This window comes from Bos grunniens, chromosome 29 (assembly GCF_055505025.1).
Source record: "Bos grunniens cultivar Pamir isolate PY7600 chromosome 29, Bosgru_T2T1.0, whole genome shotgun sequence".
Lineage (NCBI taxonomy): Eukaryota > Metazoa > Chordata > Mammalia > Artiodactyla > Bovidae > Bos > Bos grunniens.
Genome location: NC_141193.1, coordinates 13,361,650 through 13,433,738, shown reverse-complemented (window position 1 = coordinate 13,433,738; position 72,089 = coordinate 13,361,650). Strand labels below are relative to the sequence as shown.

At 44.8% G+C, this 72,089-nt stretch overlaps 3 pseudogenes across 1 annotated transcript; all 3 read right to left on the bottom strand.

The window, feature by feature from the left end:
- Nucleotides 1-20,237: 20,237 nt before the first annotated feature.
- LOC147342143 (pregnancy-associated glycoprotein 2-like) lies at nt 20,238-29,739 on the bottom strand (annotated as a pseudogene). Its single transcript, XR_015157837.1, has 9 exons — nt 29,612-29,739; nt 28,146-28,287; nt 27,070-27,187; nt 26,853-26,970; nt 24,976-25,169; nt 23,964-24,080; nt 22,287-22,428; nt 22,103-22,201; nt 20,238-20,399 (listed from the first exon to the last, which is right to left on the bottom strand). The product of XR_015157837.1 is annotated as a pregnancy-associated glycoprotein 2-like (transcript).
- A 6,938-nt stretch (nt 29,740-36,677) lies between these two features.
- Nucleotides 36,678-45,689, bottom strand: LOC147342142 (pregnancy-associated glycoprotein 1-like; annotated as a pseudogene).
- A 15,545-nt stretch (nt 45,690-61,234) lies between these two features.
- On the bottom strand, nt 61,235-68,391 carry LOC147342141 (pregnancy-associated glycoprotein 1-like; annotated as a pseudogene).
- Between the last annotated feature and the right edge of the window lie 3,698 nt (nt 68,392-72,089).

The following is a 72,089-nucleotide window of genomic DNA, read 5'->3' as shown; positions in this document are numbered from 1 at the left end:
AGAGCTGGTTTGGTGGTGCTGAATTCTCTCAGCTTTTGCTTGTCTGTAAAGCTTTTGATTTCTCCTTCATACTTGAATGAGATCCTTGCTGGGTACCATAATCTAGGCTGTAGGTTATTTTCTTTCATCACTTTAAGTATGTCTTGCCATTCCCTGCTGGCTTGAAGAGTTTCTATTGAAAGATCAGCTGTTATCCTTATGGGAATCCTCTTGGTGTTATTTGTTGTTTTGCCCTTGCTGCTTTTAATATTTGTTCTTTGTGTTTGATCTTTGTTAATTTGATTAATATGTGTCTTGGGGTGTTTCGCCTTGGGTTTATCCTGTTTGGGACTCTCTGGGTTTCTTGGATTTGAGTGATTATTTCCTTCTGCATTTTAGGGAAGTTTTCAACTATTATCTCCTCAAGTATTTTCTCATGGTTCTTCTTTTTGTCTTCTTCTTCTGGGACTCCTATGATTCGAATGTTGTAGCATTTAACATTGTCCCAGAGGTCTCTGAGATTGTCCTCATTTCTTTTAATTCGTTTTTCTTTTTTCCTCTCTGATTCATTTATTTCTACCATTCTATCTTCTAATTCACCAATCCTATCTTCTGCCCCTGTTATTCTACTATTTGTTGGCTCCAGAGTGTTTTTGATCTCATTTATTGCATTATTCATTATATATTGACTCTTTTTTTTATTTCTTCTAGGTCCTTGTTAAACCTTGCATCTTCTTAATCCTTGTCTCCAGGCTATTTATCTGTGATTACATTTTGATTTCAAGATTTTGGATCAACTGCACTATTGTTATTCATATTTCTTTATCAGGTAGATTTCCTATCACTTCCTCTTTTGTTTGGTTTGGTGAGCATTTATCATGTTCCTTTACCTGCTGGATATTCCTCTGTCTCTTCATCTTGTTTATATTACTGAGTTTGGGGCGTCCTTTCTGTATTCTGGCAGATCGTGGAGTTCTCTTGATTGTGGAGTTTCCTCGCTGTGTGTGGTTTTGTACAGGTGGCTTGTCAAGGTTTCTTGGTTAGGGAAGCTTGTGTTGGTGTTCTCGTGGGTGGAGCTGGATTTCTTCTCTCTGGAGTGCAATGAAGTGTCCAGTAATGAGTTATGAGATATATATGGTTTTGTAGTAACTTTGGGCAGCCTGTATATTGGAGCTCAAAGCTGTGTTCCTGTGTTGCTGGAGAATTTGCTTGGTATGTCTTGTCCTGGAACTTGTTGGCCCTTGTGTGGTGCTTGGTTTCAGTGTAGGTACGGAGGCGTTTGATGAGCTCCTGTCAATTAATGTTCCCTGGAGTCAGGGTTTGGACTTAAGCCTCTTGCTTCCAGTTATTGGTCTTGTTTTTACAGTAGTTCAAAACTTCTCCTTCTATACAGCACCATTGATAAAACATCTAGGTTAAAGATGAAAAGTTTCTCCACCATGAGGGTCATCCAGAGAGGTTCACAGCATTACAAGGAGAAGAGAAGAGGGAGGAGGGAGTTAGAGGTGACCCAAATGAGATGAGGTGGAATCAATAGAGGAGAGAGTGGGCTAGCCAGTAATCACTTCCTTATGTGCACTCCACAATTGGGCCGCTCAGAGATGTTCACGGAGTTATACAGAGAATAGAAGAAGGAGGAAGGAGACAGAGGTGGCCAGGAGGCTAAAAGGGGGGCATGAAAAGGAGAGAGACAGATCCAGCCAGTAATCAGTTCCTTAAGTGTGCTCCACCGTCTGGAACACACAGAAATACACAGAGTTGGGTAGAGTAGAGAGGGGTTAGGGAGGAGACACAGGCGACCTGGTGGAGAAAAAGGAGAGTCCAAAGGGGGAGAGAGCAGTAAAGCCAGTAATCTCACTCCCAAGTAAAAAATGGGTACTGAAGATTGGGTTCTTAAAGGTACAAAATTGGTAACAAATACCTAAAAGCAAAAATTAAAAATCTAGAACAGAGTTTGGAATTTCAAAAATATAATATTAAAGAAAATAAGAAGGAAAATAAAGAGAGAAAAGAAAAAAAAGTCACAAAAATTATAAAGAAAATATAGGTACAAAATTGATAACAAATACCAAAAAGCAAAAGTTAAAAATCTAGAGTAGAGTTTTGAATTTCAAAAATACAATGTTAAAGAAAAGAGGAAAAAGAGAGAAAAAACAAACAAACAAAAACAAACAAAGTCACAAAAATTATAAAGAAAATATAGGTACAAAATTAATAACAAATACCAAAATTCATAAATTAAAAATTTAGAGTAGAGTTTGGAATTTCAGAAATACAATGTTAAAGAAAAGAAGAAGAGAAAGAAAGAGAGAGAGAAAAAAAAGGTCACAAAAATTATTAAAAAAATATATGTGAAGTTTGCTTTAAAAAAATAGGGTCTTTTTATTTTTTTTGAAAAGTAATAGTAGGTTATAAAAGTGAAAATTAAAGGAGTAACAGAGGACTTAAAACTTTTAAAAAATTAAAAAAGAAAGAAAGAAAGAATGATCGTAAAAATAGTAAAAATATATCTAGGACTTTCTCTGGTGGTGTTGTAGGTACTGTGGGATCAGTTCATTTTTGGCTAGTTCCTTGGTCCGGCTTATATTTCTCAAGATCTATAGGCCCCTTCCTATGCAGTCGGTACTAACGACAAAACGACAGGGTTTTAATCTATTGCCTGTTGCTTCCCTCTGTTATAGCTTCTTCTGTTTGCTGGTCTCTTCAGTGTTTGATTTCTGCCCTGATACAAAGGGGGCGGTGGTGGACACTTTTTTTTTTTTTTAGGCTCACTTGTTCAGTCGCGCTTTGGGGAGGGAGAGACGCTGCAAACAAATAACACTGGTGTGTGCTGCAGTGCCTCAGCCACACTGGGCTTGCCCTGGCTCCTGGCGCGTGTAGCCTCCCTGCCCGCACTGCTCAGGCTCTAGGTTGCTCCACCGGGAACCGTCCGTGGCTGGCCCCGGGCTGCTTGCACCTCCCAGGTCCAAGCCGCTCAGGTTCAGGCACTCGGGTAGTCCTCAGAGGTGCAGACTCGGTTGGGTCTGCATTTTGTGCCCTTCCCAGGTCCGAGCAGCTCAGGTGATGAGGTGTTTGGCGAGCATGGTTGCTGTGACTTATCGCCTCCCTGCCACTCGGTTTTCTGGGTGTACAACTGGCATACCTTCTCAGGCGGATGTTGACCGTCCAGAACCCCAAGAAGTCTTAGTTAGCAAAGAAGCCTGCTTACAGTTTTGTAGATAATGTCTCTCTGGGGCTGCGATTGCCCCCTTCCGGCTCTGGCTGCCTGTCACCGGAGGGGGATGGTCTGCCGCCGGCTATCTCTGTTCAGTCCTTTGTTCCGTGAGCGGGCCTGGCAGTGTCTTAGGTTAGGGCTGGCTTTTCGCGTGGTAGTTATCCCACAGTCTGGTTTGCTAGCCCAAATTAGTTTGCTCAGATAGCGCTTGGGGCATTCAGGCCAGATCCTTACTCTAAGCGATGCAGCCGCACCTCCCTGCCCAGCCCCCTCTTCCTAGTGGCGGGTACAGGCATCTGCGCTGCTTCTCCGCTGGGGGAGTTACCTTTGGGCTTGTAATCTGTGGGTTTTAATTGTTTATTTATTTTTCCTCCCTGTTATGTTGCCTTCTGTGCTTCCAAGGCTCGGCACAGACTCGGCAGTGAGAGTGTTTCCTAGTGTTTGGAAACTTCTGTCTTTTTAAGACTCCCTTCCTTCCTGGGACGGAGCTCTGTCCCTCCCTCTTTTGTCTCTTTTTTTGTCTTTTATATTTTTTCCTACCTCCTTTCGAAGACAATGGGTTGCTTTTCTGTGTGCCTGATGTCGTCTGCTGACATTCAGAAGTTGTTTTGTGGAATTTACTTGGTGTTTAAATGTTCTTTTGATGAATTTGTGGGGGAGAAAGTGGTCTCCCTGTCCTGTTCCTCCACTATCTTAGCTCCTCCCTAGAGATTCCTTAAATAAATGTAAAAAAAAGAAAAGAAAAGAAAAGAAAAAACCCTGCTATATGACCCAGAAAACCCACTGCTGGACTTACACACTGATGAAACCAGGATTGAAAGAGACGCGTGTACCCCAATGTTCATCGCAGCACTGTTTATAATAGCCAGGACATGGAAGCAATCTAGATGTCCATCAGCAGATGAATGGATAAGAAAGCTGTGGTACATATACACAATAGAGTATTATACTCAGCCATTAAAAAGAATACATTGGAATCAGTTCTAATGAGGTGGATGAAACTGGATCCTATTATACAGAATGAAGTAAGCCAGAAAGAAAAACACCAATACAGTATACTAACATATATATATGGAATTTAGAAAGAAGGTAACTATAACCCTGTATACGAGACAGCAAAAGAGACACTGATGTATAGAACAGTCTATTGGACTCTGTGAGAGAGGGTGAGGGTGGAATGATATGGGAGAATGGCATTAAAACATGTAAATTATCATATGTGAAATGAATCGCCAGTCCAGGTTTGATCCATGATACAGGATGCTTGGGGCTGGTGCACTGGAATGTCCCAGAGGGATGGGATGGAAAGGGAGGTGGGAGGGGCATTCAGGATGGGGAACACATTTTAAATGAGGGTCTGTCTTGATTTTAAAAGGAACATCTGTGTAGTTGCTCTGTATTGAATTGTGTCTACCCCCAAACTCAAGGGCTTTCCTGGTGGCTCAGACTAATTTGCCTACAATGCAGAAGAACTTAATTCAATCCTTAGGTCAGTAGATCCACTGGAGAAGGGAATGGCTACCCACTCCAGTATTCTTGCCTGGAAAATTCCATGGACAGGGGAGCCTGGCAGGCTACAGTTCATGGGGTTGCAAAGAGTCAGACACGATCAAGCAACCAACACACCGAATTCAAATGCTGTGTCCCTAACTCCTGATATGATGGCATTAGGAGGTAGGGCCTTTGGGAGGTGATTATCTTGAGATGGAGTCTTGATGGTGGGGCCCTCATGATGGGATTAGAGGTTTTAGAAGAGCCACCAGAGAGCTTCATCTATTTCTCTCTTTTCCCCTCTCTGATCCTCCCTCTCCTTCCCTCTAACCCTCTCATTCTTTCTCTCCACCTGCCCCCAAAGACATTGAGGATACAGCAAGATAAAACTGTCTGCTAGCCAAGAACAGTCCAATATTGAAGAACACTCTTCAATAGAACACTCCACTAGGAACTCAGTTGACCAGTACCTTAATCTTGGAACTGTAGCTTCCAGTCTATGACAGCCTGGGCTAACTAACAGATTAGAGTTGTATTAATGGTTCTTGATGCCAAGTCTTGAAATACAGGGTTCACGATATTATTCTTTTATATTTTTGTTATTTTTGATCTTCTTGTAATAAATTTACAAAATGGCCAATTGAGGTTTCTGTCTTTATGATACCCTCAGGGGCCCAAGGAAAGCAGTCTCTGGCAGGTCCCATTAGTTGAGTGGTTGGAGCCCATCTGCTCATTACACCAGCTTTTCCCCTGTCATCTGACCACTGCCCCCCACTCTGAATTACACCCCCACACCACTCCCATCTCCCCCTTCCTGCTAAGCTGGGTGAAATCCAGGTGGAAACTCTGATGAGCCAGGACAGGCCCTGGAGGTAGAAGGAATGGGGACATCTTTAGAAAGAATGAACTGGGCATCACTTTCCCTAGTCTTCTCCTCTTTAGTGCCATCTGCAGGTGAGGGATAGGGCCTGTGTAGGGAGGGAGCCATGGCGTGGGGCTTTGGGGATATTTGTAAGGGAAGGGAGGAGGAGTTCATTAGCCAGGAACCAAGATGTGGGAAGATTGCTCAGGATCCAGGAGGGAAGGAAGACATACTGGGGAAAGAATGGTACCTGCCAGAGGTCTAGACCCACCTGGGTCTTCCAGTAAACCTTGCTAGAGTTCCTGTCCTTTCTGCTGGAATTCCTGCTCTAGATGGGGAGGGGACAGAGCTGGCCAGAGGAAGAGTCACACTCAGGGGCTTTTTGATTCTAGCTAACTGTGGGCATCATCCCAAGCTGGACAGCAACATGGCAGGTCATGTAAAGCATTTAAAATACTATCTAGGGGTAGGTTCTAAGATGGCAGAGTGATAGGACGGGAGACCTCTTTTTCCCCTACAAATTCTTCAAAAGAATATTTAAATGTGGAGCAAATTCCACAAAACAACTTATGAACGCTGGCAGAGGACACCAGACACCCAGAAAGGCAGCACATTTCTTTGAAAGGAAGTAGGACAAAATATAAAAGATAAAAAGACAGGCAAAAGAGCTAGGGATGGAGACCCATTCTGGGAGGGAGTGTAAAAGAGGAGAAGTTTCCAAACACCAAGAAACCCTCTCACTGGCGGGTCTGTGGGGAATTTTGGAATCTCAGAGGGCAACATAACTGGAAGGAGGAAAAATAAATAAATAAATAAACCCACAGATTACATGCTTAATGGCAACTCCCAGTGGAGAAGTAGCCCAGATGCTGGCCTTTTCATGGGCTGCCTTGCTTAGGGCTAGGACCGGGCCTCAATGCCCTGAGGGCAATCTGAGGGAACTAAGGTGACATAGCAACCCAAACTGTGGGATAGCCAGAGAGAGACCAATAAATAAATAAATAAATAAATAAAAATAAAAAATAAAAAAGAAAGAGAGAGAGTGAGAGAACTTTCCTTTGAAAAGCCCTAAGCTAAGGCACTGCTGGCAGGCTTACAGAACAAAGGACTGAGCAAATACCAGAGGACAGCAAGCCGGCTGTGGACTGGCCCATCCCCTGCCAGAAGCAGGGAGGAAGATGGTGGCAGCCAGAGATGGAAAGGGGTGATCTTAGCCACAGAGATGACATCATCTACCAAACTGTGAGCAGGCTCCTAGTTGCTAACCAAGTCTTCTTAGTCTTCTTGGGATCCTGGATGGTTGACATCAGCCGGGAGGGTCGCAGCCAGATATCAGCTCCCCAGAGGAGACAACAGCATACCTGAGACGGCACTCCCACTGCGCACCCAAGAAACCGAGTGACTGGGATAGGGGAGGTGATAAGATGCAGCGCACCTTATCGGGGAGAGTGCACTCGCCAAGCACATGGTTGCCTGAGCTGCTGGGACCTGGGAAGGGCACAAAAAGCAGGCCCAACCACGTCTGCATCTTTGTGGACTACCTGAGAACCTGAACCTGAGTGGCTTAGACCTGGGAAGTGAACGCAACTCAGGGCCCACTTTAGACAGTTCCCCTGCAGAGCAACCTGGAACCTGAGCAGTGTAGTCTGGGAAAGCTCACATGCCATGAGTGGGGCAAACCCAGTGTGGCCAAACACTGCAAGCACTCCCCACACATGCCAGTGATATTTGTTTGCATGGCTCTCACTTAACTTACTTGTAGTTCATGTGAGAAGATCTAGTCTCTATCTGTGTGGTGTGCTAAGTCTCTTCAGTTGTGTCCAAGTTTTTGAGACCCCATGGACTGCAGCCCTTCCAGGCTCCTCTGTCCTTGAGATTCTCCAAGCAAAAGTACTGGAGTGAGTCACCATGCCCTACTCCAGTGGATCTTCCAGACCTGGGGATCGAACTCACAACTCTTATGTTTCCAGCATTGGACAGGCGGGTTCTGTATCACTATTGGCATCTGGGAGTGCCTGTCTCTATCCACCAGACTCTGATGTCAAAACAAGGCTAACACACAGATTTGTTACTAGGCTATGGGTGTTAGGTTACAGGCTCAACTTCTGTACTCAAAATCTAAATACCCTTGTCTTAAAAACATTTTCATTTCTTTTCCTGTAATAAGAGTAGAGATTGCTCCACAATGATGCGGACCCAGTTTTTTCTGGTTGCTTTGCCTTCATGAATATGTGATACTCACCTCTGGTCTTACATGGCTGCTCCAGCTCCTGCCATTACATCTGTATCCCAGCTAGCGGGAGAAAGAAGGGGACTCAGGATATGTCCCTTTCCTTTAAGGGCATAACCAGAAGTCATAAAATTACTTTCACTCATTTCTCAGTGGCTGCAATGAAGTCAGAGAGGCATTTTTAACAGAAAGATAGGCTAGGAAATGAACTATCAGCTGGGTGGCCCTAGACTAGGAATTTAGTTAAGTTTAGTTATTAAATGAAGAAGGAGACAAATAGGAGTTCATGTTATAGTCACCTCTTTCAGTGAAGAGAAAGTTACTTACAGTATGAAAACATAAAATGCCCAAATTTCAAAGTCTTAATAACAGATTTATTTCTCACTCACATCTGAGTTTAGTAGACAAGGGGCTCTGTTCAACACTTACTTTCAGGGAGGTAAGTAGATGGAGCTTTCCTCCGGATGCAGGGGAAGGGAGTGTGAGGCCAGTTAGACTCTGGTTCTTAAAGGTTTCCATTTTGAAATGATATGTCACCACTACTCAAACTCCGCTGGCCAATGTAACTTCCATGGTCATGGCAAACCTGGGGCTGGTGGGTACACAGAGGGCAGGAGAATGTGATCCGACTGCAGAACGTTCATGGTGAGTAACAAGGGCTACCACCCTTCATTCATGTCCCTGTGCTGTGTTCTTTGGTTCTGCACACCCTGCTCCTTCATCACTTTTGGCAGGTAATAGGATTCAGACAAGATTAAAAGAGAGGACATATGCTAGGCCATACAAATGTGGGGAAAACAAGAAAGGAAAGAAGAAAAGAAAGAATAAAAATTCAAAGTCTGTAAGAATAATTTTTTAACAATAATTTTGCATTTATACTATTTAGGTATATGTGCACTTTATGAACCAATCCTTAAAATAAAAAATAAGACAAATTTAAAATACAAATGTAATCACTAAACCCAACAAAATAATAAGGGTAAACATATTAGTATCAAGATTAAGTTGTATGCACATTGCGAAAAACTAAAACAACCATGCCTTTAACAAGATAAACTTGATTTTTTTCTCCCACTGGAATAAATCGGGAGGTGGGCCAGTCAGACCTTGAGTGGTATCCAACTTCAAGGTTACCTATTGGTCCAAATCAGATGCAAGAGTTCCAGCCATCACATCTGAGAACAAGACAGCACTTAGGAAGAAGGTAGGGAAGGAAAGAGACTCATGTTCCAGCTGAATCGGCTCCTTGAAAAAGCAGCCTTTCAAGAAATCGCTCTTACATGTCTGCTATATCACAAAGTTACCAGTCATGACTAACAGCACTGGCAGGTAGGAAATGCAGTCTTTTAGCTACTGGGCACGTTGCCTAATAGCAAAATACATTTGGTTTTGTAAGAAAAGCAGAGAATAGAGTTGTATGCAGTTTCCGGCTCCTGCCTAAAAGAACAAAACCTTTCTGGATGGATCAGCCTGAACTGCTGGGCACAATTTAGGAGCCAAGAGGAAAGAGCAGCAGTAAAAAACTGCTTGATGATCCAAGCTGCGTTCCAGGAAACAACAACAAAAAAGACAAACTCATCACTAGAGCTCTTCTAAGGATTGAATTAGATAGTATACATATCACATGAACCAATTTGTTTTGAAAACTGCTTTTCCAACTCAGGGCCAAATATCTCTCAGTCCTTCAGCTTCTTAAATATCTTACTTTTGTTACCTTACATTCTGACCTACCTGTCTCACCTTCCCTACTCCTGTTCACATCACTTCTCCATCCAGTCCACCAGCATAACAAGATCCAGTACTGAGCAGCTAAACAACACTTTTTAGAAGCAGGTAAAAACAAGATAATTATTGCTATTTTAATATTTTTTGTTCCTGATTAAGGTCATCTGAAGGACTGAGATGTATTGGAGTAGGGAGAGCTCATATTTCCTCTAATATCCCAACCAGGAATGTGACTTCCTTGGACCTGGAGATGGTATGTTCACTTTTGTATCCACACATCTTAGCAGAACAATAAGTCCCCTATATATGAACAAGTTCTATTTCAAAGGGTGTTCAAAACTGGCCTTTCAGACATTGTAGGTTTGAAATAAAGGTACTGTACTACTCTACTCCATATAGTTCTATACAATAAAGTATGTAAAAACACAATCACTTGTCAGAGATGTAACCAAAATGATGTGTGTCAGACCTGTGAACTAACTGATGTGTTTGGATATGCAAATGCACTTTTACATCTTTGAAAGTTCTCAACTTGAAGGTGTGTAAGTAGCAGACTTGCTACACAGGCTTTCAGTGAATGTATGTCATGAAGGAACAAGAGAAGAGAGTAAGGAGCTGCCTGCTCTTTCACTTTTTGCATGTATTATGGCCACTCTGAAAAGAAATGCCACTGGGTGTGATGGAGGCCTGGGGTATAGGAACATAGCTGCAAGTGACAGAGGACCAGGATCCCAGGAGGTGAGACAAGAGCCAGAGTTGGCAGAAAAGAACCAAAAGTACAAAATAGGAAGAAGCAAGGTTCACCGGTTTACTGGAAACTCAGCAAACACCATACAGATTTGTTTGTAGCGACATAACTGTGGCTTAGAAGACCCTGCGGCTTAAGATGGGGCAGACAGGAGAGGAGAAAGGAGACTGAAACGTGAAAATTAAACAAATAACACCAATCAGGTATGTCTAGTACTGGAGACATGTAAGTCTTGCCAATTTATCTGCTCCCTCCTGGGCAGAATTAAAGTAGTAAAAGAGGGGAGGTCGGCACTATGCTATCACCTTATTACTCTGCTGTCCAGTGAACATTGATTTCTAATTTCTTTATAAACAGAGAATATACTTTGTATGATTGAGTCCTTCTAACGTACTGTTCCATATAAACTTTTGGGGCTGCTCTGTGCCCAGGCACATGGGCCCCGGAGCCTGGCAGGTTCTATTTCCGCTGTAGAGGGCAGCATATGGGGATCTGCTCTCATCTGCAGCCTGCGTTATGTCTTCAATCTGCGTTCACATGTGTGGGGTTAACTTTAGTTGGGTTTTATTCTATTACCTTGCTGTTTGTTTTCAATCTGTCCCATGTTCTTTCTTCCCCTTTTCCACTTTTCCTCTGACTTCTTTGCTTTGAGTAGTTTTTATGATTCCCTTTTATATCCCTTGTCAGTTTATTAGCTGTCACTCTTTTTTATGAAGTGGCTGTATTAAGAGTCATGGTATGCATCTTTACCTTGCTAGTTGACCATCAAGTGATCTTCTATTGCTTTACATGTAGAATAAGAACCTAACCATGCTGTACTCTCATTCCCTCCTGCCTGGCCTTTTTGCTGTTATTGTCACACATTTCACTTCTACATCCATTATAAATCGCATGATATATTGTTACAATTTTTGCTTTAAACAGTCAATTCTTTTCTTTTCTTTTTTTAAACAAAATTAAAATATGTTTATTGTAGACAGTTGGAGGAAAAAAAATCTCTTATAATCCACCCAACCTCAAAAGATTGTTATTAACATTTTAATTTATATTATCTCAGTCTTTTTTCTATATGTATACTTCACCTAGAAATATATATATATATATTTACAAAATGTAATCATATTGTGTGTGATGTCTTACAATTATTTTCTAAAGAAATTAAAAAGAACAGAAATGATGTTTCTGTGGGGCTCCAGTTACATGTAGTTTAGCATTAAAATTATTTCAAAGCTCTCTTGACGCACAATTTATTTTCCACCTCATCAATTTTTCTTTTAATTTGGGGTTGATTTTGCATAGTTTCTGCTGCTACTTCTTCAAGTACACTGATTTTTTTTTTCTTCTGTAGTGTCTAATCTGCTGTTCTTTCCATGCAGCATACTTTTTATTTTCTACGCATTTCTTTTTTTTTAATATGTTCTTCATTACAAATTTTTTAAATTTTATTTTATTTTTAAACTTTACATAATTGTATTAGTTTTGCCAAATATCAAAATAAATCCGCCACAGGTATACATGTGTTCCCCATCCTGAACCCACCTCCATCCTCCCTCCCCCTTCCATCCCTCTGGGTTGTCCCAGTGCTCTAGCCCCAAGCATCCAGTATCGTGCATCGAACCTGGACTGGCATCTCGTTTCACACATGATATTTTACATGTTTCAATGCCATTCTCCCAAATCTTCCCACCCTCTCCCTCTCCCACAGAGTCCATAATCTATGCATTTCTTAAAATAATTTTATATACTTATTTTTGTCTTCTCGAGTTGCAATGAGCCAGGGCTACTCTTCATTGCAGCGTGCAAGCTTCTTATTGCTTTGGCTTTTCCTGTTGGGAACCATGGGCTCTAGGGTACGTGGACTCAGTAGTTGCAGTTCCCAGACTCTAGAGCAGAGGCTCAATAGCTGTGGTAAATGGGTTTAACTGCTCCACTGCAGGTGGGATCTACGAGAATCAGGGATGGAGCCCACGTATCCAACATTGGCAGGCAGATTTTTACCACTGAGTCACCTGGGAAGTTCCTCGTATACTTTTATATACTTTATCAGTTAATTAGCTGTAACTTTTTTTTGATGGTAGTTTTAACATTCATGCTATTCATCTGATGGCTCAGTTCAGTTCAGTTCAGTCTCTCAGTCGTGTCTGCCTCTTTGAGACCCCATGGACTGCCGCATGCCAGTCTTCCCTACCATCACCAACTCCCGGAGCCTAATCAAACTCATATCCAATGTGTCAGTGATGCCATCCAACCATCTCATCCTTGGTCATCCCTTTCCCCTCCCGACTTCAATCTTTCCAGTATCAGGGTCTTTTCCAATTAGTTGGTTCTTGCATCAGGTGGCCAAAGTGTTGGCATTTCAGCTTCAGTATCAGTCCTTCCAATGAATATTCAGGACTGATTTCCTTTAGGATGGAGTGATTGGACCTCCTTGCAGTCCAAAGGACTATCAGGAGTCTTCAACATCACAGTTCAAAAGCATCAATTCTTCAGTGCTAAGCTTTCTTTATAATCAAACTCTCACATCCATACATGAATACTGGAAAAATCATAGCCTTGAGTTCAGTTCAGTTAAGTTCAGTTGCTCAGTTGTGTCTGACTCTTTGCGACCCCATGAATCACAGCACACCAGGCCTCCCTGTCCATCACCAACTCCTGGAGTCTACCTAAACCCATGTCCATCAAGTCGGTGATGCCATCCAGCCATCTCATCATCTGTCATCACCTTCTCTTCCTGCCCCCAATCCTTCCCAGCATTAGGATCTTTTCCAATGAGTCAACTCTTCGCATGAGGTGGCCCAAGTATTGGAGTTTCAGCTTCAGCATCAGTCCTTCCACTGAACACCCAGGACTGATCTCCTTTAGGATGGACTGGTTGGATCTCTTTGCAGTCAAAGGGACTCTCAAGAGTCTTCTCCAACACCACAGTTCAAAAGCATCAATTCTTCGGCGCTCAGCTTTCTTCACAGTTCAACTCTTCCTACCATACATGACTACTGGGAAAACCATAGCCTGACTAGATGGACCTTTGTTGCAAAGTAATGTCTCTGCTTTTAAATATGCTATCTAGGTTGGTCATAACTTTCCTTCCAAGGAGTAAGCGTCTTTTAATTTCATGGCTGCACTCACCATCTGCAGTTTTTTGGAGCCCCCAAAAATAAAGTCTGACACTGTTTCCACTGTTTCCTCATCTATTTGCCATGAAGTGATGGGACCAGATGCCATGACCTTAGTTTTCTGAATGTTGAGCTTTAAGCCAACTTTTTCCTTTTCATCAAGAGGCTCTTTAGGTCTACTACTTTCTGCCATAAGGGTGGTGTCATCTGCATATCTGAGGTTATTGATATTTCTCCCAGCAATCTTGATTCCAGCTTGTGCTTCTTCCAGCCCAGTGTTTTTCATGATGTCCTCTGCATAGAAGTTAAATAAGCAGGGTGACAACATACAGCCTTCCCTGTTCTCCTTCCCTGTTTGAACCAGTCTGTTGTTTAATGTCCAGTTCTAACTGTTGCTTCCTGACCTGCATACACATTTCTCAAGAGGCAGGTCAAGTGATCTGGTAATTCCATCTCTTGAAGAATTTTCCACAGATTGTGGTGATCCACACGGTCAAATGCAGAGTTCCAAAGAATAGCAAGAAGAGATAAGAAAGCCTTCCTCAGTGATCATTGCAAAGAAATAGAGGAAAACAACAGAATGGGAAAGACTAGAGATCTCTTCAAGAAAATTAGAGATATCAAGGGAACATTTCATGCAAAGATGGGCTCATTGAAGGACAGAAACGGTATGGACCTAACAGAAGCAGAAGATATCAAGAAGAGGTGGCAAGAATACACAGAAGAACTGTACCAAAAAATCTCACCTCCCAGATAATCACGATGCTGTGATCACTAACCTAGAGCCAGATATGCTGGAATGTGAAGTCAAATGGGCCTTAGAAAGCATCACTATGAACAAAGCCAGTGGAGGTGATGGAATTCCAGTTCAGCTATTTCAAATCTTGAAAGATGATGCTGTGAAAGTGCTGCATTCAATATGCTAGCAAATTTGGAAAACTCAGCAGTGGCCACAGGACTGGAAAAGGTCAGTTTTCATTCCGACCCCAAAGAAAGGAAATGCCAAAAAATGCTCAAACTACTGCACAGTTGTACTCATCTCACACACTAGTAAAGTAATGCTGAAAATTCTCCAAGCCAGGCTTCAGCAATATGTGAACTGTGAACTTCTTGATGTTCAAGCTGGTTTTAGAAAAGGCAGAGGAACCAGGGATCAAATTGCCAACATCTGCTGGATCATGGAAAAAGCAAGAGAGTTCCAGAAAAGCATGTATTTCTGCTTTATTGACTATGCCAAAGCTTTTGACTGTGTGGATCACAATAAACTGTGGAAAATTCTGAAAGAGATGGGAATACCAGACCACCTGACCTGCCTCTTGAGAAATCTATATGCAGGTCAGGAAGCAACAGTTAGAACTGGACATGGAACAACAGACTGGTTCCAAATAGGAAAAGGAGTAACTTAAGGCTGTATATTGTCACCCTGCTTATTTAACTTATATACAGAGTACAACATGAGAAACGCTGGGCTGGAATCAGCACAAGCTGGAGTTAGGATTGCTGGGAGAAATATCAATAACCTCAGATATGCAGATGACACCACCCTTAGTGCAGAAAGCAAAAAGGAAACAAAAAGCCTGTTGATGAAAGTGAAAGAGGAGAGTGAAAAATTTGGCTTAAAGCTTAACATTCAGAAAACTAAGATCATGGCATCCGGTCCCATCACTTCATGGGAAGTAGATGGGGAAACAGTGGAATCAGTGTCAGACTTTATTTTTTTGGGCTCCAAAATCACTGCAGATGGTGATTGTAGCCATGAAATTAAAAGATGCTTACTCCTTGGAAGGAAAGTTATGACCAACCTAGACAGCATATTTAAAAGCAGAGACATTACTTTGCAACAAAGGTCCATCTAGTCAAGGTTATGGTTTTTCCAGTGGTCATGTATAGATATGAGAGTTGGGCTGTGAATAAAGCTGAGCGCCGAAGAATTGATGCTTTTGAACTGTGGTGTTGGAGAAGACTCTTGAGAGTCCCTTTGACTGCAAGGAGATCCAACCAGTCCATCCTAAAGACTATCAGTCCTGGGTGTTCATTGGAAGGACTGATGCTGAAGCTGAAACTCCAATACTTGGGCCACCTCATGCGAAGTGTTGACTCACTGGAAAAAACCCTGATGCTGGGAGGGATTGGGGGCAGGAGGAGAAGGTGATGACAGATGATGAGATGGCTGGATGGCATCACCGACTGGATGCATATGAGTTTGGGTGAACTCTGGGAGTTGGTGTTGGACAGGGAGGCCTGGCTTGTTGTGATTCATGGGGTCACAAGGAGTCGGACACGACTGAGTGACCTGAACTGAACTGAAAGTTGTTTCAAAGCTCTCTGACAGACAATTATTTTTTTTCCACCGTCTTTTAAAATAAATTTATGGTTTGTTTTGCATGATTTTTGTTGCTATTGCTTTAAGTTCACTGTACTATCAACAGTCAGTTGAAAACTGGAGAGCTGTATCCTACAAACTCATACTGTTCTCTATGTGTAGCTCTCCATGTGAACTCTAACTAATAGAGTCACAGCTCTTTCTTTCCAAATCTGGGGAGATTGTTTGGCTCTTCCTGGATACCCCCTCCCTGTGCCATGTGTTGGAAACTCTGTCTAGAGCTGGAACAATTGTAAGGCTCACCTCCGTTCCTTCCCCCTCTCAGGAATCCATTCTCTGGTGCCTGATGTTTGATGTAGAAAAGCTAATGCTTCATTTATTTTGTCTGGTTTGGAGTTGTTTGAGGCAGGAGGATAAATATGGTCTTTGCTCCTGTAAGTCTGCCAAAATGGAGGTCCCCTTGCAGTCAGCACTCACTGAGTTCCTTGTGCATGCTAGGCACTGACCTCCATGCAGGGGTGCAGACATGATGGGGAACGTGTGTTGGGTCCTTGGGGAGCCCCTGTCTTTCTGGAGAAACATGCTGATTCTTACATAGTAATCGGAATGTGGTATGCACAGAGGATCATCAGGGAGCAGGAAGAAGTCTGTGGGGAATGAGGAAGGAACAATTCCTGGATAGCTAACAGGGATGGGTCAGCAGGCCATTTCAACCTGAAGAATGTACCAGGAAGAAATTCTAGGCCAAGGAATGGAATGGCAATAGTAAAGGCAGGAGCAGTAGTGTTGGGAGTTCCCAGAGGACAAGATCCCATTTCTATTCATCTTTATCAATGTTTAATGCTTGTTAGGTGATTGGAAACATGATTTCTGTTTTCAGAGTTGTAGAACAATATTCAGTGGAAGGACTGATGCTGAAGATGAAGCTCCAGTGCTTTGGCCACCTGATGCATGAGCCAGCTCATTGGAAGAGACCCTGATACTGGGAAAGATTGAGAGCAGGAGGAGAAGGGGTTGACAGGATGAGATGGTTAGATGGATTCACCAGTTCAATGGATATGAGTCTGAGGAAACTATGGGAGATAGTGAAGGACAGAGAAGCTTGGCATGCTGCAGTCCATGGAATCACAATGAGTTCGACATGGCTTAGTGAATGAACAGCAACAATGAGAAGAGAGGGTCCAGTGAAGCCTGTGGTTCATGTGGGAATGGAGAAAGATTTAGCTGGAAGGGGAGGTTCCTGATTCTCTGGTGCAGATCCTTCAGTCCCAAGACAAAGAACTCAAGATTTTGAACATGTTACCAAAGGCTGTTTAACAAACAAACAAACCAACAAACTGCTTGCAGCAGGATATGAGAGTTTTGACTGTGTTTGTTCTTTAGACTTTACTGGGGAATGTGGAAGAGACCTGGAGAGGGCTGAGTCTGCAAAAACCAGGCAGGCAGCTGCTGGAGGGCCTGGCTCCTGGTGGACATTCTGCACTAGGAAGGAAATGAATCCAGAGCTCACTGCGGCAGTAAAAGTGAACTGCCACATTTCACCTGTGTGGTGATGGCCTCTGTAGATTCCTGCCAGAATCACAAGTAGATTTGAGGAAAGTCTGGCCTGGCTTCTTGTTTTCTGTGGTGTGATTAGTTGTTACAAACTTCTTGGTGTCACATCTTTTGTTCTTGAGATCAGGTCTTGGTAAGGTAATGATGTCCCTATAAATCTCTGCCAAACAAATTTTCTCTGTTCTGACAAGAAAGGGCAAGGTCCCAAGGCACAGTTTTCTCCTTCTAAGGTCCTGGTCTTAGTTAAGGGGAACAAGATCTTAATTTTCTGCTCCTTCAGGGCTACATCCCCATACCCTGCCCAGCTGCTACTGCTGACAGAGCCAGGGTCCCAGGACCCAACTGCCCCTCAAGCTCCACAGCCTGCCCACTGCAGGATGGGCAAGTCCTGCAGACTGGGACCCAGGCAGACTGGCACTGCTCTTCCCGAGGCAGGAAGTGGGGAGATGTTCACCACTGTCTTATGGCCAGACTCAGGACCAGGGGTGACCTTGGTGAGGGCTCTGGAGCCCTGTAGGATGCCCCCAAGCTGGTTCCCTGTGTATGCCAGCTAACCCATTGGCCCAAGGCCAGCTAAGCTGGAGGGCCCCAGGTAAAAAATGGGATTCAACTCTTATTTCACTTTAGCCTGAGAACCAACTCTCCACCTACTGTAGGCTGAATGGGCCTCTAAGTGATGCTCATAGACAGCTGGTTGTTTCGGGAAGGGGCCACTTGCAGCAATCAATGGCAGAGCAAGATCACTAATGGTCTTGGGGTAACAGTTGCCTGGTAACACGGTAAGGGCCAATGGTGCAAAGCAATGACAACCCGCTAAGGTCTGTGAAAGAGTGAACTCTGTTACAGAATTAATCCCATTTTATCAATAAGAAACAAATTAAGAGGATGAATAATTTGTCCAAGGTCCTGTAGCTAGTAAAAGGTCAATCTGGGATTTCAATCCAGAATATGGGTTCTTAAGCCTTGAAAGCAATTCTTTCTTTCATGCCATGTTAACTATTTAGGACTGGGGGGTGGTGAGATCTCCTACTGCAATCTCATCCCCAGAAACTGCTTAGAAAGAAAGAAATCTGAAACGTCTTCCTTCTGAAGTGTACATGCCAATGTTGCAGCAGATTGTTGCAGCAGATCACTTCAATGCTGTTTTGAGGCAAGTCACAAATGAGTGATGGGTGCTTTGATTTTGTTAAGTCCCGTGGGTAGTTAGATGACTAAATATCTGGTTACTTCTTTGCATGGTTGGAATCACCCTTGGAAAAGAAAGCTAGTTCAGGTTCACATGTATTTCCTCACTAAATAGCAGGCATAGGAAGGTTTCTAAGGCAACTGCCGGTGTTCTAGACATGAGGGGCCGAATGCGGACAGTTCCATTTAACAGGTTGAGATTGGACTGTGCAGGTTGCCATAGTAACAGATTCCTGTGCTACCTAGGAGATGCGGGGAACTGACAAGAGACCAAAAGCCTTTACAACTCTCCCTGCAGTGTGATTTTAGGCTAGAAGTATTTGGCAAGGAAAGGTTGGCTGATAAGTGTGAGGAGGGGAGTAAGTGAAGCCAGCTCTTTAGCTCCTGGTGGATCCAGGAAAAAGAAGTGCTGCTCAGTCAGAGTTCCTTGTCATGGTTCAGAAACAGAAGTCATTTTGCTTGACTCATATTGAGCCCTAAGCGTGGTGAGAGTTGTCTCTAAACAGAAGATTGCCACCTGAAGAGGCAGAATAATTCACATTTGCTCCAGACTCAGGAATTCAAAAAGCCTTCTCAGGGCTACTTGCTCCTCCCAGGCACACATACAGTCTCCAAGGTGGAATTATCATCATGATGCTCACTTTCCTAATGAGGAAACTGAGGTTAAGGGACTTGATCAAGCTCACACAACTAGGGATATGAGGAGCCAAAGTGCAAACTCAGGACATCAGATCCCAAATTGTGTGGTTTTGCTCTGCTCCCACCAGGGACAGAGGGTGGTGACCTGCCACTAATTGTGTAGGCAGAAGCAAGCAATATCCAGGCTTAAAATGATGAAAGGAGAGAAAACAACTAGACCGTTCAAGTATCACCTAAATCAAACCCCTTATGATTATACAGCAGAGGTGACAAATAGATTCAAGGGATTAAATCCGGTAGACAGGGTGCCTGAAGAACTAATGATGGAGATTTCTAACATTGTACAGAAGGTGGTGATCAAACCATCTCCAAGAAACAGAAATGCAAGAAGGCAAAGTGGTTATCTGGGGATGGCTACAAATAGCTGAGAAAAGAAGAGAAGTGAAAGCAAACGCAAAGGAGAAAGCTAAAATCAAAGGAATGCAGACTTCCAGAGAAGAGCAAGGAGAGATAAGAAAGCCTTCTTAAGTGAACAGTGCAAGAAATAGAGGTAAACAATAGAATTGCAAAGACAAGACATCTCTTCAAGAAAATTGGAGATACCATACAGACATGTGATCTGAGGTGGACTAGTCAGAGCACTCCCTTGAACCCTCAAGACTATGAGCTTCTTTCCTTATGGGTTAGACGCCTTAGGGATAAAAACCCTAAGGCATGTAGCTCTGGTCTCCCTCACTAGGTGTAGAAGCCTTAAGGAAGAAAGCTGTCAGGCTAGACATACAAAGGAAAGAGGGGAAAGAGCGAGGGTGAGAAAGAGAGAACTGATGACTTCTGATTTCTTGGGTCCAGTCACTGAGATCTCTCTATCTTCTCTGGTTCCTATGTACACGATCTCCAGTGTTCTTATGAAAAGTCTCCCCTTTCCTTGAAACCAGCTGGAGTTGAGCTCCTCTCCCTAGTGGTTCAGACTTGGTTCTAGATCCTCCCTGATTATGATGCACCTCCCACACCCAAAAAGAGGCACCCATTTGTTTTAGCACCATTAAGAGTGAAACATTTTATTCTTTACTGAGAATAGAGCTTGCAGAGCACCAAACACAGTTCACCAGCATCGCTGGGCAGGAGTGCCCTAGTGTGAGCGAGTGTGTGTTAGGAGTCGCCTGCTTGATTCCTGAAACAGTCCAAGCATTTACACTGCCGGAGCCAGGCCAATCCTTTCATTTTTTCGATCAAAAACTGAGAAGTACTGCCTCAGAAAGACGTCACCCAAGAGCCAGTTGTCTGGAGAGAGATTTTCTAGGCCCCCTTGAAAGATGCTAATGCAGGAGTTTTTATCCTGGGGGAGTTAGAGACATACACCAGTCAGCCTGTGTGCTTACCTGCTACTCCCTCCTCAGTATCCAGACCTGACACACTTCTTCATTTTATTTCCCTTTTTTTGTAAGTCTCAGGTGATTTTCTCAGCAGCTGGGGATATGAGGGTTCATCCAAAACCAAAAAGGGCCAAGTCGTGTGACTGACATATTCGGGAGTGTGGGGAGGGGAGGATTGGAAGTTTGGAGTTATCAGATGCAAAATAATATACAGAAAAGTAACAAAGTCCTACTTATAGTGCAAGGAACTATATTCAATATTTACTGATTAACTAATAAAAAATATATTTAAATATGTACAGCTAAATCACTTAGCTGTGCAGTATAACTTAAGGCAACACTGAAGATCAGTTATACTGCAATACAGTTTTTTAGAAAAGAACAAGAGCGTCCCTTGGTTCTCCTCCCACTCTCTGTTTCTTTCCTTCTGACTCCTGCTCCTTGTTTTCTCTGCAGAGAATGCCTGTTCTTCTCCTGGGTTCCCAAAACCAGCTCTTTTTTTAAACTTTTAATTTTGTTTTGGAGTATAGCTGATTAACAGTATTTGAAGTTTCAGGTGGATAGTAAAGGGACTCAGTCATACATATACACGTATCCTTGTCCCAAAGATATCCTTTCCATCCAGGCTGCCACCTTATGTTGAGCAGTGTTCCCTGTGCTATACAGTAGCTCACTGTTGGTTATACATGTTAAATACATTCAAAGCAGCGCTCACAACACATTCTTTAAGCCTTCGCTCAGGCCCTCTGAGAAGCCTGTTTGGACCCACACTCAGCCTTTGGCCACTCCAGGCTTGGCTGGGTGACTTATTCTGGTCTCCATCCCCACCTGTCGGTCCATAGCCCTCATCACCCCTAATAAGTCCCAGGGTCCCTTTGCAGAGCACTGTGGGGTGCCATTTGCATGGAACCCAGGGCAGATTTGCCTAGACCCAAGCAGGCCTCCCTATGGTGCCATGAGTCAGGGGTTTTAGAATTACTGCAATTCCCTCTCTTCCTCAAAGCCTTCTTTGAGCCCAACAGCCTGCTCTGAACTCCCACAGGGAGCTGACGTGAAGCCTCCACCCTGTGTCAGGGCTGAGCAGTCACTGTGTACCCTTTAATCACCTTAGCATCCAACCTCCCCATAGAGGGGTCAGGTAGCCTGACTCACAGAGGGGAAACTGGGACTTAGCAAGGGGAAGTTGCAGTCAAGGTCTAAGGTAGCCATGTAATTTATTGTAACCAGGACAATTTCAATAAGGAAAGGGAGACTGTTAATCATTATGGTGGGAGCACACACAGGGACTGCCACCAGCCAACCCCCCTTGTCACATGTCCTATTTTAAGGATCCCTAGAGCTGACTTCCTGTATTTCTGCATCTGAGGGGTCTAGTTGAACTGAAGACCTATGAGGGCAGAGGCCCTTAGTGTTCCCCTCTCCTTGTGACTCCCACCATGTCATCATGGAGTGGTGTCTCCACATTTATTTCAGGAGGATGGATGTCCCAGATTGTCCTCTACTCTCAAGTGGTTGATTTTGTGGGAGGCACTGGCCCAGCCACAGGGGCTCAGCAGCATCTGCAAGTTGTGGCTTGGCCTGAGGAGCATGCCCTCCTCCCAGCAGTAGCCCAAGGGTTCCTGCAAACCCTAATTTAGAGAACAAACCCTCAGGGATGGCCCCTCACCTTGGTGTTGTAGGCTTGAGGGGGCAGTGGATACTCGATGCCATTGATGTTGAAGATGACAGGAGGCAGGGTCTTTACGGCATCACATGAAACTGCATACTGTTAGAGAGAAGGAGAGAGGTTGGCCCAGAGAATCCTTATTATGTGGGGAGACTGGGAGTGACCTTGTGGCATGACCCTTCACCTCAGAATTCTCAAGCCTGGCGTTCATGAGCTTGTTGATGTTGGTGACTAGGTCTGTTGGGCCGTAGATCAATGATGTCCCGGTGTCCACAAAGGCTTGACATCCATGAGAACAAGCAACAATATTCCCATTCATGCTGATGCTGAGAGACAGTAGACAAAGCGGGCCTCAGGGTCATGTGGAAGGCTCCCTCCTTGAGGGACTGTGAGCTCCCTCCCTCACAGCTGCCCCCTCCCTGACTGTCTCTAGAACAGTGAGTCATCTCTTGCCCTGACTTTTCTTTTGCTTTGATCACAGCACCTTCCTTGACATCCTTGAGCAGTACTTGAATACACCTTTTGTACCTTGGCTCTTTTATACCTTGCCACATGCTGGGCTTCCTTGCTAGAAGCGTCCCCTCCCCTTTGACTAGCTAATTTCTCCTCATTTTCCAGATTTCAGCTTAACTGTCATGGTTTCAGGGAAATCTTTCTCCCGGTGTATATCAGTCTCCTGTCTTGGTCACTCTCTGTAGACCCTTCCTCATGTCTAGCATGTACCAAGGTGACAGTTCACTCTGTGTGTGTGTCATTTCTTGTACATTTACTTTCTTAGATGTGAGGGCAAGCTTTATTCTCATTGCCTTCCTAAATTGCTTGGCACACAGTGGATGCACAATGCTTGTCTGTTGAATGAGTGAATGAAGACTGTGAAAGTAATGAAGACCATCCAGAGAGGTATATCTGATGTCTCACCAACAATGGGACAAACACACTGTGAAGATGGAGGTCCCTGTGGGCAGCAGATTCTCATAGGGTGGGGGAGACTGGCTGCCCTGGGAGACAGTGTCTCTGAGCAGCACCTCCTCATTGGGCTCAGACACTGAGACCCTGACCAGGAGATACCTGACTAGACACAGAACCTCAAAGGACAGGTAAGCTTTTATCTGAGGGTCAAACACAGAATCTCATCAATTATTGCCTCTTCTTCTCAAGCTACTCACCTTCCCGATTCTTTCAGTTATAACCCCCGCCCCACTGTGTGCCCAGGGGTGTGGGGTGTCTCTTTTTATGAGTCATTTTCAGGTCCCAAGACCATGACCAACCTCTCTCCACTGCTGGCTAGCTTCTCCCTAAGGAGACTAGTTTTCCCCATTTCTTCAGGACTTTCCCTGTTTTTAACCTGACATTTATCTTGCTGAGAACTTCCTTGGTCCTTTGTAGCCCTGGACAGTGGGTCATCTTACCACAGCTTTGTTCAGGCTGAGGTAATTCTCCCTGATTGTCTTTTCACCACACTGTAAAGTCCTATAACCATGCTCCCCACCTCACACTCAGGGGTGCAGTCCTCCCGCAGCTGCACAGGCCTTTCTGGACCTTGTGATGGACCCTATTCAGAGCCCTGGTCAGGAGGCCTGGGGTGATTATGAACCCCTGGGTGGTTTGTGTATTTATGTGTTTCTGTGTTTGTTTATGTGTGTTCATATATGGCTCTGTGTGTACTTGTGTGTCTCTGGCTGGCTATTCATGTTTATATGTGCCTGCTTATATGTTTGCATGAGTGCCTTGTGTCTGTCTGTGTCATAGTGGTTGATGTGCATGTCTGTTGACTGCCTGGGAGTGGATTTGTGTGTCTGTCTGTGTCTGTGTACAGCTGTGGGAGCATCACTTGTGGTGACCCTTAGAGAGAGAGGCTTACTGGTTCATGCTTATCAGCCAGTGGCGAGGTTGGGACACTGGTATCCAGTTGAGCTCTCCCTTGTAGTAGCGGTGGTCCACCCCACCAAACATCACCACACTGCCCTCCGGCTTGTATCTGTAGAGAGAGGAGAGGGGGAGATCTTTGGAGGAGATTCTGTCTGAGAGCTGTGCTTGTCTACTCATCAAGGCCCTAATAAGGTCTCCATCTACAGATGCAGAATTCGAGGCTAGGAGCAATTGAGAACCAGACTGAGGTCGGTTGCTGGCTAATGAGTGGCACAAAGGAGGTTAGAAGCTTGGCCACCTGGCAAGGCTCTATCCATTCAGTTTTCAGAAGAGGCCCTGGACCTCCTGTAACCTGAGTGCTCAGAGATACCCTCAGAGGTCAGTGTGCTGAAGGGTTTTGGCTTCCCCCTTGTCCAGCCTGTATTTTTTTCAGAAAAATCAAGGCCTGAAGCACTAGGGTGTGGATTCAAGTCACCCAGGGTTGGCTTCACTGGCCCATGACCTGTGTTGTCCATTGGGCCCCACACTCAGCAGGGCCCCCACCTCTGCTCTCCCTGTCTTGAAATTCCCAATACTTGTTGAAAAAGGAGTCCCACACTTTTGTTTTGGGTCCTACCTTTCTTTGTGTAGCTGGTCCTGGGTGCTCAGTGAAATGTTAGTGAGAAGGGAAAGATTTCCACCTTCTCTCTCTTCCCTTCCATGTCAAATTCATCAGCAAATCCTGTTGCCTTTTCTTACAACTCGTATCCCGACACCTTGCATTAGTCTTCCTTTTGGCTCACCCCCTACACCAAGCCCCAGCTCTTGTGCCCAGGAGCATGGTTGTGTTCTAATAAAACTTTATTATAAAAGCCAGTGGTGAAGCCAGGTGGGGCCCTGGGGCCATAGTTATCTTGGGTTAGATTATCTCTCAGGATACTTTTGTATCAATTGTCACATAATTTTCATGCAACTGAAAGCATCTTACGACTAATTTGGAGCCAGATTGTCCAGCTCAGACTTACTTGCTCAAGTAGAATGCAAAGACAGGCTCAGAAAAGGCACCTTGCGACCACAAGTTGTCAAAGATGGGGATGGCACCTTTGGTGCTGATGGAGGGGAAGGCCAAGCCCAGGACGCCATCAAAGGGTGCACCATCAAACCCATATTCCTCCTGGCTTAGGCCAAACAACTGTTTAAGGTTAACAAGGTTCCTGATCTGTGGGCGAGAAGAGTGTTCCCACATAAACGTTTGTTAAGTGGGCCTATGGCACCCCACTCCAGTACTTTTGCCTGGAAAATCCTATGGATGGAGAAGCCTGGTAGGCTGCAGTCCATGGGGTTGCTAAAAGTCAGATACGACTGAGCGACTTGACTTTCACTTTTCATTTTCATGCACTGGAGAAGGAAATGGCAACCCACTCCAGTGTTCTTGCCTGGAGAATCCCAAGGACGGGGGAGCCTGGTAGGCTGCCATCTATGGGGTCGCACAGAGTCGGACACGACTGAAGTGACTTAGCAGCAGCAGCAAGTGGGTCTAGGCTTGGGTTGAGGAAGAGATTGCAGTAGCTCTGCAGAGAAGAACTGAGGTCTTTCTATGTCCTAGGTAGATCTCAGATGGTTAGACCGAGACTGGATGGGAATTTGGGTTCCATTTAGGTGGGTCTGTATATTTTAAAACATTTGCCCCTCTGAAAAACACCTTCTGAATGAGTCAAACTGGCCTCATGGCTTCCGTACAGGTGGGGCAACCAAGAGTCAGGCCAGGATCCAATGCTGTCCCCTTATGGACAAAATGAGTAAAGAGCAGGAAAGCCTTCTCTGGCGTCTCTATGAACTGATGAGAGAAATGGACTGAATTGACGGTAATGTATTTTGGGTTCTGCATCTGCCCAGAAAGACAGAAGTCCATTATACAATGTTGCTGGCAGGGTTCTTATGAAATTACTGCCTGGGAAATACCCTTTTGGGGGTATGTGTGTGTTTGTGTGAGTGTGTATGAGAGAGAGAGTAAGAGAGAGAGGCGAACTACTCAGGTACTTTGCGGGAGGGAGGCTATAGGTTTTATTAGACTCCCAAAGGCCCCATACATTGAGAACATACTTATCAGGCCCCCCTACATCTCAGTCCTCCTTCTTATCCACTCTGGATATCTGAAGTGCTTGATTTCCCTCAGGGTCCCCTGATCCTTTCCCCAAACACCCACCACCAGCTTCACCAATCCAGCCCAGCTCCTTCGCTTACCACACGTGTGACCTCAGGAAGGCCCTTGCTGTCTGCACCTCAGTTTCCTCATCTGTGAAGTCGCTCAGTCGTGTCCGACTCTTTGCAACCCCATGGACTGTAGCCCACCAGGCTCCTCCATCCATGGGATTCTCCAGGCAAGAATACTGGAGTGGGTTGCCATTTCCTTCTCCAGGGGATCTTCCCAACCCAGGGATCAAACCCAGGTCTCCTGCGTTGCTGGCAGACGCTTTAACCTCTGAGTTACCAGGGAAGCCAGTGTATCCTCATCTGTATAATTAGCTAATTAATGCACCTGCTGTGTGGGGTTGTTGCAGGTTTAAGCAAGTTATTACCATGGCAGTGCCTGGCACAGTCTGAGAATATAAAAGTAGCTGCTTTTTTCCCCCCTCTTCTGGCTCCCAGCAAAATGAACCCTGAGCTGCTCATGGGCAGAGGAGCTGCAAGTCCACAGCCCAAGCAACTCTCTGGGTTAGCTAATCCATTTGTTTGTGTGTCACTACAGAGACTGTCTCCCCAGGGACAGGATCCTGTGGGTAAGATGGCCAGTATCTATGGGAGTTAGGGTAGGATGGTCCTGCCAGCTGGTCCTGTATCTGTTTTGTAAGCAGTGGTCACTCCATAGTCAGTCCTGACTCAGCTTTTGTTTCCATGTTACCCGAACGGTGTCAGAGCCAAGAAATCCCTGAATTGTCCCAGATCCTAGAAGATGGTGATAGGCGAGCCTGCTTCCCGGAAGCTTGAAGAATTTTGAGGATTGAAGGTTTTGTGTGTATCTGCAGACACAAGAGATGAGTGTCAGTCAGGTGCCAAGGGTGGAGAAGGGAGTTGAGGGCAAGTAAAAGATGGGTGGGTTGGAGGGTGTTTGTACTCACAACAGGCTGGACTGACACAGCTGATGGAAGGCACCCACAAGTTAGCTGAGCCTGTGTCAAAGACGACCCGGAACTCCTGAGGGGGTGTTCCAATGGTGATGTTACCCACGTAGGCAGTCTGTGGGGACCAAGATGGGTGGGTTAGTGCAGATCTGGCTCCCCTCGATTCCCACACTGCTGCCTCCCTCTGGGTGTCACATGTCTTCTGAGATCACTTTCCAATCACCATGCAGCTCACAGCCTTTGTTCTCAGAGGTGCCTGCATTTGATATTTTTTCTTGCACCACGTGGTGTGTGGGATATTCACTCTATGACCAGGGGTTGAAAAAGTACCTCCTGCATTCGAAGCCCAGTCATAAGCACTGGACCTCCAGGGAAGTCCTGGTGTCTTCATTTGAGAAGCTCTCTAGTCTCCTCTTCAAACCCAGTCTATGCACACCCTTCCCCAGGAGGGTCTCCTTGATCAATCCCAGCCACTCCCTCTAAACTCAGACCACATCCCATAAACACTGCACAGGTGACCCTTTCATTTGTCATATATTTACTCTTTGCCTATCCCTCAGGCTGCCTGCACAATCTTGAAGACAAAATGTGCTCTTTTCTCTAATCTAATAACAACATCCACAGTGTTAGATTCTTATGGCCTTACACAGAATAGGGATTCGGTAACTTTTTCCTGCTGTTATTCTTGCATCTGTGGAAGTTGAATTCTTCTGCCTGGGGGATTCACAATTGCTTTGCAGTTGGCTTTATCTTTTGACTAGAGATGGCTCACCCTTCATCTGTAACTGAGTGGCTCAGTTCAGAAGGAACAATCTCCCTCAAACTAATGACACATCTTTGACACAGACATGGATGTTTACCTGCCACCTGGTCATTGCTGGGCCCAGTCACCACAGACCAAGAGTTGTGGATGAGAATGCCTTCTCCTCTGGAATGGGGTTCCTGTTCCCCAGTGTTTCTGCCTCCTGCAGGAGCCTCAGCCCCAACTTCCCATCTGCCACCTCCAGAAGAACCTCAGTGCTAGGCCAGAGCACCAGGGGGCGCTGTGAGAGCCATCCTCCCTACAAACTCACATCCAGATAGTTCCTCAGCGGGTGAATAGTTATTTTGGAGTCATTCTTGGACAGTCTGTAAGCTTGTTCCTCCAGGAAATTGTTCAGCAAGTTTTTTTCCCTCAGGGTTTCTCGCAAGGTCTTCATTTTCTTTAGAGGCAAACTTTCACCGAGGATTAGGAAAAGAAACAAAGGAGAAGATACCATTAGCTGTCTGTGTTAAGGTATAACTGTCGTTGTAATACACTGTGTATTTTCCAAGCATTTTTATGAATGTCACCTTATTATCGGAATGCCATGCAAATACCATGGCAAGGGTGTAGGTTTGAATACAGGTTCTGTTGTGTAACATTGGGTAAGACCATTTGGATTCTCAGCTTACCCCTGGGTAAAAAGGTGGAATGTAATGATTACCACCCTCCATATAGAAAATTTGGGACATAAGTGAAGTGATGATATAATGTATCTGATGTATAGTGAATCTCAACAATGACAGCTGTTAATATTCCTATTGCCATCCCACTGTATTGTTCTTAAGGAAGATCAGGGAGGAAGGTTGTAGAAGGGGATCATTATCCTAATTTTATGGGGAAAGAATCTGAAATTCAAGGAGTTTGTCACTTGGCTGTGTTCACACTGCTTTTCAGATGTAAAACAATGTAGAAGTAGCTCTCCCAATCTTTCTCCAAATAGAAATGGAACAGAGGGTTGAGAGAAGAATCCAGAAGATAGGAAACAAATTAGGGAAATTAAGAGGCTAAAGAAGCAAGGATGAGTCAAAACTGAAAAATTAAAAGAAGAGAAAACAACACGGAGAAATCTGCACTCACAGGGACTTCCAAAGAGATGGAGAGATAAATGAGAGAGATGCTGAGATGCAGACATAGACATATAGACATATACACACTGAAGTAGAGAAAGAACAGAGAGGACACCTAGAATAAAATGTACAAAAATGCTATTCCACAGGACCACACATACATTTGTACAGGTTGTGCACTAAACAATTGCAAGGTCTTCCATTTTCAGCAGGTCACCACATGATGGGGTCCCAAGAGTTATGCAACCATGGAAACCTACATCTCGATCCTTGGGACCCACAGTTTCAATAGCAAGGTGCCTGCATGCGTGCTAAGCCCCTTCAGTCATGTCCAACTCTATATGACCCTATGGACCACAGCCTGCCAGGCTCCTCTGCCTGTGGGATTCTCCAGGCAAAAATATTGGACTGGGTTGCCATGTCCTTCTCCAGGGGATATTCCCGACCTAGGAATTGAACCTGCATCTCTTACATCTCCTATATTTGCACGTGGGTCCTTTACCACTTCGCACTACCTGCGAAGCCCAAGGCTAAAGAAGCAAGAATAAGTACCTATAGAAGGTGCTTATCAGTAAGTAAGAGTTGAACCTTAAGACTATCAGGGAAATATTCCATTTCTTTCTAACCCAGAAAGGAAGATGATGCCACTTACAGTCCCCATACTTACATGACTACGCACTCTGAGAGGGCCACCAGCCCGAGGAGCACAAGCCACTTCATGCTTCTTTCCTGGCTCCAAGTACTCAGGGAAGCTTTAGTTCCTTGACATGCAGTGGTGACCAGGAGCTTCTAGTTATATGTGCTCTAACCTGCCCTAATTGTCCGCTATAGGGCACTAATGGATCTGATAAAAGTACAAAGCTCTCAATAAAATTTTTATCTCCATCCCTGTCTTTGGTGAATGGTCTTAGAAAATTCTCAGAATTCAGAGAATTCTACTGTGATCTCTTCCTTGAGGCTTGGCTTGAAAACCAAAGTGAAGCGCATGGACATCTAAGGCATGGAGAAACTTGCCAACTTGGAGAAAATAACTTCTAAGGACACCATAAAAGTGAATACGAGGGGCCATGCTAGACATTCATGATCTCATGTGGCCTGCCTAGCTACTACATGGTTTGCTGTCTTCGTTTGAGAGCTGATTGCTAGGAGGCAAAGAGGTCAAAAGGAAAAGTGTAGACTTCAGAGGCAGCCCAGGGACATATGAGTGGTTTTAGGTAGTGGGTCTAAGAAAAGCTTAGGAATCCATATGCAGAAGCCAAAACTGGGATAATTTTAGCATTACATCCATTAATTAGAACAAATTAAATATATAAAAAGTCAGAAATTCAAAGTACTAATAGACAACATCTCATTTGTCATTGTGACAGATTTCTAGGGCCCTAACACCATTCTGAGAGCTGAGAAAGGAAAATAATCATCAATATTTATGCCTTGTTTTTTTGTATGTAGCAGATTCCATGTAACCACAAACAGTTTAAGGAATCTTATTTTTATTGAAGAATTCCAGAAATTAAAACAGAAGGAGTGGTAGAAACAGGAAAGCACTATTTTGCAGCATCCTCATGAAACGATGGATCTGGGCAAAGGTCATCAATGGATGCTGAAACCATAAGTGGAAATAAAAAAGGGAGTATACAATGGATACATGAAGCTGGCAACATCAGGATCCACTGCATTTCAGCATCTCTCAAAGTGAGGCAACTAGAAATAGTGAGACTCTTTAAGTAGCACCATAAGAAATATATATCTGCATATGAAATATCCCAATAAAAATTTTTGAACTCAAGTATAGATCTACCTGCCAGTCTCCAGGGAAAAACACAGATAAAGCTACAGAGAAGCAATCCCCCAACTTTTGTCACAAGGGGCTGGTTTCCTGGAAGACAATTTTTTCATAGGGAGATGATTTTGGGATGATTGAAGGATATTTCACTTATTGTGCACTTTATTTCTTTTATTATTACATTGGGATATGTAATGAAATAATTATACAGATCATCATAATGCAGAATTGGTGGGAGCCCAGATCTTCTTTTCCTAAAATGAGACTGACCCATCTCTGGGTGATGAGAGAGCGATGGGGAGCAGCTGTAAATACAGATGAAGCCTCACTCACTGGCCTGCTGCTCACCTCCTGCTCTGCAACCTGGTTCTCAATAGACCAAGGAATGGTATTGGTCCTGGTGCCAGTGTTGTGGATCCCTGCTCTAACCCAATACTTGAGACATTCTATAAGACAAATCACGCCACTTCCTCCCAGTTTTTGAACAAACAAATGGCTTTAAAATTGGGAGAGAGACAGTTATTTAGTCTTAAAAGAGAACAACTTAAAAGTGAAACATATGAGTACATTCTTTCAATAAACTGTGAAAAGACATCTGTTTTTAGAGAATCAGGGAAATTTGAACATGGACTGAATATTAGATGTTAATTTTATTTGGAACAAAATACATTTTGGTTATCTATATTTTGTGAGATGGTAACCTTTTCCTTGCTTATTTAATTTATATGCAAAGTACATCATGAGAAACGCTGGGCTGGAAGAAGCACAAGCTGGAATCAAGATTGCCAGGAGAAATATCAATAACCTCAAATTTGCAGATGACACCACCCTTATGGCAGAAAGTGAAGAGGAACAAAAAGCCTCTTGATGAAAGTGAAAGAGGAGAGTGAAAAAGTTGCCTTAAAGCTCAACATTCAGAAAACTAAGATCATGGCATCTGAACCCATCACTTCATGGGAAATAGATGGGGAAACAGTGGAAACAGTGTCAGACTTTATTTCTTTGGGCTCCAAAATCACTGCAGATGGTGATTGTAGTCATGAAATTAAAAGACACTTACTCCTTGGAAGGAAAGTTATGACCAACCTAGATAGCATCTTCAAAAGCAGAGACATTACCTTGCCAACAAAGGTCTGTCTAGTCAAGGCTATGATTTATCCTGTGGTCATGTATGGATGTTAGAGTTGGACTGTGAAGAAGGCTGAGCACCAAAGAATTGATGCTCTTAAACTGTGGTATTGGAGAAGACTCTTGAGAGTCCCTTGGACTGCAAGGACATCCAACCAGTCCATTCTGAAGGAGATCATTCCTGGGTATTCATCGGAAGGACTGATGCTGAAGCTGAAACTCCAGTACTTGGCCACCTCATGCGAAGAGTTGACATTGGAAAAGACTCTGATGTTGGGAGGGATTGGGGGCAGGAGGAGAAGGGGACGACAGAGGATGAGATGGCTGGATGGCATCACCGACTTGATGGACATGAGTTTGGGTGACCTCCGGGAGTTGGTGATGGACAGGGAGGCCTGGCGTCCTGCAATACATGGGGTTGCAAAGAGTCGGACATGACTGAGCTACTGGACTGAACTGAACTGAACCTTTTCCTTAAAATACTTCAGCAGAGATGAATAAATAGTAAAAGAAAAAAGAAATTAAATGAGGCTCTGTCTTGATTTGAAAAGAGATCTGCATAGCCGCTATAGATTGAGTTTTGTTCCCTGCAATTCAGACCTTGAATCCTTAACTCCCGATGTGATGGTATTATGAGGTAGGGTCTTTGCGAGGTAAAGTTGATATGGGTTTTTGATGGTGGGGCCCTCATGATGATGAGTTTAAACTCTTGCCTCCTCCCTTTCTCTCTTATTCTCCCTCTTCCTCCGTTCCCTCCCCTACCACACATGAGAATATAGAAAGAAGAGAACTGATGCAAGTCAAGAAGATTGTCATCACCAGGAACTGATTGTCCACCAACTGACTTGCACTTCTAGTCTCTGCTCTATGACAACCTATGGGACTCAGAGAGTAGTTTTGTAGTTATTGATGCCGAATGATGAAATACAGGGTTCATGATACTATTCTTTCTTATTTCTGTTTTGTTTGACATTATTTTGTAATAAATTACCAAAATGTCCATTTTGAAGTCTCTATCTTAGTGGTACCCTGCAGGGCCCAAGAAAAGCAGATTCAGGTAGGCCCCCCAAAGACTGAGTGGTTGGAGACCCACCTGCTCTCCATCCAGCTCTTCTGTCCTCTGATCACCATCCCCCACACCTGAAGACCCCACCCTCACCCCCATCTGCACCCCTGCTGTTAACTTGCTTGTTCATCCAGCTGGAGACTCTAATGAGCCAGATCAGGGCCTGGCAGGAGAAGGGATGGGGACATTTTTAGAAAGAATGAACTGGGCAGCCCCCTCCCTGGTTTTCTCTTCTTTAGTGTCATGACTTCAGTAACACAACTGAAGCGACTTAGCAGCAGCAGGTGAGAGAGAGGGCCTGGGTATGGAGGGAGCCACTAGTGGGGCTCTGGGGACATTTGGAAGGAAAGGGAGGAGGAATTCATAACCCAGGAGCCAAGACGTGGGCAGATTGCTCAGGATCCAGGAGGGAAGGAAGAAACACTAGAAAAGGAATGGTGCCAACCAGAGAGCCAAATCCACCCAAGTCTTCTGGTTAACCTTACTGGAGGTCATGTTCTTCTTGCTGGAATTCCTGCTCTGGACATGAAGGGGATAGAGCCATACTCACTGTTAATGAGTCATGGGGAGAGGGACAGCTTCCCCCAGGGGCCCTTTGATTCCACTCTAACTATGGGCATTATCCCAAGCTGGGCAGCAAAATGGCAGGTCATCCAAGCATTTAAAATACTTCCTAATTTATCTAAGCGTCCTGGCAGGTCTTATGCCCAGAGTTCCTTTCAGAGAGTTAATTCATCAGCCCAACTCGGGTTTCTGCAGAGGAAACTACAACCTTCCCAGTTGGTAACTTCTGACTTATAGCTACCTGAACTCATCCCACAGAACCCAAATGGAGGTGAGTTCCGTGGGCAAGGCCTCTAAGGTCCTCCATCTCACAGCAGCTGTGTGCTAAGTTGTCTTCCACTCCCAGTCCTGAGCCCAGGATCCATGGACATCACCAGGCAGTCATGGCCCCCTGCCCACTAGATGCAGCCCTAGCATTCTCAGTAACAGATACCTCTGAGCCACTTGTCCACTTATTGACATTGAACTTCAGTCAGGAACAACTGTTCTGGAGCAAGTACAGTCTCCCTCATCCAAGAGATGGGAAACTGAACCATAGGGTTTATGACTCACTCTAAGGCTTCAGGTAAGTTAATGAAAACCTGGGAACCAGGACCTCTGGTTCTCAGGCTAGGAGAACTCCAGGAAGTGAAAGATGAGAGAAAGTTCAATTGCATTCACTGCTGGGCAGCTCTCAGAGGTCTGCAGGTACCAGAGTGGAAGTTCCTTTCCCATTGTCTCTCAAGTCTGGCTGCAATTCTATCAGATCTGCCTTCTTGTAGCAGCAGGAAAGCACTATCCGGAGCTGGTCCTGCTGGGTTCCAGGCACAGTGGGGGAGCCCCAGCTGGAGTGTCCCCAGGAAGCAGTCATGCAGGTGGTGTCTGACTGACTCCCAGCTCAGCAGGCCCAGAGCTTCCACTCCTCATTCACACAACACAGACTCTTGAGACACTGGGTCACATGGACCTGCATTCACAAGAAGGAGCAGTCCATGTTCAGCCCCCTGAGAACTTAGACGCAGAGTGTTACTCTTTCCTCAGGGAACCCCTGCCTGAGCGAGGTTTGGATTGAGACAAGCCTGTAATCAAGGGACTTGTTCCCTCTTTGATGCTCAAAAAAGATCTTGGAGCTTTGAATGCCTTGAGAGGGGGTGAACCATTCATGTTCTTTGGGGACTTTGCTTTAGGGAACTGGTTGGAGAAAAAGGACAGACACTCAGGACAATGCTGGACATCTCTGGGTCTCAGCTGGTTGTGAGTTGAGTTCCAGCCACCAGACTTCAGGGTCAGGTGCTGATCTTATTCACAAGCCACCTTTGGAGAAGGAAGAGAGGAAGGAGATTTTGCCCAGAGAACAGTGTAGTCAGCCTGCCATGGGATCACACAAGGCAAGATGGGACAAGAGCTTTTGTCTCTTGGCTCTATCAGTTCCCTGGAGTTTCCACCCCTGAGGACAAGCACACAGAGATAGCCAGAGTCACTGGTGATGCCCCTGGCACCTGATGCCCCTGGTGATAACCAGCTTGTGTACACGGCCCTGGGCCCAGGGCTGACTCAGCCCTGTGACAGCACCAGGATCTCCCTTCTGGGGAGCATGAGACGGTTCATTGCTGGTAACTCACAAGTGAAGTATGTAATGAGGTCCTGGTTGGTGACCTGTGGCCAAGTTCCAAGCATGAAACCAATATTGGAACTGGAAAAGTAGCTATTTATTACGCTTGGTTACCTTGGGCCTTTACAGTGACTATTTCTCACATCTAGAATGTTCTTCCAGCTTTTTGCTTTGCTGGCTTCTTCTCAATGTTTAGCATCATCTCAAATGTGTCTCCCTCAGACAGGCCTTCCTTGGCCACTCCAATCTCACAAGCACAGAGCCTGATCCATTCAAAGAGCCCACAGACACTGACTGCGTTTCCCTTTGTGCTTTTCATGGGCACCTTTAGAGCTTGCAATTATTGAAATCAGTTGAGTTGGGCTCCTCTCACTAGTGGTTCAGACTTGGTTTTAAATCCTCACTGATTATTATGCACCTCCAAGACCCAAACAGAGGCACCATTTGTTTTAGCACCATTAAGAGTGAAACTTTTTTTTTTTTTTTTGGAGAATGAACATTTATTACATATGATGAGTAAGAAGAACACCAGGGGTCTTTCCCAAAGCAGTGTCTCCTGGAACGGCAAAACTGAAGTTTTAAGCTAAGGGTACAAGCACAGTCATGAAGGGGCTTGGCTGCAGACAAAATCCAAGCTTTAGTTGACTGAGGTCAGAAAAGGTCAATATTGTTGTCCTGTTTGTTATTGGTCAGTCACTAAGTTGTGTCCGACTCTTGGCAACCCTATGAACTGCAAGTCAGACTTCCCTGACTTCACAATCTCCCAGAATTTGCTCAAACTCATGTCCATTGAGTCAGTGATGCCATACAACTATCTCATCCTCTGTTGCCACCTTCTTTTGCTTTCAATATTTCCCAGCATCAGGGTCTTTTCCAGGGCTCTTCACATCAGGTGTCCAAAGTATTGAAACTTTAGCTTCAGCATCAGTCCTTCCAGTGAATATTCAAGGTTGACTTCCTTTAGGATTGACTGGTTTAATCTTCTTGCAGTCCAAGGGACTCTCAAGAGTCTTTTCCAGCACCACAGTTCAAAAGCATCAATTCTTTGGTGCTCAACCTTCTTTATGGTCCAACTCTCACATCCGTACATGACTACTGGATAAACCATAGCTTTGAGTATAAAAATCTTTGTTGACAAAGTGATGAAATATCAACAACCTCAGATATGCAGATGATACCACTCTAATGGCAGGAAGTGAAGAGGAACTTAAGAGCCTCCTGATGAGGGTGAAAGAGGAGAGTGAAAAAGCTGACTTAAAACTCAACATTTAGAAAGCTAAGATCATGGCATCTGGTCCCATCACTTCATGGCAGATAGAAGGGGTTAACGTGGGAGCAATGACAGATTTTATTTTCTTGGGCTCCAAAATCACTGCAGATGGTGACTGCAGCCATGAAAGTAAAAGAGCGTGCTCCTTGGAAGGAAAGCTATGACAAACATAGCCAGTGTATTTAAAAGAGTGAAACTTTTTATTCTTTACTGAGAATAGGGTTTGCAGAGCACCAAACACAGTTCACCAGCATCGCTGGGCAGGAGTGCCCTAGTGTGAGCTAGTGTGTGTTAAGAGCGGCCTGATTGATTCCTGAACCAGTCCAAGCAGTTACACTGCTGGAGCCAGGCCAATCCTGTCATTTCCTCGATCATAAACAGAGAAATACAGCCTCAGGAAGACGTCACCCAGGATCCAGGTCTCTGTAGATGTACTCACTCTGTTCTCTTTAAAGGTGCCAAAGCAGTGGCCTTGAGAATCCTGGGGGAGTCAGAGACACACACCAGTCAGCCTGAGCCCCTACCTGCTGCTGCTGCTGCTGCTAAGTCACTTCAGTCATGTCCGAATCTGTGTGACCCCATAGATGGCAGCCCATCAGGCTCCCCCGTCCCTGGGATTCTCCAGGCAAGAACACTGGAGTGGGTTGCCATTTCCTTCTCCAATGTATGAAAATGAAAAGTGAAAGTGAAGTCACTCAGTTGTGTCCAATTCTTCGAGACCCCATGGACTGCAGCCTACCAGGCTCCTCCATCCATGGGATTTTCCAGGCAAGAGGACTGGAGTGGGGTGCCATTGCCTTCTCTGGAGCCCTTTCCTGCAGCTGCAGTCAATATCCAGACTCAGCACACTTTTTGGTTTTATTTCCCTCTTTTGGTAAGTATCAGGTGGTTTTCTCAGCAGCTGCAGATGTGAGGATTCATTCAAAAATGAAAAAGGCAAAGATATGTGGTTGCCATATGGCAGGAGAGTTGGGGAGGGGAGGATAGGGAATTTGGGATTATCAGAAGCAAAGCAATATACCGAGGACTGATAAAAAACAAAGTCCTAGTGTATAGCACAAGGAACTATATTCAATATTCATTGATGAATTGTAATGAAAAGAATAAGAAAAAGAATATTTTTGTATGTTTGTAACTGAGTCATTTTGCTGTGCAACAGAACTTAATGCAACACTGAAGATCAGCCATACTTCAATACGTTTTTTTAGAAAAGAAGAAGAGTGTCCCATAGTTCTCCTCACACTTTGTTTCTTTCCTCTGACTCCTGCTCCTTGCTTCGCTGCAGAGAATACCTGTTTTTCTCCTGCATCCGCACAACCTATTTTTTTTTTAAGCTTCTAATTTTGTTTTGGAGTATAGCCAATTAACAATATTATGAATTTCAGGTGGACAGTAAAGGGACTCAGTCATATGTATCCATGTATCCTTGTCCCAAAGACACCCCCAGCCTCCATCCAGGCTGCCACATAACTTTAGCAGAGTTCCCTGTACTCCTCAGGAGCTTGTTGTTGGTTAGCCATCTTAGATACATTAATAGTAGTACACACAACAGATTCTTTAAGACTTTGCTCAGGCCCTCTGGGGAGATTCCTTGGACCCACACTCACCCTCTTTGGCCACTCCAGGCTAGGTTGGGTGACTTACTCTGGTGCTCCACCCCCACCGGTTGGTCGGTAGCCCTCATCACCACTAATCTGTCCCCAGTGCCCCTTTAAGAGCACCTTGGGATGCCATTTTCATGGAATTTAGTGTAAATTAGCCTAGACGAAAGCAGGTCTCCTTATGGCTCCATGAACTGCGGGGTTAGAATTACTGAAATTCCCTCTCTTCCTCAAAGCCTTCTTTGAGCCCATCAGCCTGATCTGAACTCCCACTGGGAGCTGACATGAAGCCTCCACCCTGTGCCGGGGCTGAGCAGTCACTGTGCACCCTTTATTCACCTTAGCATCCAACTTCCCCACAGAGAGGACTGATACCCCAACTCCCAGAGGGGGAACTGGGCTTAGCAAGGGCAAGTTGCAGCCAAGAACTATGGTAACCAAGAACTTATCATTCAAACCAGGAAAACTTTGAGAAGTGAAGGGAGACAGTTACTTTATGGTGGGACAGCACACTGAGACTGTCCCTAGCCATTCTTCTTGTCACATGGCATATTTCATGGAATGCTAAAGCTGACTTTTTGTGTTCATGTATCTGAGGGCTCTGATTGATTGAAGCGCTCTGAGGACCGAGGATCTTAGTGTTCCCCTCTCCTTGTGACTCCCACCATGCCAGCATTGGGTGGTGTCTCCACATTTATTTCAGGATGATCAGTGTTCCAGACTGCCCTTTACTCTCAAGTGGTTGGTCTTGTGGAAGGCTCTGGCCCAGTCACAGGGGCTCAGCAGCATCTGCAATGGTGTGACATGGTCTGCAGAGGGCAGCCTCCTCCCAGCAGCAGCAAAAGGTTCCTGCAAGTTCCTATTTGAGAAGCAACCCTCAGGGTTCTCCCCTCACTTTGAGGATGTAAGCTCGAGCTGGCATTGGGTAGTTGATGCCATTGATGGTGAAGAGAATTGAGGGCAGGGTATTGATGGCAAAACATGAAACGTAGTGCTGTTAGAGAGAGAAGGAGAGAGGTTGGCCCTGGAGATCCTTGTTGTGTGGGGAGACTGGGACTGACCCTGTGGTATGACCCCTCACTTCGGAACCCTGTGGCCTGGTGTGATTAGCTTCTGGATGTTATTTACCAGTCTTGTTGGGCCAACGGTCACTGGTGTCCCAGTGTCCATAATGACATGACATCCACGAGAACAAGCAATAACCTTTCTTTTCATGGAGATGCTGGGACATCAGGACAAAGCAGGTGTCAAGGTTTATCTGAATGTCCCCAGAGCTGCCCCTTCCCCGAGTATTTCCTGAACAGCCCTTCATCTCTTGCCCTGACTCTTTTCCTTTGCTCTGGACATGACACCTTCCTTGACATCCTTGAATGCAGTACTTGACTACACCAGGCTCTTTTGTACCTTGACACAAGTTGGTCTTCCTTTATAAAAGACCCTCCTCCCCTTTGACTAGCTAACTTCTCATCTTCCAGATTCCAGCTTAACTGTCATGGTTTCAGGAAAGTCTTTCCCATGGTATATATCAGTCTCTTGTCTTGGTCACTTTCTGTAGACCCTTCCTCATGTCTAGTATGTACCAAAGTGACAATTCACTATGTGTGTGAGTCATTTCTTTACATCTGCCTTCTTATGTAAGGGGAAGTTTTGTTCTCATCACGTCCCTAAAATGCCTGGCACACAGTGGATGAACGATGTTAGTCTGTTGAATTAGTGAATGAAGACTGTGAAAATAATGAATAAGGACCATCCAGAGAACTGTATCCAGTGTCGAACAAAAACAGGTCAAATGCACAGTGAACATGGAGGTTCCCAGGGGTAACAGATTCTCACAGGGGCAAGGGAGACCGGCTACCCTGGGAGAGGGTGTCTCCCTGCACTGCTCACTCACCCAGCTGAGATACTGAGGCCCTGGCCAGATGATAACTGACTAGCCCAGGGGACCTCCAAAGGACAGGTCAGCATTGTCTGAGGATACTACACAAAATCCCATCCATTATTGCCCCTTGTTCTCATTTCTGGATCCCACCTTCCTGATTCTCTGTTATAACACCTGCTGCACTGTGTGCCCGGGGTAGATAGCTATAGTTATGTGGGGTGTCTTTTATTATGAGTCGCTTTCAGATCTCAATACTGTGGCCAGCCTCTCTCCACTGCTGGCTAGCTTCTCCCTAAGGAGACCAGTTTTCACCATTTGTTCAGCACTTTCCCTGTTTTTAAACTGACATTGATCTGTAATGAGAACTTACTCTGTCCTGGGTAAACCTGGACAGTTGGTCATCTTATCATAACTCTGTTCAGGCTGAGGAAATTCTCCCTAAACCTTTTTTCACCAGACTGTAGGGTCCTCTAACTGTGCTCCCCACCTCACACTCAGGGGTGCAGTGCTCCCCCAGCTGCACAGGCCTCTCTGGACCCTGTGAAGGACCCTGGTCAAAGCCCTGGTCAGGAGGCCTGGGGTGATTATGGATCCACGGATGGTTTGTGTATCTTTGTGTTTGTGTGTTTATTTGTGTGTGTATTCCCATGTGGCTCTTTGTGTGTGCTTGTGTGTCTCTGACTGGCTATGCATGTTTATCTGTGCCTGCATGTGTTTCTATGTGCCTGCTGACATGCTGACATGTGCCCGCTTGTGTGTTTATGTGTGCTTTGTGTCTGTATGTGTCACTGTGGGTGGTGTATATGCCTGTTGACTGTGTGTCTGCGAGTGCATTTCTGTGTGTCTGCCTGTGTCAATGTACACATGTGGGAGCATCACTTGAGGTAGCCCTCAGAGGGAGAGGCTTGCTGGCCGATGTTTATCCGCCAGTAAGCAATTTCGTTCAATGGTACCCAGTTGAGTTCTCCCTGGTAGTAGTCTTTGTCCACACCACCAAACATCACCACACAGCCACTTACCCTGCATGTGTAGAGAGAATAAAGATGGGGATCCTTGGAGGACAGTAAATAGTACTATTAGGGCTGTGCTTGTCCACCCATCAAGGCCCTAATAAGCTCCCTATTTACAGAAGCAGAGATTGAGCCCAAGAGGGCTTGAGAACCTGGTTGAGGCCAGTAACTGGCTAATGAGTGGACAGAGGTTAGAAGCTGAGTCACCTGGCCGGGCTCCACCCACCCAGGCTTCTGAAGAGACCCTGGACCTCCTGAGACCTGAGTGCTCAGATATACCCTCAGAGGACAGTATGCTGAAGGGTTTTGGCCTTCTGCTTGTCCAACTTGTCATTTTTCAGAAAAATCAAGGACTGAAAGCACTAAGATTGTGGCTTCCGGTCACCCATATTGGCTTCATTGGCCATGACCTGTGCTATCTATAGGGCCTCCCATCAGCTGGGCCCACCGCCTCTGTTATCCCTGTCTTGAAATTTCCAATACTTGGTGAACAATGGCTCCCACACTTTCATTTTTCACTGGCTCCTGAAAATTGGGTAGCTGGTGTTTGGTTCGCAGTGAACTCACAGTGAGGAAGGAAAGATTTCTGCCATCCCTCTCCTTCCTTCCATATCAAATCCATCAGCAAATCCTGTTGTCTTTTCCTCCAACTTGTATGCTGACACCTTCCATTGGTCTTCCCCTTTCTTCACCCCTAGACAAAGCTGCTTCTTTTGAGCCTAGGAGCATGGTTGTGTTCCAATAAAACTTTATTTATAAAAGCCAGTGGTGAAGCCAGGTGAGGGCTGGGGCCATAGTTATCTTGGGTTAGATTATCTCTCAGGATACTTCTGTATCAAGTGTTCGATAATTTTTGTGCAATGGAAAGCATCTTACAGCTAATTTGGATAGAGGGCTTGTCCAGCTCAGACTTACTTGCTCAAGAAGAAGGCAAAGACAGGCTCAGAAATGGCACCTTGTTTCTTCAGGTTGTCAAAGATGGGGATGGCTCCTATGGCGGACATGTGGGGGTAGTTCAAGCCCAGGAGGCCATCAAAAGGTGTATTATCAAACTTGTTTATCTCCAAGCTTAGGCCAAATGGCTGGTCAGTGCTAACAAGGTCCCCAGTCTGTGGAGAGGAGAGTATTCCCACATAAAGATTTAGGAAGTGGGGCTGGGACTAGGCTGACGTGCATTGCCATTAGATCCTCAGAGAAGAACTGACGCTAAGCTGTGTCTTTGATGGACCTCAGATGGCTAGACCAAGATGGGAGGGAAATTTGGGTTCCATTTGTGTGGGGCTGTGGATTTTAAAACATCTGCCCCAGCCTTCTGTCCAGGTGGGGCAACCAAGAGACTCAGGTCAGGACCCAATGGTGCCCCCTTCAGGACAAAAAGAGTAGAGAGCAGGAGAGCCTTCTATTGGCGACACTATGACTGAAGACAAAAATGGACTGAATTGATTGCAATGTATTTTGGATTCTGCATCTGCCAGGATGGCAGAAGCCAGTTACGCAATGTTGCTGGCAGGGTTCTTATGAAATTACCTCCTGGGAAATACACATTGGGGATATGTGTGTCTTTGTGTGAGTGTGTATGAGAGACAGAGTAAAAGAGGGAGGGCAACTCCGGAGGTAATTTGGGGGAGGCAGGCTGAAGGTTTTATTAGACTCTCAAAGGCCCCTGAAGTGAGAAACCATTTATTAGGCCCCACAACATCTCTGGCTTCCTTCTTTCTCAACTTGGATATCTGAAGTGCTTGACTGCCCCCAGGGTCCCCAGATTAGTTTTATCCTGTCCCCAAACATCTTACAGCAGCTTCAGTCCCGACAAGCCAGTCCAGCTCCACTGCATACCACATATGTGACCTCAGCAAGGCCCTTGCTGTCTGCACCTCAGTTTCCTCATCTGTATCATGAGCTTATCAAAGTACCTGCTGCGTGGGTTGTTGCAGGATTAAACAAGTTATTACCATCAAAGTGCCTGGAACAGTCAGAGAATATAAAAGTGCATGCTCTTTTCCCCCTTCTTCTTGCTCCCATCAAAATGAACCTTGAGCTGCTCATGGGCAGTGGAGCTGCAAGTCCACACCTCAAGGCACTCTCTGGGTTAGCTAATCTGGGAGTTTGTGTGTCAACACAGGCGCTGTCTCCCCAGGGACAGGATCCTGTAGATAAGATGGCCAATATCTATGGGAGTTAGGAAAGGATGGGTTCTGCCAGCTGGTCCTGCATCTGTTTTGTAAGCAGCAGTCACTCCATAGTCAGTCCTGACTCAGCTTCTGTTTCCACATTACCCAAGTGGTGTCATAAGCAAACTTCATTATTCCAGTTTCATAGATGATGTTCAAAGGCTTATTGGTATTCCAATAGGTGGAAGACTCGTGATACTTGAAGGTTTTGTGTGTATCTGCAGACACAAGACATGAAGGTCAGACAAGTGCCAAAGGTGGCGGGCAAGTAAAAGATGGGTGGATTGAGAGGTGCTTATACTCACAACAGAATGGACTAGTGCAAAAGATGAAGGGCACCCACAAGTCAGATGAGCCTGTATCAAAGATGACCTGAAACTCCTGAGGGGGTGTTCCAATGATGATGTTACCCACAGAGGACAACTGTGGGGACCAAAAGGGGGTTGGTTAGCCCAGACTTTGCTCCCTTCGATTCCCACACTGCTGCCTCTCTCTGGGTGTCACATGTCTCCTGAGATCACTTTCCAACCACTGTGCAGCTCACAGCCGTAGCTCACAGAAGTGCCTGCATTTGATTTTTTTTTGCTGTGCTATGCGGCATATGGGATATTAGTCCTATGATCAGGCTTTGAAACAGTACCTCCTGCACTGGAAGCCCAGAGCTATAAGCACTTGACCCCAGGGAAGTCCTAGTACCTTCATTTGAGGAGCTCTCTAGTCTCCTCTTCAAATTCAGCCTGAGCACCCCCTTCCCCAGAAGGTCCACCTTGATCAACCCCAGCCACTCCCTCTAAACTCAAACCATATCCAATCAACACCACACAGGTGACCCTTTCATTTGACATGTATTTACTCTTTGCCTATTTCTCATGCTAGCCTGGGCATTCTTGAAGACAAATTGAGCCTTTATTTAAAAAAAAAATTCTAATAAAAGAAGAGCAGTTTAGTAACTCTACTGAACAATTTTACTACACAACTTACTGCTATTATCCTTGCATCTGTTGAAGCTGAATTCCTCTGCCTGGGGATTCACAATTGCTTTGCAGTTGGTTTTATCTTTTGACTGGAGATGGCTCACCCTTCATCTGTAACTGAGTGGCTCACTTAGTTCAGAAGGAACAATCTCCCTCAAACTAATGACACATCTTTGACACAAAAATGGTTGTTTACCTGCCACCTGGTAATGCTGGGCCCAGTCACCACAGACCGAGAGTTGAGGATGAGAGTGTCTTCTCCTCTGGAATGGGGTCCTTGTTCCCCAGTGTCCCTGCCTTCTGCAGGAGCCCCAGCCCCAACATCTAACCTGCCACCTCTGGATGAGACCCAGTACTAGGCCCTAGACCACCAGGGAATGCTGTGGACCGCCATCCTCTGAACACACTCACATCCAGGAAGTTCCTCATGGATACAGATGTTATATTTGAATCATAAGTAGAAATCTGGGACAGTCTGTAAGAATGTTACTCCAAGATATTGTTCAGCAAGTTTTTTTTCACTGAGCATTTCTCGCATGGTCTTCACTTTCGTTAGAGGTATTCTTTCACCAAGCACTGGGGAAAGAAAACAAAGAAGAAGCAACAATTAGCTGTCAGTGTTCAGGTATAGCTGTCATTGTAATGACACTGTGTATTTTCCAATCATTTTTATGAGTGTCACCTATTATCAGAATTTTATGCATATACCATGACAAAGACATAGGTTTCAATTCAGATTCTGTTTTATAATCTTGGGTAAGCCATATGACCATGTCAGGGTCTCGGTTTCCATCTCAGTAAAAAGGTGGAATGTAATAATTTCCACCCGCCAAATTGAATATTCTGGGGATAGGTAAAATGATGGAGATAATGTACCTGATAAATAGGAAGTCTCAATAATGACAGCCATTAGCATTGCTGTTGACATCCCATTGTATCCTTCTCAAGGAAGCTTAGGTAGGGAGGTAGAAGGGGGATTCCTATCCTCTTTTTACAGGGGAGGAATTTGAAATGCAGGAAGTGTTTGAGTTGGCTGTGGTCACACTGCTTGTCAGATGTAAACAGCATATAACTAGCTCTCCCAATTTTTCTCCAAGTTGAAAGTGAAGAGAGGGTTGAAAGAAGAATCCAGGAGATAAAGAACAATTTAGGGAGATTAAGAGGCTCGAGAAGCAAGAAAGAGTCAAAACTGAAAAATTAAAAGAAAAGAAAAACAATACACAGAGATCTGCACTCACAGAGACTTCCAAAAAGAGGGAGACATAAGTGAGGGAGATACAGAGATGCAGACATAGACATATACACACTGAAGTAGAGAGAGAACAGAGAAGAGATCTAGAAAAAACTGTGGAAAACTGCTGTTCCTAGGACCACACCTACCACTTCAGTTCTGAACTGAACAATGGCAAGGAGTTCCATTTTCAATAGGTCATGACATGACGAGGCCCCAAGAGTTCTGCAACCATGCAAACCTACACAAGACCCTTGAGACCCACAGTTCCTCTAGCAAAGTACTTATCAATAAATAGGAGTTGAACTTTAAGACTCTAGTGAATGATTGCATTTCCTTCTAACTCTGATTGGTGAAAGAATAATCAGATGAAAAGAAGCATCTCAGAAAGGAATATAATGCCATTTACAGTCCTCATACTTACATGACTATGCACTCTGAGAGGGACACCAGCCCAGGGTGCCCAAGCTACTTCATGCTTCTTTCCTGGCTTCAAGTACTCAGGGAAGCTTCAGTTGTTAGCATGCAGTGGTGACCAGTAACTTCTAGTGATATATGCTCTGACCTGCCCTAATTGTCCCCTTTAGGCACTAATTTTTTTATAATAACACGAACTTTTCAATAATCTTTACCTCCATCAGTGACCTTGGGGAGTGGACTTTGAAAATCCTCCCAAAATAGAGAATTCTACTGTAATGTCTTCCTTGGGGTTTTGCTTGAGTATCACTGACTTGATGGACATGAGTTTGAGGAAACTCTGGAAAGTAATGAAGGACAAAGAAGCCTGGCTTACTGCAGTTCAAATAATCACAAAGATTTGGACTTAGCAACTGAAGAGCAACGAGAACATAGTATCTAGAGAAGCTGGTGTTTGGGTGGGAGTGGAGAAAGGTTTAGAAGAAAGAGGAGACTGTTGGGCACCGGTGCAAGTCCTTCATTTGCAAGCTAAGGAGCACAAGGTTTTGAATGTGTATCAAAGGTTAAAAAAAGAAATCAACTGTTTTCTGCAGGAGTGAGAGCTTTGACTAAGTTTGTTCTCTGGATTTTGTTCAGGGATGTGGGAGAGACTTGGGGTGGGCTGAATCTGCAGAAACCAGGTGACCAGCTGCTGGATGGCCAAGCTCATGGTAGACATTCTGCACTAGGTGGAAAAGGAGTCCAGAGAAAAAGTCTCCCTTCTGGAGTGTACTTACTAATGTATGAGGTTGTTGCGGCAGATCACTTCAATGGTGTATTGCGGCAAGTAAGAAATGCATGATGGGTGGTTTGCTTTGGTCAACTCCTTGGGCAGTTAGATGACTGAAAGTCTGGTTACTTCATTCCATGGCTGGAATCATCCTTGGGAAAGAAAGCTAGATCAGATCCACACATATTTCTTCATTAAACCACAAGCATAGGAAGATTTATAAGGCAATTGCAGATGTTTTAGACATGAGGGACCAAATGAGGTAGTTCCATTTAAGAGGTTGATATTGGACTGTGCAGGTGGCCATAGTTACAGCTTTTTGTGTTACGCTAGAGATGTGGGCAGAGAAGGCAATGGCACCCCACTCCAGTACTCTTGCCTGGAAAATCCCATGAATGGAGGAGCCTGGTAGGCTGTAGTCCATGGGGTTGCTAAGAGTCAGACACGACTGAGCGACTTCCCTTTCACTTTTCACTTTCATGCATTAGAGAAGGAAATGGCAACCCACTCCAGTGTTCTTGCCTGGAGAATCCCAGGGACAGGGGAGCCTGGTGGGCTTCTGTCTATGGGGTTGCACAGAGTCGGACATGACTGAAGCAACTTAGCAGCAGCAGCAGCAGCAGAGATGTGGGAAACTGACAAGAGACCAACAGCCTTTACAACTCTCCTTGCAGTGTGATTTCAGGCTAGAAATAGTTGGCAAGGAAAGGCCTACTGGTAAGGCTGAGGAAGGGAGTAATCTGAGCCAGTCCTTTAGCTCCTGTTTCAGCATGAAAAACAGAAACATCGGCTCAGTCAGAGTTCTGTGTCATCATTCAAAAATAGATGTGATTTTGCTTGACTCAATATTTAGCCTTGGGGGTGGCAGCCATAACCTCTGAGCAGAAGATTGCCTCCTCCCAGGATGCATAATAATTCATATTTGATCCAGAATCAGGAATTCAGAAAGTCCTCTTAGGGCCACTTGCTCCTTGCAGGCACACATGCAATCTCAAAGGTGGAATTATCATCATGATGCTCATATTCCAGATGAGGAAACTGAGGTTAAGGGACTTGATCAAGGTCACACAGCTAAGCACGTATAAAGTCAAGCACAAACCCAGGGCAACAACGGTCCTCAAATTGTGTATTTTTGCTCTGCACCCACCGGGGGTGAAGGGTCATGATCTATCACTAATTGTTTAGGCAGAAGTAAGCAATATTCAGACTTAAATGGAAGAAACTAAGGAAAACTACTAGAACATTCAGCTATGACCTCAATCGAACACCTTATGATTATACAGTGGAGGTGACAAATAGATTCAAGGGATTAGATCTGGTAGGCAGAGTGCCTGAAGAACTATGGATGAAGTTTCCTAACATTATACAGGAGGTGGTGACCAAAACCACCCCCAAGAAAAAGAAATGCCAGAAGTCAAAGTGGTTGTCTGAGGAGGCCTTACAAACAGCTGAGCAAAGAGAAGCCAAAGTCAAATGAGAAAGGGAAAGATATACCCAATGGAATGTAGATTTCCAGAGAATAGTAAGCAGAGATAAGAAAATCTTAAGTGAACACTGGAAAGAATAGAGAATAACAGTAGTATTGTAAAGACTGTATATCTCTTCAATAAAATTGGAGATACCATAGGAACATTTCATGCAATGATGGACACAATAAAGGACAGAAAAGGCAAGGATGTAACAGAAGCAGGAGAGATTAAGAGGAGGTTAGCAATACACAGAATTTTACAAAAAAGGTCACAATGACCTGGATAGGCATGATGTTGGGGTCACTTATGTAAAGCAAGACATCCTGGAGTATGAAGTCAATTGGCCTAAGGAAATATTAGTTAGTGGAAGTGATGGAATTCCAGCTGAGCTGCTATAAGTCCTAAGAGCTGATGCTGTAAAAGTGCTGCACTCAATACATCAGCAAATTTGGAAAACTCAGCAGTGGCCACAGGACTGGAAAATGTCAGTGTTCATTCCAATTCCTAAGAAGGGCAATTCCAAAGAATATTTAAACTATCAAAAACTGCACTCATCTCACATGCTAGAAGGTAATGCTCAAAATTCATCAAACTAAGCTTCAACAGTACACGAACTGACAGATTCCAGATGTAGAAGTTGGAATTAGAAAAGGTGGAGGTACCAGAGTTCAAATTGCCAACATCCACTGAATCATACAGAGAATAAGGGAATTCCAGAAAACAAAACAAAACAAAACAAAACACAAAAACATTTGCATCTGCTTCACTGACTATACTAAAGCCTTTCATTGTGTGGACCACAACCAACTGTGGAATAGTCTTAAAGAAATGGTAGTCCCAGATCACCGTATCTGTCTCTTGAAAAATCTATATGCAGTTTAAAAAGTGACAGAGCCAGGTGGAACAGCTGAATGATTCAAAATTGGGAAATGAGCACAAGAAGGTATATATTGTTACTCTGCTTATTTAACCTATAAGTAAGACACATCATTCAACATGCTGGGCTGGATAATCCCAAGCAGGAATCAAGATTACTGGGAGAAATAACAACAGCAGATATATGAAGATGTTACCACCCTAATGGCAGAAAAGGAAGAGGAACTAAAGAACCTCTTGATGAGGGTGAAAGAGAAGAGGAAAAGTCTGCCTTAAAAGTCAACATTCAAAAAACTAAGATCATGACACTCAGTCCCGTCACTTCATGGCAAATAGGTGCAAGAAAAGTGGAAACAGTGGCAGATTTTATTTTCTTGGGCTCCAAAATCACAATGGACCTTGACTACAGCCATGAAATTAAAAGACACTTGCTCCTTGGAAGTAAAGCTATGACAAACCTGGACAGTGTATTAAAAAGCAGAGACATCACTTGGCTGACAAAAGTCTGTAGTGTCAAAGCTATGGCTTTTCCTGTAGTCTTGTACAGATGTGAGATTTGGACTATAAAGAATGGGGAACACCTAAGAATTGATGTTTTTGAATAGTGGTGCTGGAGAAGATTCTTGAGAATCCCTTGTACAGCAATGAAATCAAACCAGTCAGTCCTAAAGGAAATCAAACTGTGACCCCTGCTGTACCATCTTAGGCCTCTACTGAAGGTGTTCATGTGGAAAGAACTGATGCTTCCACTCCAAAACTGCCTAACCATGGCAATTCGAACCAAATGTTTTGTAGTACTACCCCTGGAGGAAGTTGAGAAAGGTTTAAGATTCTGCAGACCCTGAGTCCCCTAATTCTTGAGTTGCAGTCTCCCCATCAGAGTTGGAGACCAAAGAAGGCGCATTCTGGGCCCTGGAGGAGGATAATGGCTCAGGGATCCACAGGGGCCGTCACTTGCCAAGTGAAACTGGAAAGGACACAGCAGGTGTGTGTGGCAGAGAGCTGGTGACTTGGGTGGGGGGACAAAAAAGAACCCTCTTAGTATGAAAAAGCTCACCTAGAGTCCCTGGAGCAGAAGCCCACTGCCAATGTTCATCTGAGATGTGATGATTGAATATTTTCATTACCCCTTATAATCCCTCTGATTAAGGAGGTGGTGGAGTTGGTGGTGGAAGAGTCATAAACTCTTTCATGGTCTAGACCATCCCCTAGCCACTATCTTTGAGGCTACATCTACCCAGCTCCATCTACCCAGCTCCACTCATGTGGTTCTGCAGGAAACTGACAATCATGATTGCTACTGGATCAGGGCTACATAACCATGTAAAGCCACTCATAGGACCCCATGGCACTGCCAGTATGGTTGACCTCCAGCTGGACATGTGATCTGTGGTGGGCCATTCAGAGCACTCCCTTGAACCATGATGTCTCTGAGCTTCTTTCCTTACAGGTTAGATGCCTTAGGGATATAAAACCCTAAGGCAGGTAGCTTTGGATTCCCTCACTAGGTATAGAAGCCTTAAGGAACAAAGCTGTCAGGCTAAGACAATGAAGAGAGTGGGGAAAGAGTGAGGATGAGAAAGAGAGAACTGATGACTTCTGATTTGTTGGGTCCACTCACTGAGATCTTTGGATCTGCTCTGGTTCCTGTGTCTCAGATCCCCAGAATCCTTCCAATAAGTACCCCCTTTCTTTGAAGCCAGTTGGAGTTGGACTCCTCTCATTCATGATTCAGACTTGGTACCAGATCCTTCATGATCATTATGCATTATACATCCCAGAGCCAAACTGAGACACCCATTTATTTTAACACCATTAGGAGTGAAACCCTTTATTCTTTACTGAGAATAGGGTTTGCAGAGCACCAAATGCAGTTCACCATCATTCCTGGGCAGGAGTTCCCTAAGTGTGAGCAAGTGTGTTTTAGGAGCAGCCTGATTAATTCTTGAACCAGTCCAAGCATTTACACTGCCTGAACTAGGCCAATTCTGTCATTTCCTCAATCATAAACAGAGAAATACAGCCTCAGGAAGACGTCACCCAGGATCCAGGTCTCTGAGTTGTTATCTTCCTCTGTGCCCCCTTCAGTTCAGTTCAGTTCAGTCACTCAGTTGTGTCCGACTCTTTGCAACCTCATGAATTGCAGCACGCCAGGACTCCCTGTCCATCACCAACTCCTGGAGTTCACCCAAACTCATGTCCATCGAGTTGGTGATGCCATCCACCCATCTTATTCTCTGTCCTCCGCTTCTTCTCCTGCCCCCAATCCCTCCGAGCATCAGAGACTTTTCCAATGAGTCAACTCTTCACATGAGGTGGCCAAAGTATTGGAGTTTCAGCTTTAGCATCAGTCCTTCCAAAGAACATCCAGGACGGATCTCCTTTAGAATGGACTGGTTGGATCTCCTTGCAGTTCAAGGGACTCTCAAGAGTCTTTTCCAACACCACAGTTCAAAAGCATCAATTCTTTAGCACTCAGCTTTCTTCACAGTCCAACTCTCCCATCCATACGTGACTACTGGAAAAACCATAGCCTTGACTAGACGGGCCTTTGTTGGCAAAGTAATGTCTCTGCTTTTGAATATGCTGTCTAGGTTGATCATAACTTTCCTTCCAAGAAGTAAGTGTCTTTTAATTTCATGGCTGCAATCACCATCTGCAATGATTTTGGAGCCCCGCAAAATAAAGTCTCACACTGTTTCCACTGTTTCCCCATCTATTTGCCATGAAGTGACGTGATCAGATGCTATGATCGTAGTTTTCTGAATGTTGAGCTTTAAGCCAACTTTTTCACTCTCCTCTTTCACTTTCATCAAGAGGCTTTTTAGTTCCTCTTCACTTTCTGACATAAGGGTGGTGTCATCTGCATATCTGACATTATTGATATTTATCCTGGCAATCTTGATTCCAGCTTGTGCTTCTTCCAGCCCAGCATTTCTCATGATGTACTCTGCATATAAGTTAAATAAGCAGGGTGACAATATACAGCCTTGACGTACTCCTTTTCCTATTTGAAACCAGTCTGTTGTTCCATGTCCAGTTCTAACTGTTGCTTCCTGACCTGCATATAGGTTCTCAAGAGGCAGGTCAGGTAGTCTGGTATTCCCATCTCTTTCAGAATTTTCCACAGTTTATTGTGATCCACACAGTCAAAGCCTTTGACATAGTCAATAAAGCAGAAATAGATGTTTTTCTGGAACTCTCTTGCTTTTTCAATGATCCCAACGGATGTTGGCAATTTGATCTCTGGTTCCTCTGCCTTTTCTAAAACCAGCTTGAACATCTGGAAGTTCATGGTTCACGTATTTCTGAAGCCTGGCTTGGAGAATTTTGAGCATTATTTTACTAGCCTGTGAGATGAGTGCAATTGTACAGTAGTTTGAGCATTCTTTGGCATTGGCTTTCTTTGGGATTGGAATGAAAACTGACCTTTTCCAGTCCGGTGGCCACTGCTGAGTTTTCCAAATTTGCTGGCACATTGAGTGCAGCACTTTCACAGCATCATCTTCCAGGATTTGAAATAGCTCAACTGAAATTCCATCACTTCCACTGGCTTTGTTCATAGTAATGCTTTCTAAGGCCCATTTGACTTCACATTCCAGGATGTCTGGCTCTAGGTGAGTGATCACACCATTGTGATTATCTTGGTCGTGAAGATCTTTTTTGTACAGTTCTTCTGTATACTCTTGCCACCTCTTCTTAATATCTTTTGCTTCTGTTTGAAAGGTGCTAAAGCAGTGGCCTCGAGAATCCTGGGGGAGTCAGAGACACACACCAGTCAGCCTGAGCCCTTACCTGCAACTGCCCTCAATATCCATACCTGCCACACTTCTTGGTTTTATTTCCCTCTTTTGGTAAAGTATCAGGTGGTTTTCTCAGCAGCTGGGGACGTGAGGGTTCATCCAAAAATGAAAAGGGCCAAGACATGTGGTTGTCATATAGTAGTGGAGTTGGGGATGAGAGGATGAGAAATTTGGGATTATCAGAAGCAAAGCAATATACAGAGGACTGGATAAACAACTAAGTCCTAATGTATAGCACAGGGAACTATATTCAATATTCTTTGATGAACTGTAATGAAAAGAATAAGAAAAAGAATATATATTTTTGTATGTGTGTAACTGAGTCAGTTTGCTGTGCAACAGAACTTAAGGCAACACTGAAGATCAGCCATACTTCAATACAATTTTTTTAGAAAAGAACAAGAGTGTCCCATGTTTCTCCTCACACTCTGTTTCTTTACTTCTGAATCCTGGCCCTTGTTTTCTCCCCAGAGAATGCCAGTTCTTCTCCTGAATCCCCACAATCTTTTTTTTTTTTTTTAACTTTTAATTTTGTTTTGGAGTATAGCTAATTAACAATATTTTGGGTTTCAGGTGGACAGTAAAGGGAGTCAGTCATCGTATCCATGTATTCTTGTTCCAAAGACACCCCTCCCATCCAGGCTGCCACATAACATTGAGCAGAGTTCCCTGTACTACTCAGTAGCTTGTTGTTTGTTATCCACCTTAAATACATTCATAGCAGTGCTCATAACACATTCTTTAAGACTTTGCTCAGGCCCTCTGGGGAGATTCCTTGGACCCACACTCACCCTCTTTGGCCACTCCAGGCTTGGATGCATGAATTGCTCTGGTGCTCCACCCACACCGGTTGGTCTGTAATACTCATCACCACTAATCTGCTCCCAAGGCCCATTTGAGAGGACCTTGGGATGCCATTTCCATGGAATCCAGTGTAAATTAGCCTAGACCCAAGCAGGTCTCCTTATGGCTCCATGAACTGCGGGGTTAGAATTACTGAAATTCCCTCTCTTCCTCAAAGCCTTCTTTGAGCCCATCAGCCTGATCTGAACTCCCACTGGGAGCTGACATGAAGCCTCCACCCTGTGCCGGGGCTGAGCAGTCACTGTGCACCCTTTATTCACCTTAGCATCCAACTTTCCCACCGAGGGGACTTGTACTCTAACTCACAGAGGGGGAACTGGGCTTAGCAAGGGGAAGTTGCAGCCAAGAACTAAGGTAACCAAGTAACTTATCATTCAAACCAGGAAAACTTTGAGAAGGGAAGGGAGAGTGTTAATTTATGCTGGGACAGCACACTGGGACTGTCTGCAGCCATCTCCTTGTCACATGGCTTATTTCAGGGACTGCTAGAGCTGACATTCTGTGTTCATGCATCTGAGGGCTCTGATTGAATAGAAGCTCTTTGAGGACTGAGGACCTTAGTGTTCCCCTCTCTTTGTGACTTCCACCATGCCAGCATCGGGTGGTGTCTCCACATTTATTTCAGGATGATCAGTGTCCCAGACGTCCCTTTACTCTCAAGTGTTTTTTTTTTTTTTTTTTCTGGCAGGCACTGGCCCAGCCACAGGGCTCAGCAGCATCTGCAATGGTGTGACATGGCCTGCAGAGGGAAGCCTCCTTCCAGCAGTAGCCCAAGGGTTCCTGCAAATTCCTATTTGAGAACCAACCCTCAGGGTTGTCCCCTCACCTTGAGGATGTAGGCTTGAGCTGGCACTGGATACTTGATGCCGTTGATGGTGAAGATAATAGAGGGCAGGGTATTGATGGTAAAACATGAAATGTAGTGCTGTTAGTGAGAGAGGGAGAGAGGTTGGCCCTGGAGATCCTTGTTGTGTGTGAAGACTGGGAGTGACCCATTGGCGTGACCCTTCTCCTTGGAACCCCGTGGTGTGGCCCCGATGAGCTTCTGGATATTATTACCAGCGTTGTTGGTCTGAAGATCAGTGATGTCACAGTGTCCACAATGGCATGACATCCTCCAAAACAAGCAATAACCTTACTTTTCATGGAGATGCTGAGACATCAGGACAAAGCAGGTGTCAAGGTTTCTCTGAATCTCCCCAGAATTGCCTCCTCCCAGACTGTTTCCTGAACATCTCTTCATCTCTTGCCTTGACTTTACCTTTGCTCTGATCACAGCACCTTCCTTGACATCCTTGAATACAGTATTTGAATACACCAGGCTCTTTAGTACCTTGACACAAGCTGGTCTTCCTTCCTGGAAGACCCTCCTCACCTTTGAGTAGCTAATTTCTTCTCATCTTCCAGATTCCAGCTTAACTGTCATGGTTTGTGGATGTATATCCACAGTGTGTATCAGGCTCCTGTTTTGGTCACTCTCTGTAAACCCTCTGTATACCCACATAAACTTAGGTATATGCTAGACCTAAGTGACAATTCACTATGTGACCGAGTCATTTCTTGTACATCTGCCTTCTTAGATGTGAAGGAAAGTTTTATTCTCATTGCCTCACTAAAATGCCTGGCAAATAATGGATGCACAGTGTTTGTCTGTTAAATGAGTGAACAAAGACTGTGAAAATAATGAATGAGGATCATCCAGAGAGCTGTATCCAGTGTCAAACAAAAATGGGTCAAACACACAGTGAAGATGGAGGTTCCCAGGGGCAGCAGATTCTAATAGGGATGGGGAAGACTGGCTGTCCTGGGAGAGGGTGTCTCCCAGCACTGTTCATTTACCCAGCTCAGACACTGAGGCCCTGGCCAGGTGATAACTGACTAGTCCAGGGGACCTCCAAAGGACAGGTCAGCATTTGTCTGAGGGTATTACACAGAAACCCATCCATTATTGCCCCTTGTCCTCAAGTCATTTCTGTATCCCACCTTCCTGATTCTCTCAGTCAGCACCTTCTGCACTGGGTGCCTGAGGGAGGCAATAAGTAGCTGTGGTTATGTGGGGTGTTTTTTATTATGAGTTGCTTTAAGGTCTCAGGACTGTGGCCAACCTCTTTCCATTGCTGGCTAGCTTCTCCCTAAGGAGACCAGTTTTCCCCATTTGTTCAGGACTTTCCCTGTTTTTAAACTGATATTTATATGTACTGAACACTTCCTTGGTCCCATGTAGCTCTGGACAATTGATCATCTTATCATAACTGTTTGGGCTGAGGAAATTCTCCCTAATCCTTTTTTCACCACACTGTAGGGTCCTCTAACCATGCTCCCCACCTCACACTCAGGGGTGCAGTTCTTCCCCAGCTGCACAGACCTCTCTGGACCCTGTGAAGGACCCTGCTCAAAGCCCTGGTCAGGAGGCTTGGAGTGATTATGGATCCACAGATGGTTTGTGTATCTTTGTGTTTGTGTGTTTATTTGTGTGTGTATTCCTATGTGGCTCTGTGTGTATGCTTGTGTGTCTCTGCCTGACTATGCATGTTTATCTGTGCCTGTGTTTTTTTTTTTTTTTGTTTTCTGTGCCAGCCTATGGGAATACCAGACCACCTGATCTGCCTCTTGAGAAATTTGTATGCAGGTCAGGAAGCAACAGTTAGAACTGGACATGGAACAACAGACTGGTTCCAAATAGGAAAAGGAGTATGTCAAGGCTGTATATTGTCACCCTGCTTATTTAACTTATATGCAGAGTACATCATGAGAGACTCTGGACTAGAAGAAACACAAGCTGGAATCAAGATTGCTGGGAGAAATATCAATAACCTCAGATATGCAGATGACACCACCCTTATGGCAGAAAGTGAGGAGGACTTAAAAAGCCTCTTGATGAAAATGAAAGTGGAGAGTGAAAAAGTTGGCTTAAGGCTCAACATTCAGAAAATGAAGATCATGGCATCCAGTCCCATCACTTCATGGGAAATAGATGGGGAAACAGTGGAAACGGTGTCAGACTTTATTTTCTTTTGGCTCCAAAATCACTGCAGATGGTGACTGCAGCCATGAAATTAAAAGACACTTACTCCTTGGAAGGAAAGTTATGACCAACCTAGATAGCATATTCAAAAGCAGAGACATTACTTTGCCAACAAAGGTCCATCTAGTCAAGGCTATGATTTTTCCTGTGGTCATGTATGGATGTTAGAGTTGGACTGTGAAGAAGACTGAGCACCAAAGAATTGATGCTCTTAAACTGTGGTGTTGGAGAAGACTCTTGAGAGTCCCTTGGACTGCAAGGACATCCAACCAGTCCATTCTGAAGGAGATCAGCCCTGGGATTTCTTTGGTGGGAATGATTCTGAAGCTGAAACTCCAGTACTTTGGCCACCTGATGTGAAGAGTTGACTCATTGGAAAAGACTCTGATACTGGGAGGGATTGGGGGCAGGAGGAGAAGGGGACGACAGAGGATGAGATGGCTGGATGGCATCACTGACTCGATGGACGTGAGTCTGAGTGAACTCTGTGAGTTGGTGATGGACAGGGAGGCCTGGCGTGCTGCGATTCATGGGCTCGTGAAGAGTCGGACACGACTGAGCTACTGAACTGAACTGAACCCCTTGAAAGAAAAGCTATGACCAACCTAGACAGCATATTAAAAAGCAGAGACATTACATTGCCGACAAAGGTCTGTCTAGTCAAAACTATGGTTTTTCTGGTAATCATGTGTGAATGTGAGAGATAGACTATAAAAAAGGCTGAGCACTGAAAAATTGATGCTTTTGAACTGTGGTGTGGGAGAAGACTCTTGAGAGTCCCTTGGACTGCAAAGAGACCAGCTAGTCATTCCTAAATGTAATCAATCCTGAATATTCATTGGAAGGACTGATGTTGATACTGAAACTCCAATATTTTGGCCACATGACGGGAATAACTGATTCATTGGAAAAGACCCTGATGCTGGGAAAGAGTGAAGGCAGGAGGAGAAGGGGATGACAGAGGATGAGACAGTTGGATAGCATCAGTGACTTGATGGACATGAGTTTTAGTAGGTTCCAGGAGTTGGTGATGGACAGGCAAGCATGGAGTGCTTCAGTTCATGGGGTTGCAAAGAGTCAGACACAAATGAGTCACTGAACTGAACTGAGGACACATCATTCAAAGTGCTGGGCTGGATAATCCAAGCTGGAATCAAGATTGCTAGGGGAAATAACAACAGCAGATATGAAGATGTTACCACCCTAATGACAGAAGGGGAAGAGGAACTAAAGAGCCTCTTGATGAGGGTGAAAGAGAAAAGGAAAAAGCTGCCTTAAAAACTCAACATTCAAAAAACTAAGATCATGGCACTCAGCCCCAGCATTTAATGATAGTAGATGGAAGAACAGTGGAAACAGTGGCAGATTTTATTTTCTTGGGCTCCAAAATCACAATGGGCCTTGACCACAGCCATGAAATTAAAAGACACTTGCTCCTTGGAAGTAAAGCTATGACAAACCTGGACAGTGTATTAAAAAGCAGAGACATCACTTGGCTGACAAAGGTCTGTAGTGTCATAGCCATGGCTTTTTCCAGTAGTCTTATACAGATGTGAGATTATAGAATGGGGAGCACCTAAGAATTGGTGTTTTTGAATAGTGGTGCTGGAGAAGATTCTTGAGAGTCCCTTATAGAGCAAGGAAATGAAACTAGTCAGTCCTAAAGGTAATCAATCTCTGACCCCTGCTGCCCCAGATGAGGTCTCTGTCGAGGGTGTTCAGGTGGGAAGAACTGATGCTTCCACTCCAAAAGTGCCTAACCATGGCAGCTCTAACCAAATGGTTTGTAGCACCACCCTTGGAGGAAGCTCAGAAAGGCTGAAGCTTCTGTGTACCCTGGGTGCCCCGATATACGAGTTACATTCTCCCCAGCAGAGTTGGAGGCCAAGGAAGGGGCATTTGAGCCCTGCAGGAGGAGGATGGCTCAGGGATCCACAGGGGCCATCACTTGCCAAGTGGGACTGGACAGGACACAGCAAGCGTGTGTGGCAGAGGGCTGGTGACTGGGGTGTGGGGACAAAAGCAAACACTTTCAGTATGATGGACTCACACAGAACCCCTGGAGCAGAAGCCCACTGCCAATGTTCACCTGAGATGGGATGACTAGAATATTTTCATTACCCCTTATAATTTCTCTGATTGAGGAGATGGTGGAGTTGGTGGTGGAAGAGTCATAAACTCTTCCATGGTCTAGACCATCCCCCAGCCACTATCTTTGAGGCTACAACTACCCAGCTCCAGTCATGTGGTTCTGCAGGAAATTGACAATCATGTTTGCTGCTGGGTCAGGGCCACATGACCATGTAAAGCCACTCATAGCACCCCATGGCACTGCCAGGATGGTTGGTCTCCAGTTGGACATGTGATCTGAGGTGGGCCATTCAGAGCACTCCCTAGAATCCTGATATCTCTGAGCTTCTTTTCTTATGGGTTAGATGACTTCAGGATATAAAACCCTAGGGCAGATAGCTCTGGAGTTCCTCAGTAGGTGTAGAAGCCTTAGGGAAGAAAGCTGTCAGGCTAAGACAGTCAAAGAAGAGAGAGGGGAAAGAGCGAGGATGAAAAGGAGAAAACCAATGACTTTTGATTTCTTGGGCCCAGTCACTGAGATCTTTGGATCTGCTCAGGTTCCTATGTCCCAGATCCCCAGAATCCATCCAATAAGTTCCCCCTTTCTCTGAAGCCAGTTGGAGTTGGGCTCCTCTCAAGTGTGCCTCAGACTTTGTACCAGATCCTTCTTGATCATTATGCACCTCCCAGACACAAACAGAGGCACCCATTTGTTTTAGCACCATTAAGAGTGAAACCTTTTATTCTTTACTGAGAATAGGGTTTGCAGAGCACCAAATGCAGTTCACCAGCATCCCTGGGCAAGAGTGCCTTAAGTGTGAGCCAGTGTGTGTTTGGAGCAGCCTGATTGATTCCTAAACCAGTCCAAGCAATTACGCTGCCTGAGCCAGGCCAATCCTGTTATTTCCTCAATCATAAACTGAGAAATACAGCCTCAGGAAGACGTCACCCAGGACTCAGGTCTCTGCATGTTTAAAAATTTCTGCGCCTCCTTTAAAGGTGCTAAAGCAGCCGCCTTGAGAATCCTAGGGGAGTCAGAGAGACCAGTCAGCCTGAGCCCTTACCTGCAACTCCCCCCAGTATCCAGGCTCGGCACACTTCTTTGTTTTATTACCTCTTTTGGTAAGTATCAGGTGATTTTCTCAGCAGCTGGGGATTTGACGGTTCATCCAAAACAAAAAGGGCCAAAACATGTGGTTGCCAGAAGGAAGGGTGTGGATGAGGGGAGGACAGGGAGTAGGGGATTATCAGACGCAAAGTAATATACAGAGGAATGATAAACAACAAAGTCCTACTGAGAGCACATGGAAATATATTCAATATCCAGTGACAAACTGTAATGAAAAAGAATAAGAAAAAAAATATTTTTGTATGTGTATAACTGAGTCAGTTTGCTGTGCAGCAGAACTTAAGGCAACATTGAAGATTAGTCATACTTCAATACAAATTTTTTAGAAAAAAACGAGAGTGTCCCATAGTTCTCTTCATACTCTCTTGTTTCTTTCCTACTGACTCCTGATTCTTGTTTTCGTTGCAGAGATTGCCGGTTCTTCTTCGTCCCCACAACCTGTTCTTTATTAAAAACCTTCATTTTTATATTCGAGTATATGTGTTAACAATATTCTGAGTTTCAGGTGGGTGATGAAGTGACTCAGTCATACATATACATGTATCCTTGTCCCAAAGATACCCCTCCCATCCCGGCTGCCACCTAACATTGAGCAGATTTCCCTGTGCTATACAGTAGCTCATTGCTGGTTATGCATGTTAAATACATTAATAGCGATTTTCACAACATGTTCTTTAAGTCTTCACTCAGGCCCTCTGGGAAAACTCCTTGGAGCCACACTAACCTTCTTTGGCCACTCCAGGAATGACTGGGTGATTCACTCTCATGCTCCACCCACACTGGTCGGTCTGTAGCCCTCATCATCCCTAGTAAGTCCCCAGTGCTCCTTTGCAGAGCACCTCTGGTGCCATTTGCATGAAATCCAGTGTAGATTTGCCTATAGACAAGCAAGCCCCCTTATTGTGCTATGAGTCTGCGGGGTTAGAATTACTGAAATTCCCTTTCTTCCTCAAAGCCTTCTTTGAGCCCATCAGCCTACTCTGAACTCCCACAGGGAGCTGACATGAAGCCTCCACCCTGTGTCAGGGCTGTACAGACACTGTGCACCCTTTAGTCACCTTAGCATCCAACTTACCCACAGAGGGCTTAGGTATCCCAACTCACAAAGGGGGCACATGGGCATAGCAACAGAAAGAAGCAGCTGAGACTAGGGTAACTATGTAATTTATCATCCAAACAAGGAAAACTTTGAGAAGGGAAGGGAGACTGTTAATCCCTCTAGTGGGATAGCACACTGGGACTATCCCCAGCCATTCTCCTTGTCACATGGCCTATTTCAGGGATTGCTAGAGCTGACTTTCTGTGTTCATGCATCTGAGGGTTCTGATTGAACAGAAGTTCTCTGAGGCTGAGGTCGTTAGTGTTCCCCTCTTCTTGTGATTCATACCAGGCCAGCATGGGGTGGTGTCTCCATGTCTATTTCAGGAAGATCAGTGCCCCAGACTGACCTTTACTCTCAAGTGGTTGGTTTTGTGGGAGGCACTAGCCCAGCTACAGGGGCTCAGGATCATCTGCCATGGTGTGACATGGCCTGCAGAGGGTGCCTTCCTCCCTGAACCAACTCAAGGGTTTCTGCAAGTTCCTATTTGAGAACCAACCCTCAGGGTTGTCTCCTCATCTTGAGGATGTAGGCTTGAGCTGGCAGTGGGTAGTTGATGCCGTTGATGGTGAAGATAATAGAGGGCAGGGTATTGATGGTAGAACACGAAATGTAGTGCTGTTAGAGAGAGAGGGAGAGAGGTTGGCCCTGGAGATCCTTGTTGTGTGTGGAGACTGGGAGTGACCCTGTGGCATGACCCTTCACCTTGGGACCCAGGGGCATGGCACAGATGAGCCTCTGAATGTTAGTGACCAGTCTTGTTGGGTCGTTGATCAGTGATGTCCCAGTGTCCACAAGGGCCTCGCAGCCGCCAGAACAACCAATAAGCTTTCCTTTCATGGAGATGCTGAGAGACAGTGGAACAAAAAGATCATCAAGGTAACTCTGAGTCTCCCCAGAGCTGCCCCCTTCCTGTCTCCTGAACAGCCCTTCAGAGATGCAAGGCAACATCTCTTTCCCTGACTCTTTTACTTTGCTCTCGACATGACACCTTCCTTGACATCCTTGAATGCAATATTTGAATACATCAGGCTCTTTTGTACCTTGACACAGCTGTCCTTCCTTCCTAGAAGACCCACGTCCCCTTTGACTAGCAAATTTCTTCTCCTCTTCCAGATTCCAGCTTAACTGTCATGGTTTCAGTGAAGTCTTTTCCTCGGTGTACATTAGTCGCCTGTCTTGGTCATTCTCTGTAGACCCTTCTTCATGTCTAGCATGTACCAATGTGACAATTCACTATGTCTGTGAGGCATTTCTTGTACATTTGCCTTCTCAGATGTGAGGGCAAGTTTTTTTCTCATCACATCCCTGAAGTGCCTGGCTCAGAGTGGATGCACAATGCTTGTCTGTTGAATGAGTGAATGAAGACTGTGAAAATAATGAATGAGGACCATCCAGAGAGCTGTATCTGGTGTCGAACAAAAATGGGTCAAATACACAGTGAAGATGGAGGTTCCCTGAAGCAGCAGATTCTCATGGGGTGGGGGAGACCGGCTTCCCTGGGAAAGGGTATCTCCAGCACTGCTTACTCACCCAGCTCAGACACTGATGCCCTGGCCAGGCGATATCTGAGTAGCCCAGGGGACCTCCAAAGGACAGGTCAGCATTTGTCTGAGGATACTACACAGAATCTCATCAATTATTGCCCCTTGTTCTCAAGCCATTCCTAGATCCCACCTTCCTGTTCTCTCAGTTACAGCAGCTTCTCCACTGTATGCTTAGGATAAACAATAGGTAGCTAGGTTAAGTGGGGTGTCTTATTATGAGTCACTTTCAGATTTCAAGACTGTGGTCAACCTCTCTCCACTACTGTCTAGCTTCTCCCTAAGGAGACCGGTTTTCCCTCATTTGTTCAGGATGTTCCCTATGTTTAAATTGACATTTATATGAACTGAGAGCTTCCTTAGTCCTGTGTAAACATGGACAGTTGGTCATCTTATCACAGCTCTGTTCAGGCTTAGGAAATTCTCCCTGATTCTCTTTTCACCACACTGTAGGGTCCTCTAACCATGTTCCCCACCTCACACTCAGGGGTGAAGCCCTCCCCCAGCTGCACAGGCCTTTATGGACCCTGTTAAGAACCCTGGACAGAGCCCTGGTCAGGAGGCCTGGGGCAATTATGAATCCATGGGTGGTTTTTGTATCTGTGTGTTTCTGTGTTTGTGTGTGTATTTGTATGTGGCTCTGTGTGTTTGCTTGTGTGTCTGTCTGCTTATGCAATGTATGTCTGTGTGTGTGTTTGTATGTATCTGCTTATGTGTTTATATGTGCCCGCCTTTGTGTTTGTGTGTGTCTGTGTGTCTGTATGTGTCACTGTGGATGGTGTATATGTCTGGTGTATGTCTGTGAGTGTATTTGTGTGTGTCTGCTTTGTGTCCATGTACTGATGTGGGAGCATCACTTGGGGTGACCCTCAGAGGGAGAAGCTTACTGGTCTATGTTTATATGCCAGTCACCTACTCGGGACAATGGTATCCAGTTGAGCTGTCCCTTATAGTAGGCTTTGTCCCTGCCACCCAACATCAGCATGCTGCTGTTCACCCTGCATCTGTAGAAAGAAGGAAGAGAGTGATCCTTGGACGACAGTAACAACAGCACTGTCAGGACTGTGCTTGTCCACCCATCAAGGCCCTGATGATGTCCCTATTTACAGATGTAGAAATTGAGGCTATGAACAACTGTGAACTAGACCAAGGTCAGTTACTGGATAATGAGTGGCACAGAGGAGGGTAGAGGCTGGGCCACCTTTCCTGGGCTCCACCTACCCAAGCTTCTGATGAGTTCTGGACCTCCTGTGACCTGAGTGCTCAGAGATACCCTCAGAAGACAGTGTGCTGAAGGCTTTGGCTTCCCCTTGTCTCAGTCCAGAAAAATCAAGGCCTGAAAGTGCTAAAGGTGTGAGTTCAGCTCACCCAGGGCTGGCACTGCTAGCCTGTGACCTGTGCTGTCCATAGGGCCCCACACTCAGTAGGGGACCCGACCTTTGCTCTCCCGGGCTTGAAATCCCAATACTTGTTGAAAAAGGATTCCCACACTTTCATTTTGGATCCCACACTTCTGTTTTGCACTGGCTCCTGCAAATTGTGCAGCTGATCTGGGCTCCCAGTGAAATGTTAGTGAGGAAGGAAAGATTTCCATCATCCCTCTCTTTCCACACATTTCAAAATCATCAGTAAATCTTGTTGCCTTTTCTTCCAACTCACATCCTGATACCTTGCATTAGTCTTCATCTCCACTCACCCCCTACACCAAACTGCTGCTCTTGAACCCAGGAGCATGGTTGTATTCCAATAAAACTTTATTTATAAGGGCCAGTAATGAAGCCAGGTGGGGCCCTGGGGCCATAGTTTTCCTGGGTTAGATTATCTCTCAGGATACTTCTTTATTAAGTGTTCTATAATTTTCTTGCAACTGAAGCATCTTAAGCTAATTTGGAGAGAGGGCTTGTCCAGCTCAGACTTACTTGCTCAAGTAGAAGGAAAAGACAGGGTCAGAAATGGCACCTTGTTTCTTCAGGTTGTGAAGAACCTGTTATGATGGACCTGTTGGGGTAGTTCAAGCCCAAGACGCCATCAAAGGGTAAACCATCAAATCCATACTCCTCCAGGCTTAGACCAAACGGCTGGTCAGTACTTACAAGGTTCCCAATCTGAGGGAGAGAAGAGTGTTCCCACTTACAGATTTGTGAAGTAGGGCTAGGACTGGGCTGGGGTGCATCGTCATTAAATCCTCAGAGAAGAACTGAGGCTGGGCTGTGTCTTTGGTGGACCTCAGATGGTTAGACCATGCTGAGGAGAATTTGGGTTCCGTTTGTGAGGGGTTGTGGACTTTAAAACATCTGCCCCTCTGAAAAAACATTATCTGTTTGAGTCAAATTGGCTTCAAGTCTTCTGTACAGTTGGGGCAACAAAAAGTCAGGACAGGACCCAATGGTGCCCCCTTCGGGGCAATATGAGTAGAGATCAGAACAGTCTTCTCTTTGTCATCACTATGACCTGATGACAGAAATGGACTGAATTCACTGTAATATACTGTGGACTCTGAATCTGCCCAGGAAGACAGAAGCCGAAAATACAATGTTGCTTGCAGGGTTCTATGAAGGTACTGCCTGGGAAATATACTTTTGGAGACATGTGTGTGTTTGTGTGAGTGTTTATGAGAGAAAGAGAATAAAAGAGAGAGGAGAACTACTCAGGTACTTTGAGGGAGGGAGGTCATAAGTTTTATTAGACTCTCAAAGGCCCCCTAGAGTGAGAACTCATTTATCAGGCCCCTCTGACATCTCTGTACTGCTTCTTTCCATCTTGGATATCGGAAGGACTTGGCTGCCACCAGGGTCCCCAGATCAGTTTGATTCTGCCCCAAATACCCCACGGCAACTTCAATCCTGAAAAGCCAGCCCAGCTCCATTGCTTACCACATGTGTGACCTCTGCAAGGCCCTTGCTGTCTGCACCTCAATTTCCTCATCTGTATTATGAGCTAATCAAAGTACCTGCTGTGTAGGGTTGTTGCAGGATTAAACCAGTTACTACCCGAAAGTGCCTAGAACATTCTGAGAATTTAAAAGTGGGTGCTTTCCCCCCCCTCTTCTCGCTCCTAGCAAAATGAACCTTGAACTGCTCATGGGCAGAGGAGCTGCAAGTCCACACCCCAAGGTACTCTCTGGGTTAGCTAATCTGGGAGTTTGTATGTCATCACGGGTGCTGTCTGCCCAGGGACAGGACCCTGTGGGTAGGATGGCCAATCACTAGGGGAGTTAGTGTAGGATGGGTCCTGCCAGCTGGTTCTGCATCTGTTTTGTAGCTGTGGTCACTCCATTCCCAGTACTGACTCAGCTTCTGTTTACACACTACCTGAATGGTGTCATAAACAAGATATCCCTTTATTCTCCCAGATCCATAGATGATTTCAAAGGGCTTGGTCGTATGCTGGTAGGTGGAAGACTCCCGATACTTGAAGGTAATGTGTGTATCTGCAGACACAAGAGTTGAATGTCAGAGAGTGACACTGTCAGATAAGTCAGACACACTGTCAGATGAGTGTCAGGTGCCAATGATGAAAAAGGGGGGGTATCAGACAAGTAAAAGATGGGTGGGTTGGGAGGTGTCTGTACTCATAACAGGCAGGACTGGTGCAAAAGATGGAGGGCACCCACAAGTCAGGTGAGCTCATGTCAAACAACCTGGAATTGCTGAGGGGGTGTTCTAGTGGTGATGTTACCCACGTATGCTATCTATGGGGACCAGGAAGGGTGGGTTAGTATAGATCTGGCTCCCCTAGATTTCCACACTGCTGCCTCCCTCTGGGTGTCACATGTCTCCTGAGATCACTTTCCAACCACCATGAAGTTCACAATCTTTCTCAGAGAAGTGCCTGCATTTGATATTTTTTCCTGCACTACACAGCATGAAGGATATTAAATCTATGACCAGGCATTGAAGAAGTACCTCCTGCATTCGAAGCCCAGAGTCATGACCATTGGACCCCAAGGGAAGTCCTGGTGCCTTCATTTGAGAAGCTTTCTAGTCTCTCCAAACCCAACCTGAGCACCTCCATCTACAGGAGGTCCTCTTTGATCAACACCACTCACTCCCTCTAACCTCAAACCACATCCAATCAACACCACACAGGTGACCCTTTCATTTGACATGTATTTACTCTTTGCCTCGCTCCCAGGCTGGCCTGGGCATTCTTGAAAGCAGAATGATTTCTTTTCTAATCTAATAAAAATAATCACAGTTAGATTCTTATGCTATTACACAGAATAGGGGTATGGTAAATTTTTACTGCTGTGGTTCTTACACTTGTGGAAGTTGAATTCCTCTGCCTGAGGATTCACAATTACTTTGAAATTGGCTTTACCTTTTGATCAGAGATGGTTCGTCCTTTATCTGTAACTGAGTGCCTCACTTAGTTCAGAAAACAATCTCCCTCAAACTAATGACACATTTCTGACACAGAAATGGACGTTTACCTGCCACAAAAATGGATGTTTACCTGCTACCTGGTCATTGCAGGGCCTAGTGACCACAGACCAAGAGTGGAGGATGAGAATGCCTTCTCCTCCAGGAATCGGGTCCCTGTTCCCCAGTGTCCCTGCCTTCTGCCCCTGCCACAGCCCTAACGTCTGATCTGCCACCTGCAGATGAGCCCCAGTGCTAGTCCACACCACCAGGGGGCGCGGGGGAGCACCATCCTCCCAATAGACTCACATCCAGGAAGTTCCTCATGGGTACAGAAGCCAATTTTTTTTTGGTTTCATAGTGGACTTAATTGGGAAAAGTTAGTGTAAAAAACATTCAAATTCATAAAATTTAAATAAAGTAAAATTATACCTTGTAGTTATAGTAATCGCTATAATAATCACAAATAAGGTAAGTCTAAATTATTGCCTAAGCAAACACTATTTTGTTAGAAATCTGGGGCAGTCTGTAAGCATATTCCTTCAGGAAATTGTTCAGCAAGGTTTTTCACTGAGGGTTTCTCGCATGACGTTCACTTTTGTTAGAGGTATTCTTTCACCGATCATTGGGGAAAGAAAACAAAGGAGAAGCAACAATTAGCTCTATCTGTTAAGGTATAAATGTCATTGTAATGGCACTGTGTATTTTCCAATCATTTTTATTAGTGTCACATTATTATCAGAATTTTATGCATATACCATGGGAAATACATAGATTTGAAAATAGGTTCTGTTCTGTAATCTTGGGTAAGCCATATGACCATGTGGGGTCTCAGTCTCTCCCTTGGGAAAAAGGTGGAATGTAATAATTCCCACCCTCCAAATAGAATATTTTGGGGATAAGTGAAGTGATGGATATAAGGTACCTGATAAATAGGAAATCTCAACAATGACAGCCATTAGCATTTCTGTTGCCATCCCACTGTATCCTTCTCACAGAAGCTCAGGGAAGGAGGTAGAAATGGGATTCCTATCCTCTTTTACAAGGGAAGAATTTGAAATGCAAGAGGTTTGTGAGTTGGCTGTGGTCACACTGCTTGTCAGATATAAAACAGTGTACAAGTAGCTTTTCCACTCATTCTCCAAGTTGAAATAGAAGAGACAGTTCAAAGAAGAATCCAGGAGATAAGGAACAAGTTAGGGAAATTCAGAGGCTTCAGAAGGAAGGATGAGTCAAATGAAATTTAAAAGAAAAGAAAACAACACAGAGAGAAACACATTCACAGAGACTTCCAAAGAGATGGAAAGATAAATGACAGTGAAACAGAGATGCAGACATAGACATATACATACTGAAATAGAGAGAGAACAAAGAGGACATGTTGAATAAAATGTAGAAAAAGTGCTATTCCACAGGACCACAACTACATCTGCGTTGACTGTGCACTGAACAATTGCAAGGAGTTCCATTTTCAATAGATCATGAGATGACTGGACTCCAAGAGTTGTGCAAACATGCTAATCTACACCAAGACCCTTGCTAACTTCCTATAGCAAGGTATTTATCAATAAGTAAGAAGTGAATTTAAAACTGTCAGGGAAATATTCAATTCTCTTCTCAACCTGATGGGTGGAAGAATAATCAGATGAAAAGAAAATCCGAGAAAGGAAGATGCTGCTGCTTACAGTCCCCATACTTACTTGACTATACACTCTGAGAAGGCCACCAGCCCGAGGAGCACAAGCCACTTCATGTTTCTTTCCTGGCTCCAGGTACTCAAAGAAGTTCGGGTTCCTAGCATGTAGTGGTGACCAGGAGCTCCTAGTTATATATGCTCTGACCTGCACTAATTTTCCCCTTTAGGCCACTAATAGATCTGATAAAACACAAAGCTCTCGATAAAATCTTTACCTCCATCAGTGTCCTTGGTGGGTGGACTTTGAAGCTTCTCAGAATACAGAGAATTGAACTGTAATCTCTTCCTTGAAGCTGGGCTGGAAAATCAAACTGATCTGCATGGACATCTAAGAAGATGGAGAACCTTGCCTACTTGGAGAAAAAACTGCTAAGAACATCATGAAAATGGATACTAGGGGCCATGCTTGACATTCTTGGTTTCATGTCATCTTCCTAGCCACTTCATGAGATATGCATTGCTGTCTTCGTTGGGGAGGAGATTGCTAGGAGGATAAGTTGTCAAATGGCAAAGGGAAGACTTCAGGGGCAGCCCAGGGACATACAACTGGCTTTAGGTAGTGGGTCTAATGGCAAACGTCAGGGGCACCCATGATGTCAGTTCTGTATCATAGATTTAGGGCAGAGCAGTACTTCAATTGCATGGTTTCAGTATTGGAAGATATATCATATGCATCCACAAGATATTTTATATCATCCTACAAATGTTCAAGGAAGAACTGTGTGCTAGGTTCTGGGTAAGAGGCATAGTCTCTGGTCTATGACAACCTGTGGGACTAAGAGGTTAGTTTTGTAGTTATTGATGCTGAATGATGGAATATAGGGTTCATGACACTCTTCTTTCTTATATTTGTTCTGTTTGAAATCATTTTGTAGTAAGAAGTTTATAGAATGAAGTTTCTGTCTTAGTGATACCCTGAGGGGCCCAAGATAGCAGATTCAGGTAGGTCCCCAATGAGTGAGTGGTTGGAGGACCACATGCTCCTTACTCCAACTCATCTCTCGTCATCTGAAAACCGTCCCCCACACACCTGACAACCTTACCACCACCCCTATCTGCATCTCTATTCCCCTGCTAAGCTGCTGAGTCATCTAGCTGGCGATCTTGATGATTTACAAAATAGGGAAAACCACTAGACCATTCAGGTATGACCTAAATCAAATCCCTTATGATTATGCAGTGGAAGTGAGAAATAGATTTAAGGGACTAGATCTGATAGACATAGTGCCTGATGAACTATGGATGGAGGTTCGTGACATTGTACAGGAGACAAGGATCAATACCATCCCTATGGAAAGGAAATGCAAAAGAGTAAAATGGCTATCTGAGGAGGCCTTACAAATAGCTGTGAAAAGAAGAGAAGTGAGAAGCAAAGGAGAAAAAGAAAGATATTCCCATTTGATTGTAGAGTTCCAAAGAATAGCAAGGAGAGATAAGAAAGCCTTCCTCAGCAATCAATGCAAAGAAATAGAGGAAAACAACAGAATGGGAAAGACTAGAGATCTCTTCAAGAAAATCAGAGACATCAAGGGAACATTTCATGCAAAGATGGACTCGATAAAGGACAGAAATGGTATGGCCCTAACAGAAGCAGAAGCTATTAAGAAGAGGTGGTAAGAATACACAGAAGAACTGTACAAAAAAGAGCTTCCTGACCCAAATAATCACAATGGTGTGATCACTCACCTAGAGTCAGACATCCTGGAATGTGAAGTCAAATGGGCCTTAGAAAGCATCACTACGAACAAAGCTAGTAGAGGTGATGGAATTCCAGTTGAGCTATTTCAAATCCTGAAAGACGATGCTGTGAAAGTGCTGCACTCAATATCCCAGCAAATTTGGAAAACTCAGCAGTGGCCACCAGACTGGAAAAGGTCAGTTTTCATTCCAAGCCCAAAGAAAGCCAATGCCAAAGAATGCTCAAACTACCGCACAATTGCACTCATCTCACATGCTAGTAAAGTAATGCTCAAAATTCTCCAAGCCAGGCTTCAGAAATATGTGAACCATAAACTTCCATATGTTCAAAGTAGTATTAGAAAAGGCAGAGGAACCAGAGATCAAATTGCCAACATCCACTGGATCATTGAAAAATCAAGAGAGTTTCAGAAAAACATCTATTTCTGCTTTATTGACTATGCCAAAGCCTTTGACTGTGTGGATCACTGGAAACTGTGGAAAATTCTGAAAGAGATGGGAATACCAGACCACCTGACCTGCCTCTTGAGAGACCTATACGCAGGTCAGGAAGCAACAGTTAGAACTGGACATGGAACAACAGGCTGCTTCCAAATAGGAAAAAGAGTACATCAAGGCTGTATATTGTCACCCTGCTTATTTACAGTGAGAGCTGTACAGTGAGTTGTACAGTGAGAGCTGTACTCACTCCTAATGAGTCACAGGGAGATGGACAGCCTCCCCCAGGAGCCCTTTGATTCCACTCTAATTGTGGGCATCATCCCAGGCCAGAGAGCAAATGTCAGGTCATCCAAAAGATGGCCTATTTTAAATAGTATTTAAAATACTACAAAATGTGTCTAAGAGTCATGGCATATCTTGTTCCCAGAGTTTTTTTAGGAGAGATGATTTATCAGCTTAATTTGGGTTTCTGCTGAGGAATTTACAAACTTCCCCATGGGTAACTTCTGACTTATAACTACCTGATCTCATCCCATGGAACCCAAGTGGTGGAATGTTCCAGTGGGCAATGGCTCTAAGGTCTTCAGTGTCACAGCACTGTGTGCCATGTCGTCTACTACTCCCAGTCCTGAGCCCAAGATCCATGGGCATCACCCGGCAGTTATGGCCCCCTGCCACCAGCGGCAGACTCAGCAACCTCAGAAACACACACCTCTGAGCCACTTGTCCACTGATTGGCACTGAGCTTCAGTCTGGAACAAGTGTTCTGGACCAAGTCCAGTCTCCATCATCCAACATATGGCAAACTGAACCCTGGGGTGTATGACTCACTTTAAGCTGCAGGTAGATTAGTGAAGACTTGGGACCCAGGAACTCTGGTTCTCAGGCTAAGAGACTTCCAGGAAAGGAAAGATGAGAGAAAGCCCTATTGTATCCATGCTGGGCAACTTCTTAGATGTCTGCAGGCACTAGAGTGGAAGTTCCTTTCCCGTTGCCCCTCAAGTCTGGTTCTGATTTTATCATCAGACCTGCTTTCTTGTAGCAGCAGGAAAACAACATTGAGGACTGTTTCTTCTGGGTTCTAGGCACAGTTGGGGAGCCCCAGCTGTATTGACCCCAGGAGGCAGTCGTGCAGGTGGTGACTGACTCATTCCCAAGCCAACATCCCCAAAGCTCCCACTCCTCATTCACACAACACAGAAACTTGGGTGACTGGATAACATGGACCTGCATCACTGTGAGAAGCATTCTCTTCTCAGCCTCTGGCAACCTAGATACAGTGTCTTACTCTTTCCTCAGTGAACCCCTGGCTGAGGGGTCTGAGACTAGCCTGGATGCAAGGGATGTGTTCCCTCTTTAATGCTTAAAATAGGCCTTGGAGTTTCAAAGGCTTTGAGAGGTTTATAAACACATTTAAGTTCTTTAGAGACTTTGCTTTATGAATCTGGTTGGAGAAAAAGGACAGAAACTCAGGATAAGGCTGGACATCTCTGGATCCCAGCTGATTGTCAGTTGAGTTCCAGACACCAGGCTTCAGAGTCAGGTGTTGATGTTATTCACAAGCCACCTTTGAAGAAGCAAAAGAGGAAAGAGATTTTGAGCAGAGAGCAGTGTGG